We start from the raw sequence: 72,089 nt of genomic DNA, 5'->3' as shown, positions 1-72,089 counted from the left end.
ACCTGGTATCGGGTGCCACGAATCGGCTTAGTCGTTTAGTAATATAGGTTACATTGTGTTACCTGTAGAGCTAAACTCACTTAACAAAACAAAACATCGGAGAATAAGTAAACGGTTGTAGATCTTCCAGCAGTCTTCCCAAGACTAGTGTTTTATCTAGAAATCTATGGGTTCCGGTGAGCGTTATTATAAGAGATTGACACTTCTGCACAATGAAGTTCGCAGTACAGATCCACCATTATATTCCAGAGATAAAACTGTATTCAAAGGGAAAATAGAAAAGAAACAGGAAAGCAAAAGCTGTTGGTTTCAGACGGCTTCAGCGGATCATGCTGGCTGCCAATATGGAAAAGGGTAGAAAACTGGAATGTGTTCACTGCAAATTCAAGCGGAAACGGCCAAAATTAGAATGCGAACAGGTGACGTTAAACGAAGACAGTACGGTGGGTGATACTTTGTCCGCTGCAAAGGTAAACGACGTCACTTCGAAATGCATCGACCCTATTCCCATATTTCGTACTATATGATCTATTCTCGATCCTAAATATTGCGTGAAAGGAAAAGATATTTGACGCGTGTAGAGATTATCTCTACTGTGCGGAAAATATGTATTCTCTGATGGAATAAAACAAATGGTAATTTCCAAAGTACTAGTGCCATCACCGTACAAGACATGATGATTGGGAACTGTAGATAAAGTGTTGCATATTGGATAACTGGATTACACAGGATGTAGACAGGATCAGATGAATGCATTCTCTTAGAGCTATATTGGTATCATATATTGATACAGAAATCACGAAGAAATCCTGAATGTGTACATTTGGGGCACAACATTTTAAGGAAGTTAATCGTAGACCATTAAATATGTGGAGAAGAAGAAACTGGAAGCGTTTGATATGTAGTGCTACCGAAGAATGTTTAAAATTAGGCGGACGAATTACGTACGAAATGAAGCACTTAAAGAAAAGGTAAGAAAGAAGTCCATGGAAGACAACTGAAAGGGACAGGTTAGTGACCAGCCATTATGACCGAGCGGTTCTAGGCGCTTCAGCCCGGAACCGCGCTGCTGCTACGGTCACAGGTTCTAATCCTGCCTCGGGCATGGATGTGTGTGATGTCCTTCAGTTAGTTAGGTTTAAGTAGTTTTAAGTCTAAGGGACCGATGACCTCAGATGTTACGTCCCATAGTGCTTAGAGCCATTTGAACGATTTGAACAGGTTAGTGGGTCATCTCCTACGGCATCTAGAAACTAGGAGATTGAAGAGAATGTTGGTTTTATTAGTTACGTGGAAAGTAAATGATCATCACAAGACGGGAAAACATGGAGATCAGCATCAAGCAAGTTGAAAGATTGATGGCTAAAATTGATTAGTAAGTTTCCTAAAGAAAGCTGTCATCTGCGTCCATAAGAAAAGGACTACGTTTTAAGTTTAAAAAGGAATATAAGAAGCATACGAAACTTTTTTTCCTTCTTACGACCATTTCTATGCTCTTGATAATATGGGGGTTTTCACACAAGATGTGTGATGTATTAGACTGCACCTTACACACAGTTTGACGGTCGAGACCAGAACGAAGACAATATCGCCCGACCGCAAAAACATCTGGGTATAAAGGATGCTTTTTCATCTGTGGTTGGTTCCGTCATTATCTTAAGCTTAACGATAGCAGAACTATTCTATTGACTGTGTTGTTTCAATGTGATAACGAAACTTTTTTGCAGGTCATACGGCAATCATGGCAGAAGGTACCCGCTAAACGAAAGTAGGAGAAAGAAGTAAAACGTTATTTAAAACTTATGGGAATTTATATGAAAATTTAGGAAGCGTGTGCTAGAATGGGCCGTTGCGCAGGTTGCGTTCAGAAAACGCTGCTGTCTCCCCACCAAATAACGTGCTTTTCTAAAATTTCCCGTTTAGCGGTTCCCCGCACGAGCATCAAACTTTTAAGATAGGATCTTCGTCCCGAACAACAGACAGCTTGTCGTAAAAATGAGGCATACATAAAAAAGTTATTACTGTGTATTGGACGCGACGCCATGCGGATGTTAAGCTTGTACGGATAAAAATTTGTGGGCTATAAAAAATACCGTAAAGGCATAAAGGAATTCTTCTACCGCAAACATTCATTTAATAGATACGGGAGTTTCGTCTGCGATCAGCAGCGGAGCCCCACACAGTGGTTGGTCGGCAATTTGAAAGGCGTCGTGAGTGACACACGTCAGAGAGAATGGCCGTGACTATGGTAACGTCACCGTCCAAAGTGGTCAACAACAATTCAGCTGTATTTGTTGCTGGAAGTAATGAATATCTAAAACAATGGAGTATCGACTCAAATGCTGTATCACACTAACGAGTCACATACACTCATGTGGACAACAGAGAGCGGCTGTTTGGGTAGGAGACAGATCTACATCTACGTGATTACTCTGCTATTCACAATAAAGTGCCTGGCAGAGGGTTCAATGAACCACCTTCAAGCTGTCTCTCTACCGTTCCACTCTCGAACGGCACGCGGGAGAAACGAGCACTTAAATTTTTCTGTGCGAGCCGTGATTTCCCTTATTTTATAAAAAAAATGGTTAAAATGGCTCTGAGTACTATGGGACTTAACTTCTGAGGTCATCAGTCCCCTAGAACTTAGAATTACTTAACCATAACTAACCTAAGGACAGCATACACATCCATGCCCGAGGTAGGGTTCGAACCTGCGACCGTAGTAGTCGTGCGGTTCCAGACTGTAGCGCCTAGAACCGCTTGGCCACCCTGGCCGGTTCTTATTTTATCGTGATGATCATTTCTCCCTATGTAGGTGGGTGCCAACAGAATGTTTTCGCAATCGGAGGAGAAAACTGGTGATCGAAATTTCATGAGAAGATCCCGTCGCAACGAAAAACGCCTTTATTTTAGTGATTGCCACTCCAATTCACGTATCATGTCTGTGACACTATCTCTCTACTTCGCGATAATACAAAACTAGCTGTCCTTCTTTGTACTTTTTCGATGTCATCCGTCAGTCCCACCTAATGCGGACCCCACACAGCACAAGCGTGGTGTAAGCAGTCTCTTTCGTAGACCTGTTGCACCTTCTAAGTGATCTGCCAATCAGTCGCAGTCCTTGGTTTGCTCTACCCATAATATTATTTATGTGATCGTTCCAAATTATATTATTAGTAATTGTAATCCCTAAATATTTAGATGAATTTACAGCCTTCAGATTTGTGTGACTTATCGCGTAATCGAAATTTAGCTTTCTTTTAGTACTCATGTGAATAACGTCACACTTTTCCTTATCGAGGGTCAATTGTCACATTTCGCACCATACATATATCTTATCTAAATCATTTTGCAAGTCGTTTTGATCATCTGACGACTTTAGAAGACTCATCTGCAAACAATCTAAGACGGCTACTCAGATTGTCTCCTATGTCGTTAATATAGATCAGGAACAATAGAGGGCCTATAACACTTCCTTGGGGAACGCCGGATATTACATCTGTTTTACTCGATGACTTTCCGTGTATTACTACAAATTGTGACCTTTCTGACAGGAAATCACGAATCCAGTCGCACAACTGAGGTGATACTCTGTAGCCACGCAGTGTGGTTAGAAGACGCTTGTGAGGAACGGTGTCGAAAGCCTTCTGGAAATCTAAAAATAAGAAATCAATTTGACATCCCCAGTCGATAGCACTTATTACTTCATGAGTATAAAGAGCTAGTTGTGTTTCACAAGAACAATATTTTCTGAAACCGGGCTGACTACGTGTCAATAAATCGTTTCCTTCGAGGTACTTCATAATGTTCGAATACAGCATATGTTCCAGCTGTCGGCACAGCTAATGGAACTAGTCACGCTAGCTGGAGGTACTCAGTCTGATGCCCAGGGGTGAAGTGGCTGTGCGTGTCAAACAATGACGTCTGCGAAGTGCTTGCGTGCCTCAAAGAGTACAATATATCGTCGTTAACGAACAATACCGCTTAACTGGCTCTCCGTCCGTTTGCTGCGTCAACGCAAAAGTGCGCGCAACCGCGTTGTTGCTCGTTTCTTTTCTCTCCGTTTCGAAAAGCGGTTCTTTCGACAAGGCCTCAGCTGATGGAAACGGACAGCGTTTTGCAGGGCTATCTTTCAACTGAGAAAGCAATCATTAGTCACATGTAAGTGGCGTACGAGCTGCCAGGCACTGCACTGGCCGTCGACCCTCTGCAGGTCTTCGTGCATTTCGCTCCAACCTTCCTACATACAATATGAAATACATACGAACATCGCCACAGACGCTGGACGTTCGGTGTTTCATTCCTTACCAGTTTGCGAAATTTACGTTCTTTGCGTTGCAGAGTACCCTTACAGCTTGGTTTTCATCTAAAAAATTAAATATTCGACACTCCCGTGCGCTGAGTTAAGTGTGCCAACTGACCGAAATACGGAAAAATCAGGAAAAACTACTATCTGGTATTGTTTCTTTGAATCTTCGTCGTGTAAATTTCGGAGTTCCACAAGCGTTTGATGCCTGAGGTGATAGCGACGGTGTATGATGGCCCGTCGCCATGCTACAGATAGACAATCCACCGTCTAAATCAAGCAGGAGCCAGTCAGTCTCTTTGGAAACCAGAACAACAAGAGATCCGGTGCATACGGGCCTCCGAAATAGGCGGGTGGTGAAACCAAGCTGACCGCGATGCAACGACAAAAACAAACTGATTTTGCGTGTGTGTCGGCATCGGTCTGCTTCTGATTGTCCTTCTCCATTTTTTTTAACCTCTAGAACATTATAGAAAAATCTCGAATTTTTTCCTTCAAAGAATATTGAGTACATTGCTGCGAAAGACACAGAACATATCCTGCTGACCACCACGATGTGATGGCGATCACTTCAAACATTATCTCCACAACCATAACAGCTACCGCCAAACAACCACTAAAGTGCACAAACGGGGAACCCTGCGTGGCACCAGACACAATAAAAACTGATTTACGGTAGGTGATTTTGGCGGTATCATCAACTTTACCTGCAAACACTTTAATGTGTATTTTTTTTTATTTTTGCCTACGAAGCGCACCCAACATCAGTATAAATTCGGCAAGAGACACTCAGTAGCGTCTCTTGATGTGGCGTGGGAACAAGACAAATGTCTTGATCGATGCCTTCCTTCACCGCATTATATAATATTATGGCATATGAAACGGTCGTGGAATATCTTTGCTATATTCCTACGAATCTTCACTTCTCGGTTTTCTTTACCTTCCGGCCGGCCGCGGTGGTCTAGCGGTTCTGGCGCTGCAGTCCGGAACCGCGGGACTGCTACGGTCGCAGGTTCGAATCCTGCCTCGGGCATGGGTGTGTGTGATGTCCTTAGGTTAGTTAGGTTTAAGTAGTTCTAAGTTCTAGGGGACTTATGACCTAAGATGTTGAGTCCCATAGTGCTCAGAGCCATTTGAACCATTTGAACTTTACCTTCCTGTTTTAGTAATTGTTCGATTGCTCGTTAGTACAAGCTAGAATCGCACGAAACCAGACCCGAAGGCAATAGAGAACGAACTACAAGGCATTCACGTGCCATAAAGGAACGATATACTACTATATTAGACTACGTTATTATAAGTGAGCTGGACAAGGTAGCAGCAGTGAGATGATATCCTGGTGGACAACACTTATGGAAGAAAGTAATTTTCGTATGATGTGGAAATTTGTGGCAAGGTCTTATACTACCAAACTGCTGAGGTCATCGGTCACTAAGCTTACACACTACTTAATCTAACTTACACTAAGAACAACATACACACCAATGCCCGAGGGAGGACTGTACTGAACAGTACTGTACAGTACAGTAGGTAACTGAAAGAAATACGTAATGAGATGAACATAAATAAAACTTTTGTTCAAAGACAATACCTACACTGAAATCACCGCTATTCATGACGGTCCCCTCGACACATGGTTCTCAACAGGGTTTGTGATAACCATGGAAGACAGAGCATGCTTTACAACGTGCTCTCTCGCTGACCACAAAGTTCGTAGAGAGAGCTTATGATGATGATGATGATGATGATGATGATGATGATGATGATGTTTGTTTGTGCGTCGCTCAAGTGCGCGGTTATCAGCGCCTGTACAAATTCCCAACCTTTGCTCAGTCCAATCTCGCCACTTTCATGAATGATGATGAAATGAGGTTGACAACACAAACACCCAGTCAACTCGAGGCAGGTGAAGATCCCTGACCCCACCGGGAATCGAGACCGGGACCCCGTGCTCGGGAAGCGAGAACCCGACCGGGAGACCACGAGCTGCGGACACGAGCTTGTGGTAGAGTTCCAACGCATCCCATACCTGCTCGTTTGGGGGGGGGGGGGGGGGGGGGTGTCGGGAGGATTGGCCACTCCATTCGCCGAATATCCTCGCGTTCCAAGAGCTTCGTCTCATGAGTTATTCGATTCGGTAGGTCACAGACACCCACAAAAAGTGATCAGGGCCGAATACAATCCACAAAAGACGCTCATGGGGAAGGAACACCGTATCACAATAAGGTGACTAGTGACTGTACCGTATTCAAAGACCTGGAAGTGGGTGCGCCCATGCAACATTATGCTTCCGCATGTCGTAGCATCTGGACCAACAAAACGATGATGTTCGACATGCTGGACGTACCCTCATAAGGCGATAGACGGGAACACGCAACGAACCTAGGAACATTGTCGAAAAGGATCGTTTTCGTGGTTCAGGGTTTTATGGTGTGGGGAGGCACACTCACCTTGTCATACGTTATTGTGACATTGTACTGCTTCCCCACGTGCGCCTTTTCATGGGTGCATTGGGTCCTGAATTCGTTTTTCTGGATGACAATGCGCGACCGTATCGAACAGCGCAGGTGTCGTTGCTTTTGGAACGAGAGGATATTCGGCGATTGCACTAGCCTGCCCATCTGCCACTCCCCCACCCCCACTGCTTAAGTCCAATCGGGCACGTGTTGGATGCGTGGGCAGACGTATCGCAGAACGTCCACATGTACCAAAGGCCACCGAGCAGTTGTCAATCGTTCTGGCCGAGGAATGGAGAACGCCCGAACACAAAAACTCCTTATCACCCTTGTGGCCACCATGGGAGCATGTTACTGAGCACGCATTCCCATCCGCAGTAATCACCCAAATACACTATGTGATCATAAGTATCCGGACACCCCCAAAAACTTACGTTTTTCATATTAGGTGCACTGTGCTGCCACCTATTACCAGGTACTCAACATCAGCAACCTCAGTAGTCATCAGACATCGCGAGAGAGCAGAATGGGGCACTCCACGGAACTCACGGACTTCGAACCAGGTCAGGTGATTGGATGTCACTTGTGCCATACGTCTGTACGCGAGATTTCCACCCTCCTAAACATCCCTAGGTCAACTGATTCCGATGTGATAGTGAAGTGGAAACGTGAAGGAACACGCATAGCATAACAGCGTACAGGCCGATATTGTCTGTTGACTGACATAGACCGCCGACAATTGAAGGGGGTCTTAATGTGTAATAAACAGCCATCTATCCAGACCATCACACAGGAATTCCGAATTGCACCAGGATCAGACTGAAAGTACTATGACAGTTAGGTGGGAGGTGAGAAAACTGGGATTTCATGGTCGAGCATGCTCATAAGTCACACATCACCCCGGTAAATGCCAAATCACGCCTCGCTTTGTTTAAGAAGCGTAAACATTGGACGATTGAACACTGGAAAAACGTTGTGTGGAGTGACGAATCACGGTACACAATGTGGCGATCCGGTGGCAGTGTGGGTATGGTGAATGCCCGGTGAATGTCATCTTCCAGCGTGTGTAGGGCCAACAGTAAAATTCGGAGGCGGTGATGTTATGGTGTGGTCGTGTTCTTCATGGAGGGGGCTTGCACCCCTTGTTGTTTTGCCTGGCACTATCACAGCACAGGCCTCCGTTAATGTTTTAAGCACATGGCGATTGCATCTTTCAACACGATCGAGCACCTGTTCATAATGCACGGCCTGCGGTGGAGTGATTACAGCGACAGTAACATCCCTGTAATGGACTGGCCTGCGCAGAGTCCTGACCTGAATCCTACAGAACACCTTTGGGATGTTTCGGTACGCCGACGTCATGCCAGGCCTCACCGACCGACATCGATACCTCTCCTCAATGCAGCACTCCGTGAAGAATGGGCTGCCAGTCCTCAAGAAACCTTCCAGCACCTGATTGAACGTATGGCTGCGAGAGTGGAAGATGTCATCAAGGCTACGGTTGGACCAACACCATATTGAACTCCAGCATTACAGATGGAGGGCGCCGTGAACTTGTAAGTCATTTTCAGCCAGGTGTCCGGATTCTTTTGATCACATAGTGTATCATAAACCACGTCCTGTCTTTTGGAATGTCCAGTGAATCATCATAAATCACAATGATTTGAGTGTAGCTCTTGTCTTTGAATAAAACTGTCATTTCTGTTCATCTCGCTATGTACTTCTTTCAGCTGCCTATAGTTATGCAGGGTCTAATTTTCGTGGAGCTATGTTACTCGGTAGTCACGCGTCACGCCAGAGTTACTTCCGCCTTTAAGTTGTGCACACCAGTGTCATCACAAAGAAACTTCAGATAAGAGACGTTTGCTTTGGAGTGTAAATGTGAGCAAGATGTCTAGGGTAACTAGTACACACGGGCTAAGGAACGCCTTTGACGCACTCCTGCAATTTCCTTTGTTCAAGTTCTAGCGCTGCGACGTGTCGATAGTTGGTACGAGTGAACTGAAGGTGTAAGCACGCGCCCCGAGGTTTCATTACCCTGGAGCAGGAGCAGTTCTGAGAACGGAGTAAGCACATTTCACAACTGAACGAACATGGAACTCAAGGCACACAGTCTGCTGCTGCCAACTGTATTGTCAGTAATTTTTTTGTGCTTTGGTGATTGCTGAATACTGTAAAATACTAACCAATGAATTACATTGTGTAATTTTGATTGGCTCCACCTGGCTTGTTTCTTTTTTTTGTATCCGTCTTTTAGACTAAAATATTTCCTGTTAATCACTCGTTCATTTATTTGCACAGTCATTAGTAACGTAACGTTCATTATTTAGGCCCCCGATTACATCCTCATGTCTTCCAGACTTTTGAAATTATAAATGAGGCTGGGTAAATTTAGTAACAGGAGCAGTGCTTAAACAATTGGAACATCTGAAGTGGTTATTTGCGACTATGATTTGAAAAGCAGTTTCACATCTTCCTACTGGGACAAGCTGACAAGAACTGTGTTTCCATAAGGCAGTACGCCTTGTATGTGGTATATGAGTCACGTAAGTAGTCACTCTCCCTCCAGTGGTCTCGTATTTAGTCCTTCTAGTGCTTCTCTTTTCTTTGTCACCAAAAGACATCACACTCCTCGATCTCCGTTTCTAATTCATTTACGAGTATAACTCACTGATTTTGCTCTCTCCTGCCCCTTCCCTACATTGCAACTTATGTGGAAACAATGTTAGATCTGTGATAGTTGTGGAATTGTCTGGATCTAGAATAAGTACCGCCATGTCGGGCTTCACAATCTTTCAACGAGGGCAAATAGTCAGCTTCGTCTTCGTTAGTCCCTTTGTGGCAATAGTAAGAGTACAATGGATATGTCTGTATCTGCTGTATGGCAGGTCATTGAAACTGTTCGTCTGCTACACCTAATAGCAAAATTAGAAGCAATTGCCCATGTGCTAAGGAGACCATTTCTGTTTTCGCCAATAAGGAGACTCCTACCACAAAAGTGAGTGTCGAGCTTGACGTGAGTCTGGAGAACACAGTGTCAGTGGAAACAATACGACGAAAGCTGCATAAAAGAAAAGAGCGCGGCAGAGCTGTCGTCAAGTGTTTCGAGCTGACGGACATTCTGTAATTTCTACATTTTATAGTCTAAGTAATTTTGTTATCGTATGTATTCATCCATTGTTAGATTTCACTTTATAGAAAATGTTCCCTGGATTTTGACCATACCACTGAATATGAAGATGTTGCTTGCTGAAATGCGTCATCCCTCGGAAATAAAAATAAACATTGAGGCAAATCTTTCCCGAATGTATTAGAGTCTTGAACAAAAACTAACTGCATACTTCTAGAGACAATTTTCATTTTAAGACAAGATAATTAGTTGCAATCAATAAACCCTTTTTAGGCTATCACATTCACTAAATGATGTAGGTACTTTTCCAAAGTGACAACGCCTTTCCCACACGGTTGGAAATATCCGGAACTCTATGAGGATGAATCAAAACAGCTCCCGTATCCTCACATCGACAGAACTGTATATTACCATCTCAACCTGATATATGTGAGAGGCCCCTTATCCTCTCCATGACCTACCGATAAGGCTTTTTTCTTTTTTCCCAACATTCAGGGATTATACGAAATGTGCCCCAGAAAGTTCAAACAATTTTGGGTCTCAATCATAGCTGTACAGTGCTGATACTGTTCCGTTCACCCATTTCAAGTTAGCCAAGCTGTAACATCTGAAAATAAGGTTATCAAGAACAATATTTAAGCAGACCTGAACACTAATTAGAGAGGTCCGCTTGACAAAGAGCGACGCAGTCGTGAAAACGTGATGAGTTGTTTGAGGCGAGACCACGGTTGCAGCCAACGTGTGTTGCTTCCCAGAGGCGTAAATACTGCCGTGTTGTAGCAACCGCCCTTTTGTTGCTCCCAAACAATGTCCGCTTTCGCAGTAAACATCAACAGGTCGCTGACCGGACACTGGCCGAAGGCAATGTACCCGGCAAGGTGAATTGGTTACCTGGCCACGGTGGCAGCACCATCGTGTTTACACCCGAGAAACAAGGAGGGGAGCTAACAGCATATACTCCAGTACTATTACCAGTGGAGTGCTGCCACATGTTACACGATTGTATATCCACTGAATGAAGTTTCCATTTAGAACAAAAACAGAAACACGACATATAGGTTATGTCACCTTGGCTGTTCATGGAGATTTGTTGGCAGAATCTGTAAAACTGCATTCCCTAGCCGTGTCGCTATTTGCCAGAACTGCGATATTAATTTTTTGTCTGCTGTTTTAGTCGCGGATGGTAATGCTGACCCTTTGTTCGAATCTATGCCGGCTGATTTTATTATTATTTTCAACTTTATCTTCCATCGAAGTACCTCCACTCCAATAGTTATCACACACGTTTTTGGTGTGATACAAGGCCCTTCTAGTTCTCGCTGGAACATTACCCCATGTGAGTCGGCTCCAGATGGTGATAACGCCACAACAAAAGACGTTTCCGCTCTGCCGTTCAAATAGGTGCTGTGCAGTCATAACTGTGGACCGTGAATTTCGTCTAAAGTTCAGCCACAGCGATGGATCGGTCCTAAGCAACGTACGCATCTTCCATTCCAAGCGTGTCCTCCAAGGTCGCCTAATATCGCGGTATGTGATATCTGTTTTGTGGGAGTTTCTGAAAGATTCTCGCTTAAACAACTTTAGGTGACCTACGTAGCAACAGCAGAGAAACTGCAACTCCAGACAACCTCGTGAAAGTATGGGACGGGTTTATATATCAGTCCGGGAGCTTTTCGTGGGTCCAGTGCGGGGCACATTGAACATTTGTGAGAGTTAAATGTAAACTTCCACCCTAAATGAATTGTAAAAGGTATCCCAACGTTGTACGTGCACCCTTATGAAATGTGCACCCATGTAAAACTGGACGTGGTTTCTAAAAATAAAAACCCTTAGTCCTATGCGTAAGCTAAAATTCCCGCCAGGTTCCTACACTACTGGCCATTAAAACTGCTACACCAAGAAGAAATGCAGATGATAAACGGGTATTCATAGGACAAATATATTATACTAGAACTGACATGTGATTACATTTTCACGCTATTTCGGTGCATAGATCCTGAGAAATCAGTACCCAGAACAACCACCTCTGGCCGTAATAACAGACTTGATACGCCTGGGGATTGAGTCAAACAGAGCTTGGTTGGCGTGCACATGTACAGCTGCCCATGCAGCTTCAGCACGATACCACAGTTCATCAAGAGTAGTGACTGGCGTATTGTGACGAGCCAGTTGCTTGGCCACCATTGACCAGACGTTTTCAGTTGGTGGGAGATCTGGAGAATGTGCTGGCCAGGGCAGCAGTCGAACATTTTCTGTATCCACAAAGGCCCGTACAGGACCTGCAACATGCGGTCGTGCATTATCCTGCTGAAATGTAGGGTTTCGCAGGGATCGAATGAAGGGTAGAGCCAAGGGTCGTAACAAATCTGAAATGTAACGTTCACTGTTCAAAGTGCCGTCAATGCGAACAAGAGGCACCCCATACCATACCATACGCCAATATGGCGATGACGAATACACGCTTCCAATGTGCGTTCACCGCGATGTCGCCAAACACGGATGCGACCATCATGATGCTGTAAACAGAATCTGGATTCATCCAAAAAATGACGTTTTGCCATTCGTGCACCCAGGTTCGTCGTTGAGTACACCATCGCAGGCACTCCTGTCTGTCTGTGATGCAGCGTCAAGGGTAACCCAGCCATGGTTTCCGAGCTGATAGTTCATGCTGTTGCAAACGTCGTCGAACTGTTCGTGCAGATGGTTGTTGTCTTGCAAACGTCCCCATCTGTTGACTCAGGGATCGAGACTTGGCTGCACGATCCGTTACAGCCATGTGGACAAGATGCCTGTCATCTCGACTGCTAGTGATACAAGGCCGTTAGGATCCAGCACGGCGTTCCGTATTACCCTCCCGAACCCACCGATTCCACATTCTGCTAACAGTCATTGGATCTCGACCAACGCGAGCAGCAATGTCGCGATACGATAAACCGCAATCGCGATAGGCTACAATCCGACTTTTATCGAAGTCGGAAACGTGGTGGTACGCATTTCTCCACCTTACACGAGGCATCACAACGTTGCACCAGGCAACGCCGGTCAACTGCTGTTTCGTGTATGAGAAATCGGTTGGAAACTCCTCATGTCAGCTCTCTGTAGGTGTCGCCACCGGCGCCAACCTTGTGTGAATGCTCTGAAAAGCTAATCATTTGCATATCACACAATCTTCTTCCTGTCGGTTAAATTTCGCGTCTGTAGCACGTCATCTTCGTGGTGTAGCAATTTTAATGGCAAGTACTGTATCTTCATTCATGTAAATGATATAAGCCTCTGAAATCAGCCGCGTGTTTTTGACTCTCACTGTACTTGGAGATTGAAATCCCGACGATTCGGTGCTGGTGCTGAATGACGTTTCTTCTCAATTCTGTCCGTCTGAAGCTTTGTTCAAAGAGCGCAAAAGCGAAACGAAAGACGCTCTTTTGCCGTCTCTTTGCTGGTGCCGTCGGCTCCCAGATACAGCCGATGGTTTACACGTCGTCTAAAGAGCCTGCGTGGGCGTAGAAACGGAAGAGGGTCACAGAGCTATACGGGGGCGAAAAAGGAGCACAAGAGGCAGAGAGGTAATTTAGCGAACCATTAAAGAAGTTCGTGTTGGGCGCGGCCGATCTGCAGCGCCATCTCTGGCCCACTTTGAGGCCGGCTTTAACGAAGAGTCCGCTCGCGCCGTACGACCGTGTAGAAAGTAATTTCTCTCCTTTCATCGCTTCTGCCTCAGACTTATCGACAGAAGCCGGTATTTCTGGCTGCGGAGGATTAATTTTCGGCTGCTGATTCTTGTCTCTACTGGCGAAATCAAGTCACCGGACTCGCTCATATGACGAAACGGGGGAACACGTAATGCCCCCAGGAACACTGCGAACAGATCGTGTTGATGGTCCACATGTTTTGGTGTGCGCAGGCATCAAGGCATACGGATTCCAAATCTCTGAACACGGTACATTTACCAGTCAATATGATTGTGCCACTATACTCCTTATTTCCGTCTTTTGAGGGCTGCATTCAGGCCTGACCATTTCTACGGATGACAATGAGCTACCGCGTCGCAGATGGAGGAGCTTTTGGACTTAATCCAGCATGTTCACATGCACCAACGACCAGCCACCTGTTGTCAGACGCGCTGGTGGGTGAACGGAACGCCTAAGCACATGGACTCCTTTCCAACCTTTTGGCCAGTATTGGAGGACATTGCACAGTATGCATTGGCGTCGGTGTCGATCACACACCCTATTAAGAACCATGATCCACCTTTTGTAATGTCCAGGGGACTATCATAAACCGCTGTGACTTTGGTGTAATTAATGTCTATGGATAAAAGTTTCATTTCTGCTCGTTTAATGAAGGAAAAAAAAACACGAACTTACAGAGTATCGGAGCAGACTTGCGACTGGATTCAAGACTGTCTTGCAGATAGAACTCAACACGTCGCTCTCAACGGAAGAAAATCGACAGATTTAACGGTAATATCCGGAGTTCCACAGGGAAGTGTGATGGGATCGTTGCTGTTTACAGTATATATAAATGATCTCGTAGAAAGAATCGGATGCTCTTTAAGGCTATTCTCAGATGATGCATTTGTCTATACCAAAGTAGCAACGCCTGAAGATAGTAAGAATATGCAGAACGACCTGCAGAGGATTGACGAATGTTGTAGGCTCTGGTAGTTGACACTGAACGTAAACAAATGTAACATATTGCGCATACATAGCAAAAGAAATCCACTACTGTACACCTACACTGCTGATAAACAACTGCCGTAAAATATCTAGGCGTAACTATCCAGAGTGACCGTAAGTGGAATGACCATATTAAACAGATTCTTCGGAAGAAGCTTAAGGAAATATAACACATCCACGAAATAAGTGGTTTATAAGGCGCTTGTTCGCCCGATTCTTAAGTACCGTTCATCTACCCGAGATCCCTATCAGATAGGACTGATAGAGGAGATAGAGAAGATCCAACGAAGAACGGCGCGTTTCGTTACGGGATCGTTTAATTGGCGAAAGAACGTTACGGAGATGCTAAAGAAACTCCACTGGCAGACGTTACAAGAGAGGCGTTGTGCATCACGGAGAGATTTACTATTGAAATTTCGGTATAGCACTTTTCAGGAGGAGTTAGACAACCTGTTACTTCGCCCACATATATCTCGCGTATTGAACACGGGGAGAAAATTCGAGAAATTAGACCCAATACAAAGGCATTCTTCCCACGCACTTTTCGCGAGTGGAACAGGGTTGGAGGGATCAGATAGTGGTACCGAAAATACCTTCCGCCACACACAATTAGGTGGCTTGAGAAGTATGATGTAGATGAATCTATAGACTCTTAGGGTCACCAAGAGGAAGGGTGGGGAACAACAGAAGATAGGTAAACAATTAACGTGTATATTTACGTGGCTAGTACATCGATAAATGCTTTCAACAGTGTTTCCAAAAAGAAAGACTTTTAAGCTCTTGACACATTACCTATAACTGTTACAGGCAGGTAACAAGTAAAGCAGCGCCTGGTTGGTTCGTTTGGGGTATAAAGGGACCGAACTACATGTTCGTAAGTCCCCTGCACCTGTAGAACAACTGAAGTACCTATGGTGAAATGAACTCTGAGCAACGTGAGTGAGTAATTGACCGTCCATCCAACAAGTGAATTCTGATCACAAACCGATAACATCCTCCCCTAGACATAACGTGACGTACCACGGCGAGTTAGGCAGGTTCTTGAGCAGGACGCAAACTGGCCGTCACACAAAGGGACAATCGTGTTATAGCTTTGTGATGATTAACTCAAGTTTATGTCCTGGCTAACTAATTTACTAGATCTCAAGCCTACAGGCCAAATTTGAGACGACTCGTAAGCCACAAGGAACACGCCACGCACCACTTGTCAACGACTTGTAAAATCAATATCATCGCGAAACGCAGCTGTCTTTCGCGCAAATCGCACGCCAACGCGCTATCGCCCGCGTGATCGTAACATTCTGCTCGATCAATGTTTCGTGCGCGGGAGCCGCACGCGACCAGGACTGCGAGCAGGAGATAAGGGCGTCGAAACAAAAGCGCGTGTGATTAACTTCGGCCCCATTAGTGCTTCAGTATTTCAGCACGGCTACTCTTCCCGCGCAGGGTCCCCGGGGTTTTGTCGTAAACCGCCAACTCGCCACTCCTGATTGGAGGAGTCGGCGAAGTGCCCCGCCCGCTCTCATTTCCAAAGGGATTAGCCGCTGTCGCTACATTCATCGCGGCTGATGACGTCCGCGCCACGGGCGGCAACTTTTTAATCAGCAGCAGTGCGCTCGTTACCAGCGAAATGTGGCCGCGGCGGAGCGTATTTGCATGATTCACGAGCCGCGCGGCTCGCGACAAACGAACCGTTGTTGCGGGCGGCCGGCCGCGGCAACACTACGTCGCGTCGGCGTGATCCGCGCGGTCTGCACTGTAAAATTTGGCCAGCGGTCACAGGCGGCGCCGACCTCCTACGGTCGCGCCACGACGAGTCTACATCTACATCTACATCTACATCCACACTCCGCAAGCCACCTCACGGTGCGTGGCGGAGGGTACCCTGAGTACCTCTATCGGTTCTCCCTTCTATTCCTGTCTCGTATTGTTCGTGGAAAGAAGGATTCTCGGTATGCCTCTGTGTGGGCTCTTAATCTCTCTGATTTTATCCTCATGGTCTCTTCGCGAGATATACGTAGGAGGGAGCAATATAATGCTTGACTCCTCGGTGAAGGTATGTTCTCGAAGCTTCAACAAAAGCCCGCACCGAGCTACTGAGCGTCTCTCCTGCAGAGTCTTCCACTGGAGTTTATCTATCATCTCCGTAACGCTTTCGCGATTACTAAATGATCCTGTAACGAAGCGCGCTGCTCTCCGTTGGATCTTCTCTATATCTTCTATCAACCCTATCTGGTACGGATCGCACATTGCTGAGCAGTATTCAAGCAGTGGGCGAACAAGCCTACTGTATCCTACTTCCTTTGTTTTCGGATTGCATTTCCATAGGATTCTTCCAATGAATCTCAGTCTGGCATCTGCTTTACCGACGATCAACTTTATATGATCAATCCATTTTAAATCACTCCTAATGCGTACTCCCAGATAATTTATGGAATTAACTGCTTCCAGTTGCTGACCTGCTATATTGTGGCTAAATGATAAGGGGTCTTTCTTTCTATGTATTCGCAGTACATTACACTCGTCTACATTGAGATTCAATTGCCATTCCCTGCACCATGCGTCAATTCGCTGCAGATCCTCCTGCATTTCAGTACAATTTTCCATTGTTACAACCACTCCATGTACCACGGCATCATCCGCAAAAAGCTTCAGTGAACTTCCGATGTCATCCACAAGGTCATTTATGTATATTGTGAATAGCAACGGTCCTACGACACTCCCCTGCGGCACACCTGAAATCACTCTTACTTCGGAAGACTTCTCTCCATTGAGAACGACATGCTGCGTTTTGTTATCTAGGAATTCTTCAATCCACTCACACAATTGGTCTGATACTCCATATGCTCTTACTTTGCTCATTAAACGACTGTGGGGAACTGTAGGGACGGGAGAAATCGACCGGTCAAAACCGATGGCGGTATTTTAGTTGTGAACAACCGACATTTTTCGGTATTTATTTCGTATCGGTTATCAGCTTTCTTTCGTATTTTACTAATAACCGGGTAAGAAAACCGTCTAATCAATTTGCGATGGTAGCAGTGTTAAAATTCTGAGTTTTTAAATAATACTTTTTTTTAAGTGTAATGCTTATTTGAAAATTTAAGTTGCTTTGAAATATTCGGTGCTTATAGAAAATGGGAAGAGTGAATAGTCCCCTTACAATAACAATGCGGACAGTTTAAAACTACCAGCGACTACACGACATAAGAATCGGTACAGCATTGCGTACCTGTAGGCTTATGGCCTGTCGGACGGTACGCGTATATGTGCAGTGTGCAAGATTAGCTACAACCTTGTCTGAACAGTAGATTCTCGCTGTCGTCCTCGGACATCGGTTCTAGTTAAGAATGGTACCATCCCTTGTTCGGATTTTTTTCTTACAAAGTGCAGTAGCAATGAAGTGCAATGCTTCACTAGCTTTAATAGACTGAAAATGGGAGGAGGCACAACAAACTTGCATCATATAAGGAGCTCACAACCATAATGCCCCTTGGAAGAGAAGCTACATTTGATTGATGTACCTATAATTTTATTTTTGTGCTATAAAACTGGGATAAAAACTGAAACCTTAATTTTGTGGTTGATTCACGGTGAGAAATTGATACCACTCAAAAGTGATGCTGCAGTAAAGGCATTAACCTGTGACCTAATTTTGCCGCTTTGGTTAACGTTTAGTACGTTTAGTGCCCAGCCTCTAGACCTGAAATAAACTTTCATTGTCCCTGGATGTTGCCAACTCCAATTTCCGAACAGTCTTATCAAAGGTTCCTCCCACGCTGTACGGGGGAAAAGCTCAACTAGGGAATGTGTGGAGAACAATGGTAAACACTACACTACGGATACATATGAAACGAGCTGAATGGACAGACTGGAATGAAATCAATGAAGCTACTATGACTTACAATGGGATAAGTGCAAACTGTTCAGATGTGCTGAATATTTGAAATTTAATGCACGAAGTGCAAAATGGTTTCGGGCACACCAGACTACCGACAATGGCTGTACACTCACTCTCTCTCTCTCTCTCTCTCTCTCTCTCGTGTGTGTGTGTGTGTGTGTGTGGGCGCGCGCGCGTGTGTGTGTGTCTCTCTTTCATTTGGTGTTACTTTGCAGACACCGTAACTGTTGATTACGGCAGGTTATTTGCTTTCCTTGGTAATATACAATTTATTCGATGTAAGACACCGGTAGGCAGCGTTGAGAAAAGGAGCTCAAAATTAAGTTCTAATGAACAACGTTGTGAAAAGCAAGCGGATGTAATGTGATGAACAGGTAATTTAAGCCACGCGTTTCTCACAAGTAAACAAGGCATTAAAGCAAGAACTTTACAGATGGGGATCTAAAGCACTATACCTCGCCGTGTACATTGGGCAAACATGCTATAGGATAATGGAGTACTACGCAAATTTTTTGCTTGTACTGAACCACTTTAAAAACTTGCTTCGTCTACAGTTCCGGTTGCTTCTGTGAAGCACAGGGCGTGCTGAATATTTCTATTTTCCCCTGCTCATATTTTTAGCGGCTACCTGCAGCGCAGCGTTCATGCTAGCCGTTCTTGTGTTGCAGAGGTCGTATAGCGCTTTTCCCTCATGAGAATTCATCAAACTGACTCCTACATCCCTATTTGACACTGTAGCATTTCCCCTCTCAGGCAAATTTCTACCTCATTTTTATCTTTCTGCGAGCTTACTTTCTGGTTGCAGTTTCTCCGAATTATATTCGTTTCACGAACGGGGCAGCGAATTTTTTCCACTTTCACAAACGTACCTTTTCCATTTATACCCTCTAGAGGGACGACATCTCGTTGTACTTATTGCTTCTATGGAATTCTGTCTGTTTTTTTTTCTAAGAGCTACGTATCTCGTTCACTATCTGTCCAGTGCGTTCAGGAGCACATCAAAGACTTCCTGTCAGCAGTGAACTATCTAAAGTCATGTGAGATTATTTTCGACTGAATGTAATTCGCAGGGCTGTGTGTGTGGGTGGGTGGGTGCGTGGAGGAAATAGCAGGGGGAAGGGGTGCGTGTACGTACACGCTCTTGTGTGTGTGTGTGTGTGTGTGTGTGTGTGTGTGTGTGTGTGTGTGTGTGTGTTTTTTTTTTTCTCTTCTGTACCGTTTATTTCATTCCTGCTCACGCGTACGTGGTGGCAGCCATTCGATAGCTGCTCTTAACTCATACGAAGCAAAATACCTAAGCAGTATGGATGAAAGCCACATATCAATATGAAATAATTAATACTATCAGATCATTATAATAAATAACACCGTTCGATCATTAAGAATGTTGACAACGTGAAGCTCGGTGTTGTAGTGGGCGAAACTGAGTTACAGGGAGTTTTGCTGACTGTGGATGGTCAGTATTGTTTGGACGCGGATAATACCACGGGACAGAAGATTATTTGTGGAAAGGAGATGCAGGAACGAGGGACAGGGGTCGGGATATGAGATCTATGGACCAAAGGTGGTGACTACGAGGATATGATGAAGCAGTGGAAAGTGATTGGGAGTGGAGGTGTAGTAAGATGCCGGAGGAGGTGAGATACTTGGTCGGTATCGGTTTATTTTGGGAAAGAGATGAACATCATTATTTTGTAGGCTAACACTTAAGGGAGATAGCCCTCTTTGAAAAATTAAAAAAAAATCAGTTGTTTATTTTGTCTTAAAATGATCTCCGGTACGTCTACTTTATTCTAGTGTTCATCCCGAGTTCGCCAGAAACTTCGTTATCGAGATACAAGACAATTTGTGAAAAAGTTTCTCGCAGAACCATTCACAGCGGGAACAAAATAGTCGACACGCAATTTCAGCGACGGCCTAAGAGGCATTATGGATATTATAAACGTGCTCGAACTTCAGATCGGATTCGCTTGTTACAACTTCAGCACAAAAGCGGACGAGACGCGTATCGAGCGAACAGAGCAGTGGATGACAGAAGCTGTCCAAGACGTCCGTAGGACCATCATAGTCACGAAGAAAATGGGGCAGGTCCCCCTTTTGGATCTGGAAGGATTGCTGTATGGTCCAGAGTTCGCTCGTTAGAGGTATGTGTAACTTAAGAACAAAAAATGTAACCCAAAACTGTAAACGCGCTTTTCTCGAAAGCGTATTTTTCAAATTAGCGGGAAACATAACTTGAGAACTATGAATACGATTCTGATCGGAGTTTGAAGCCGACATTCGAAACTGAATTCACTATCTGCGTATGTAGCCGTTTGGCGATATCTTCAAAAGTCTATTTTCGGTGCACGCTTTTGTCTCGATTTTGTGCGCGAAGAAAGTGAAATTTGTACCAACACGACACCATTTTGTTAGAACTTCGGTTTTTTTAATTATCTTATGTATGATGACAGAAAATATATTGAAAATGACCTATACAATATGATTTTGCTACAGGTTCTACAGGAGGCCTTCGGTTCTTCCCGCCGATGAACAACGTTCCGGCTGCATGGAGTTCTTCCACCTGGGGCAGAGGTTGCAGGAAACGTCCGATACAGACACGAATATGATTTTTTTTAAAGACAAGAGTGTAAGGAATAAAACTATATCATTAAATTTAGGGTAATTTCCTACAATGATTGCCTATCGAAGACGCTGGGTCCAAACGTTACATATCGAACGTGCGATCGTAAATCGGTCATGCAACTCCGGTGAATGGCGTTGTGATCAATTATTTGTGATCGTCATTTTTATCTGTTTTCCATCGTTCCCTTAGTTACTCTAAATGATATACCTCCGCGAATTATTTGTGAGTTGCTAGGGAAACCCAGACGAATTATGTTGTTAGTGAGTGGGATATCTGGTGTTCTTGATGTTTCTTCGGCGGATTCTCTCACTTGGAAGAATCTAATTCAATGTTTATCCATCGCAGAAAATTGTTCGACTCTTTGTCGCAAATATGGAGCACTACCGGACGAGGAAAGAAGGAACTGTGTAGACTGTGGTGGTACGAAGTGTGTAAAACTTCGTAAGAACAGTTTCGATGCTGAAATACCGTTACAATTTCGTTGCGGACAGAGCGGAAAACGAATGAGTATCAGGAAGAATACATGGTTCGACTCTTCCAAATTATCCATACAGACCACGGTAATGGACTTTCACATGACGACAACACCGACGACGAGTAAGGTAAGTCGTCTCCTTTGCAATTGCAAGTATTTTGTAACGGTCTTCTTTTGTCGTTGCTGTAATGCTCACCGTAAACATACTCATAAAGCCGCCACCAAAGTCACATGATCGATTTACGACCGCACGTTCGGTATCTATCGTGTGGACCCCACTATTTCGTTAGGCAATCATTCTTGGAAATTACATTTTATTTTACTTGATTAATTCTCGAGAATCACATATTTTTCACGCGTTAAAAGTTTCCTTTTTTTCCAAAATTAACTTCTCATATTTTCTTCCAAAACAAAGTTCTTAATTTGTGCTGCAAATCTGGATATTTGTTCACTTTCTCATTTAATTCATGAAGTCCAGTGTGAAAACACATGTGTGTAATGAGCATTAAACGGCATTTAGTGGTAGACTTCACACACACAAAAGCTACTCCACGCCCCATCTATAGCAGGTGGTGCGAGTGATTTTCGGCGGAGCTGGGAAAAACGCTTAGAACACTTTGGCACAATGACTTCTATGGAGTATAGGGATCTAGCGCGGATCAGCAGCTTTTCGCTGGTAGACTGTGAGTACGGTACACGAAGTTCAGAACTCAAACATCAATCATCCTTAACAGTTCGAAGCAGTTCTCAAAAATTCTCGAGAAAACCGACTTTGAAGTTTCTCGTGTGTCTTCAGTACCGTAAACTATGGTCAATTCTTCACCAGGCAGTGTGGTTCTGGTTTCCCGTGTGTCTTCAGTACCGTAAACTATGGTCAATTCTTCACCAAGCAGTGTGGTTCTGTGGTAATATGCTCCCCTCTCACATGTGGGAGCCTACGTTCGATTCCTGGTCGATGCACATTTTTTAAAAAAAGGTGTATGTTCCAGTAGCCTTGCTGTGAAGCCTAAATAAATACGGAAATGAAGTCCCATGCTTCTTGACAGAGCGTAGAGGTACGACGCGGGAGACCCGCACCACCGTACTACGCAAGGTCCTAATGGAGATGGTTTGCCGTTGCCTTTCTCCGACTGTGATGGGGATGAAAGATGATGATGATGAAGACGACACAGCAACACCCAGTCATCCCGTGGCAGGTGAAAATCCCTGACCCCACCAGGAATCGAACCCGGGATCCCGTGCTCGGGAAGCGAGAACGCTAGCGCGAAACCTTGAGCTGCGGACCTAAATAAATAAAGATGGAAAAAGTAGCGGTCGATACTTGTAATCAGTGGTTAGAGTCCCGTCTCGATAGCGATTTTTTTATTTAGTTAGAAAACTCACATCGTTTAAGCATTAAAAAAATCACCATTTATATGTTAATTAACAAATATAGCACTGTCATTTTTTTTAGAAGTGCACGTCTTCTTATTTCTAATTAGGTATCACACAGAAAAATCCAGTTTTCACTGCAAATAAACATTCTTAACCATAAATCTTTTTTTTTAATGTCATTTTTATGTATCTTACGCATAAAAGAAACACTCGTAGAGCATGTACCTGGCGGTTATAATTAAAGTACAATTACTGGCAGAGTTCCAGTGTGGCCTACAATTATCGTATGGCAGCGAAACTTGGTAAATTATAATACTTAATGCGGATCTGATATACGCTGGAGAAAAAAAAAATTCCAGTTTGTCCACCAGGTGCAAATCTGGGACTGTAAATGCACGAAAGGCGTATAGAAATGTTCCCATATGCAATGCATTAGGAAAGAAGTCAAACAAGTGAGAAATGCTAATGCTGACTTTATCCTTACCCGCCACGTACACAGTTTGTTCAACATGAGCACCGGAGATGACGACGAGTTGCGGTAAAGCGCCAGATTTGCACCTGGTGGCCAAAATTGCAAATTTTGTTTCAGCTTAAATCGGCTCCGCATTAATGCATTGGCATATCTACCGTGTTTCGCTGCCATTCGACAATTTCTGCCACACCGGACCTCCGTGAGTAACTGCACTTTAATTACAACTACCCGATATATTCGTTTAAAACTTGCATTGGCCAGGAATCGAAATCAGCTCCTCCATATGACGAGCGTGTATTCTATCGCAGAGCCACAATGTCTATCGAAAAATCGACCATTTAACAGTCGATTTTCTCGAGAATTTTTGAGGGTTCCGTCTAACTAGTTTTGGGGATTGATTTTTGAGGCCTGAACATCACGTATCATATATATATTTAAAACAATAATGAAAATGCGGTTGCTGGTCGGTCTCGTCGTCAGTACAAGTGCCACTCTGCGCAGCCGTCATACTCTACGAGGAAAATGCCGCATTTGAGGCGTGAGACGGATGGAAGACTGCAGAGAACGGCTGGGACCCACTTCTGAAGCAAGCGAGTGTCAGCCTAATAACCCTTTTAAGTCCAGTCAACAGGTGTGAGATATAATAATGATAATGATGATGATAATAATAACACCCGCCACGTCAGCCGAGAACGCTAACGCGCTGCTTCCTGGACTCGGGTAGGTGCGCCGGCCGCGGATCGAATCCGCCCGGCGGATTAACGACGAGGGCCGGTGTGCCAGCCAGCCTGGATGTGGTTTTTAGGCGGTTTTCCACATCCCACTAGGTGAATACCGGGCTAGTCCCCACATCCCGCCTGAGTTACACAACTCGCATACATTTGAAAACGTTCGCACTATTTCACGGCTTACACTAGACACAGACAGCTGGGGTACACTCATTCTGTCCCAGTTGGTGCAGACAGGAAGGGTATCTGGCCACCCTGTGGCACTAATATCGCTACATTCATAGTAACCAGGCTGACCCCACGTTGAAGTGGGACATGGGCCCTAAGAAAATGGTAATGATAATAATAATTTCTTGTGGTTCAATGGCCAGTAGCAAGTCTTTCAACTGGACGCCACTTTGGCGACTTGCGTGTCCCTAATCTACCCCAGTTATCCACCTGGGGAAAGGCAATCTACATTTTAATGTGCAATCTGAACCACGCGTCGTTCCAGGCGCCCCCTCACATCACTGAGTGCTGAGGAGTAGATGAAAGAGACAATGAAAATTTCCGTGATCCGGTCGGGATTCGATGCCGCGACCCCTCTGATGCCAGGCACGCGCCTTACTATTAGACCACCAAGTCCGATGGTCTGGGATATAAAGGAGATCGTTGAAAACTATGATTCAACAACTGAAAGTGGTTGGTTGGTTGGTTGGTTGGACAATGGGGGTCGAAGGGTCCAGACTACAAAAGCCATCGGTCCCCTGAAAGTGGTAGCTGAACTGACACAATTCAGCAACACCGCTGAAACAACTACTGCCAGTATTCTCTGCCACAAAGACCCGGCTACCTTTTTTTTTTAGTTGCCGTTGGTGTTCGCTTTCCTGACACGCGCCTCCGGATGACAGCGAACCATGCGGAACTTCGGTCGAGTGAGCGAAACACGACAAAAAAAGGTGTTCCAGAGAGGAGGGAGGGCCCATGAAAGAATAACAGCGCCGGCGCCGGATGGAACAAAAACACGCGCGCCCCGCTCAATGAATAAATTCCGCCGCGAGCGGCGCCTGCACACTGGGTGCCACCACGCCACGTCCCCTCGCGCCTCTTACGACAGCGCTTCCAGACCCCCCCCCCCCCCCCCCCCCGCGGCCAAACGCAGAGGATAGGCAGCCCGTTCCAAGGTCACCAGAGGCCTGCACTCAGGAGCGCGCGTCTCTTTGCACGCCATCAGTTGGCTGTCTATACGGTGCAAAAACGGTGAGTTAAATGCTGAAGTACTTAACTCCATATCATTTACGTAAACTCCGTCCACAGGTCCTAGAGGGCCCTTTCGTACCGACCGAGCGCCGTATCATCCTGTGCTAAAGGCGTCATTGTATGTTGCATCTAAGGGCTTAGACGCAGCACACTGCTCTCCTGCCCGTTGTGTTTTCGTGACCTGGTTCAAATGGCTCTGAGCACTATGGGACTTAACATCTGTGGTCATCAGTCCCCCTAGAACGTAGAACTACTTAAACCTAATTAACCTAAGGACATCACACACATCCATGCCCGAGGCAGGATTCGAACCTGCGACCGTAGCAGTCGCGCGGTGCCGGACTGCGCGCCTTGAACCGCTAGACCACCGCGGCCGGCATTTCGTGACCTGGAGCAGCTACTACTCCCAAGGGAAAGGTCCAACGGGTCATGTCAGAATACGTCCTGAACTTTTTTATACACGAAGAATGCACCGAAAGAAAGACCCTTTCAAAATTTTAGCTGCTAAGACGCAGTGTACGTATTTTAAAACGAAACTGCTGAAAGCTATAACTATTGGTTATCCGTCTTGGGCCAACTGCAATTTAATTAAAGAGAATTGCACCACACCCTTTTCGCTTTCATTTATAAAGCATGTTCCATGGTTATTCTGCAAATTGGATACATTTTTTGTTGTTTTAGGTTAAAAACAGCTTTTGTCTATGTAAGTAGGCTGTTAAGGTTTTTATATTGGTAACGCCACGTAACGCTCTGTATGAAAATCACTGGCTGTGCTGTCTGCAGTCTGTGGCTGGGTGGTATTGTTGGAATTTGCTATTGTAGCGTTGGGCAGTTGGATGTTAACAGAGCGTAGCGTTGCGCAGTTGGAGGTGAGTCGCCAGCAGTGGTGGATGTGGGGGGAGAGATGGCAGAGTTTTCAGAGCGGATGATCTGGACGTGTGTCCATCAGGTTGGTTGGTTGGTTTGGGGAAGGAGACCAGACAGCGTGGTCATCGGTCTCATCGGATTAGGGAAGGATGGGGAAGGAAGTCGGCCGTGCCCTTTCAGAGGAACCATCCCGGCATTGGCCTGGAGTGATTTAGGGAAATCACGGAAAACCTAAATCAGGATGGCCGGACGCGGGATTGAACCGTCGTCCTCCCGAATGCGAGTCCAGTGTCTAACCACTGCGCCACCTCGCTCGGTGTGTCCATCAGAGACAGTAAATTTGTAAGACTGGATGTCATGACCTGCTATATATATATTATGACTTTTCAACACTATTAAGGTAAATACATTGTTTGTTCTCTATCAAAATCTTTCATTTGCTAACTATGCCTAACAGTAGTTAGTGCCTTCAGTAGTTTGAATCTTTTATTTAGCTGGCAGTAGTGGCGCTCGCTGTATTGCAGTAGCTTGAGTAACGAAGATTTTTGTGAGGTAAGTGATTTGTGAAAGGTATAGGTTAATGTTAGTCGGGGCCATTCTTTTCTAGGGATCATTGAAAGTCAGACTGCGTTGCGCTAAAAATATGGTGTGTCAGTTTAGTGTTGATCAGAATAGGTAAAGAAGGAAATGTCTGAGTACGTTCAGTTCTGCTCAGCTGTTTGAAAATCAAATAATGTAAGAGGTTTATCAGCACAGTAATTCATTATTTTTTCTAAGGGGAACTTTCATCTATAATGTTGATGTGGAAGTTACTAACAGTGTTTCTTTACATATTCTTCCCTCGTTGCTAGCATTCACATATGCACTTGGCAGCTTTTGCCATTCTTCAGAATTTCTTGCACTGCATTATTTACACTTCACTCTTGAAAACCGTTTCCCACTCTGCACAGTAGCAGTGTTTATGTCTGTTCCTTTGTTTTCATTTGCGTGGTGAGTGTTGTCAACCTGTGAAACTACTTCTGTGTGTGTGTGTGTGTGTGTGTGTGTGTGTGTGTAGTGGCGGGGTGGGGGGGGTCACATTAGAATTTTTTTTTCTTTTTTTTTTTTTTTGGAGGGGGATGAGGGTTCAAATGGCTCTATGGGACTTAACTTCTGAGGTCATCAGTCCCCTAGAACTAAACTACTTAAACCTAACTAACCTACAGACATCACACACATCCATGCCCGAGGCAGGATTCGAACCTGCCACCGTAGCGGTCGTGCGGTTCCAGACTGTAGCGCCTAGAACCGCTCGGCCACTCCGGCCGGCCAGAATCTGGGAGGAGATAGTAGTGGTAAATGGCGGCTGTGGTTATATCTGTATATTTAACGTTATATTAAGTAGTATATCAGTTTATACAGCGTGTGGTTTGCCAAGTTGGTCTACCCATTTATGAGTTGTTTCTTTTCTGCTTTGCTTTTTTGAATGTTATAATTTTTTGTAAAGTGAAGAGGTGTTTTCTTTTTGTTGTTTATCCTTATGATTTCCATGTCTCTTTCTCTGGTGGTAATTTTAAAAAAAAAGGTTCAAATGGCACTGAGCACTATGGGACTTAACTTGTGAGGTCATCAGTCCCCTAGAACTTAGAACTACTTAAAGCTAACTAACCTAAGGACAACACACACATCCATGCCCTAGGCAGCATTCGAACCGACACTCTTGAAGGAATCCGAACGCTTGACCAATGGGAATCGGTCTTTCTGGCAGCTTAGCCAAGGCGACCTGCGCTGGCACGCTAATTAGAGCTGCTGTCTATTAAAGGGCCAGGGGATTAATGCGCTTGCCTGTAAAGCCATAAGCAGCTTAGGAGTTGGGTGTTGCCAAAGTTTAAGACCAGCTCCAAGATTAACTTGGCACGCCAGTCTTCAATCCGTAACACTTGGGGCGCCGACTTCCGCTACTAGCGTGCACTGGGTCGATGGAAAGCAGGTCAGGTGTACGACCGTAGGGATCTCCTTGACAACAGTGGTCAACGCCGAAGGAATGAATGTAATTTCTCGCTTTGCATTGGTTTCACTGGTTCATACGTAACTCCGCACTGACGCGTCTTGTTGTACGACAACTGTCACTAGAGGTACAACGAATAATTCATACAATTGTTCAGATACATCTACATCTACATACTCCGCAATCCACCATACGGTGCGTGGCGGAGGGTACCTCGTTCTACAACTAGCATCTCCTCTCCCTGTTCCACTCACAAACAGAACGAGGGAAAAATGACTGCCTATATGCCTCTGTACGAGCCCTAATCTCTCTTATCTTATCTTTGTGGTCTTCCCGCGAAGTATAAGTTGGAGGCAGTAAAATTTTACTGCAGTCAGCCTCAAATGCTCGTAGCGATTCACGAAAAGAACGCCTCCTTTCCTCCAGAAACTCCCACCCGAGTTCCTGAAGCATTTCCGTAGCACTCGCGTGATGATCAAACCTACCAGTAACAAACCTAGCAGGCCGCCTCTGAATTGCTTCTATGTCCTCCCTCAATCCGACGTGATAGGGATCCCAAACGCTCGAGCAGTACTCCAAAACTGGTCGTATTAGTGTTTTATAAGCGGTCTCCTTTACAGATGAACCACATCTTCCCAAAATTCTACCAATGAACCGAAGACGACTATTCGTTGCAATATAGAGATTCTGAACACATTAGAATACACGCAAACTTCTCACTGAATGCGTCCCGCCTCGCAGCTAGTTACAACACAGGACATGTGTAGAATACGAACAGATCTGCAATCAGTTGTATTAGTCTTGTAAATTTTCTCTCGAACGTTAAGAATGATGCAATACTTCATTCCGCGAAACGCATGGACAAACCACCTCCATCACAGTCCTGCTAGTAAAGCACTGCGCTTTTAAAACGAAACTTAGGGTGAAGATAGTATTACCCAGTTCTTACGCTTCCACATTCACAATTAAGATTTACTACGTACACAGTAATGGCCAAAGTCTTTGGCGCTTAAACTTAGTGAGTGCCCTGCAAAAGTCAGATGGATATGCAACGTATAGGCAGTAATTCGTCGCCAACAACAAAGAAATAAACTAAAAAAAATAATTCTTAGTAAACTTTTGCAATCCATGAACCGGTTCGTGTTTCGCAGAAAAATTCTTCATATTACCTCAGTTCAATCTGTGTTTCATTACTTTCATATAAAAGAAGACAGGAAGAGCGGAAGTACACACTTCCTTTTCGATTTGAATTATATTCTATACAAAGAAGTGAAAGACTGCAATACGAATTTTTGTCCGGAACTTAGCAGTGAAAGAAGTGAATCTTTAATACGAAGTTACAGACCCTGTAAAAGCAAGAAGACATAACTTTCAACAGAAATGAAAAGATGCGAGTAGCGAGTTCGCATAAATAATGAAGCACTTTCGAGAACTGAGAGAATGATAGAAATGCAACAGTTTTTGATAGCAGACCGGGATGCTGCAGTTACTGCGTGTCGGCAAATTTGAGCGGACCAAACAGTAAAGGTTTCCAGCTCACGAGCAAGGACGTACTGCACTTTATTGTTTCATTGTCCTCATTTCGCACTAATTTTCTTTCGTCGATGCAAGGAGAAAAAAGCAAAAGAAGAAGCAAACAAAAGAAGACGAGTTCCTCATATCGAAAATATGAAAGCGACATCGCAAATGAGAACGAAATTGTTGTGGATGGGCCTTCATTACGTATTGATGACTACATGTTTCTTATGTAGTTGAACGCCTGTAGCGCAGATTGGGTATGTATGAAGGTAACGAGAGAACAGGCGCAGACGGAAGTGAACACGTTACTGCCTGGAAAAATGCTTCGAATTTTTATTCATTCTTCACTTTGCATCCAGTTACTCAAGAGTGACAGCGCGTTTGTAGTGCCGGCAAATGATTACCCAAACCTAAACTTACTGCACAAGGATTCCACGCCATTTAAAAGGATCTGCATTCCGAAAGAGAATTAATGCAATTAGCTACTGCAAACGTAGTACGTATATGATTGAGGTAAACACGCCACGCCACGAGGTGTGGGAGAGAGAGTCTGAAAGAGATTGCAGATAGGTAGCTGTTCAGGTGTCAAGCTAATGCTGAACAATCTACCGCAATATTCGCTGCTTTGAGCATTTACGACAAGCGTCTACCGCGTCGAGAATCGACCTCGGACGCGTGAGTCACAGCCGGGGCACCAGCCGCTAGCTTAAAATTTGATTTTTGAACGACAAGTTGCTGACTGTATCATTTCGTATTACGATAATGATGGAAGCTAAAGAAGTGAATTACATTTTTTGCCATGGCCTGGACTTGATCTCAGGTGTCTTTGCTTATGAGGCAGATCCGCTAGCCGTTACACCATCGCAGCGCTATAGCTTGACTGACGTAGTCCCGCGCCCTCCCTAACACAAACTTCAATTCACATCTTCAGCTTACATCATCCTCGTACATAAAGATGAGACTCAAACGTCTCGAGAAAAATTTAATTATATCAGATTTCGTGTTACATCTTGATATGGAATTGCGATCATCAAGTCAGCAAATGGAAGACACTAAACGAGTTAAACATCGCACTAGTTTCACCAGTATCTGCGTGTCACGAAATACAGCGACTTACAGAGTCCTCATGAGCGATTAAGACAATGAAGACTGAATGTCTATACCTACAGAGATCTTCTGAACCACCCCGTGGGTTATTATTTGATAAATGTGCCATTTCTACGTATTACGGTTTACCTCGAACAAGCCAAAGGATTATGTAGCAATAACGTGACCAGAAAAACTGGCAAATTTTTTGTACACATGTAATAGAAAAAAAAGTCGACAAGATTAGTCCAAAACTATTCGTCTAAACTTAAGTTAGTATTTAAGCTGTGTTTATCTGTTGCGGAAACAAGTCAGAGCATCAAATGTAAAGGAAAACATGCATTCTCTTACCGCATACTGCAGTCCACATCAGAAGGAACACTTACCTGAAAGAAAAAAAATTACATAATTAGTTTTGGGAGTTGACGCACAAATACTAAAAAAATTAAGCGGTTAACAGTCATCGTACTTGCAATACAGATAATTTAAACGTGTTAAAATATTTAATTTCTAGAAAGTATCAGCTACACAAAGGGAAATGGTTACTGTAAAATACGAGGTGACAGTTTTACAAATTTTGGAATCCCATCTTTTTTACAAAGATCTCAACAACTGGGAAATGCCTATAATAATATATTAGAAATAGCAATCCTTTCGGCACATTTTATATTGAATTTAGCCTTGTAAAACATGCGTACTGACCGGTGAATGGCTAAAAAGTGATGGATTTGATGTGCAGGACTTCCGCCCTCAGGTAGGATATGTGATAACAGCAGGACAGTAAGTAGTTACAGATTATTTTCCGAGGCATAATGACGTAATGCGGCAAGCGTTTCGTTAGAATCTGTGTATATGTATGTACAACTTTAACACAAATGGTGACATGCACAGTACCCGAAAAATTCGTACTTTGAACAAGAATAAACTTGACAACAATAAATCAAATTTATTAAATATTACTTAATTCTTACGTTTCGTGTTGTCGGTTGCAGTTATGACAAATACTCGTATAATTTGGGTCTCCCCTAGCACATTTTCCACGGCTATCTCTTGCAGTTCCCCCATTGAAGGCCAAAAATTGCGATCCATGTTTAAAACCTCTTGGGCTTCATTTTCGTCACAAGAATTTACTGAAGTTGTTTTCAACATGCGGCTTTACAAACGTGCTTTTCCTCTCCAAGTATTTCTTTTTTATTTTCTGTTGATTTATGTTTCTATTGTTCAACTCTTTCCACTATCTTCATTGCAGATGTATGCTTCGGCTGGCAGCTTTTCGCCGCTCTTTCACCTGTGGACTCAGTTGTAGATTTTGCGAACAATGCAACAACCTGCCCCACTGCGTGCCATGACAATAAAAAGTCTACAGAACCACAAGGCGCCGCACAATAACACTGTCGTTACTACAGAAATACTGTTGTTCCACTATATATCTCAGTATACATCAGTAAATCCCTGATTCTTTTCAGGATCGAACACGCCTGAATAAGACAGTTTAAAAAATCTGAAGTTTAATTTATAAATGAGTTGATGTGTTGGATCTACAACTACATCTACGTATGCACCCCACAAGCCAACATATGGCCCGAGGCAGAGGATATGCTACATCACTACTAGTTATAATCTTAGTAGGGGGTCAAGGTCGTTTGTGGTGCATTTTGATTATTTTCCGAGGCATAATGAAGCAATGCGGCAAGCATTTTGTTAGTGCGGGTTGGCTACAGCAGGGACATATCCGCCCCTGATGTAGGGAACCCGCACTAACAAAATGCGGCCGTGTCCCCGTACTAATCTTTTCTGTTCCACTCGCAAACAGACGGAGGGAAAAACGACTGTTTGTATGTCTCTGTACGAGCACTAATGTGTCTAATCTTATCTTCATTATCCTTACACGAAATGTACATCGGCATCAGTACAATCGTTCTGCAGTCAGCATCATGTGCCGATTCTCCAAATTTTCTCAATACTGCTCTTCGCGAACAATGTTGCCTTCACTCCTGTGGTTCCCATTTGAGTTTCCGAAGCATCTCCGCAATACTTGCATGTTGTTAGAACCTGCTGGCACCAAATCTAACAGCCTGCCTCTGAATCGCTTCGATGTCTCATTTTAATCCGACCTGGTGCAGATCCCAAACACTCAAACAGTGCTTATGAATGGGTCGAACAACTGTTATACGTGCAGTCTCCTTTACAAATGGACCACACTTTCTTGAAATTGTTCCAATAAACCTAACTCGACTATTAGCTTTCCCTACTAGTCTTCACATGCTCATTCCATTTCATACTGTCTTGCAACGTTACATCTCAATACTTAATTGACATGACTGTGTCAAGCTGCACACTGCTAATATTGTATTTGAATATTATGGGTTTGTTTTTCCTACTGATCTTCATTAAGCTACATTTTTCTACATTTAGAGCTAGTACTGTTCATCACACCAACTACACTCCTGGAAATGGAAAAAAGAACACATTGACACCGGTGTGTCAGACCCACCATACTTGCTCCTGACACTGCGAGAGGGCTGTACAAGCAATGATCACACGCACGGCACAGCGGACACACCAAGAACCGCGGTGTTGGCCGTCGAATGGCGCTAGCTGCGCAGCATTTGTGCACCGCCGCCGTCAGTGTCAGCCAGTTTGCCGTGGCATACGGAGCTCCATCGCAGTCTTTAACACTGGTAGCATGCCGCGACAGCGTGGACGTGAACCGTATGTGCAGTTGACGGACTTTGAGCGAGGGCGTATAGTGGGCATGCGGGAGGCCGGGTGGACGTACCGCCGAATTGCTCAACACGTGGGGCGTGAGGTCTCCACAGTACATCGATGTTGTCGCCAGTGGTCGGCGGAAGGTACACGTGCCCGTCGACCTGGGACCGGACCGCAGCGACGCACGGATGCACGCCAAGACCGTAGGATCCTACGCAGTGCCGTAGGGGACCGCACCGCCACTTCCCAGCAAATTAGGGACACTGTTGCTCCTGGGGTATCGGCGAGGACCATTCGCAACCGTCTCCATGAAGCTGGGCTACGGTCCCGCACACCGTTAGGCCGTCTTCCGCTCACGCCCCAACATCGTGCAGCCCGCCTCCAGTGGTGTCGCGACAGGCGTGAATGGAGGGACGAATGGAGACGTGTCGTCTTCAGCGATGAGAGTCGCTTCTGCCTTGGTGCCAATGATGGTCGTATGCGTGTTTGGACACTGAATAGTGCACGGTACATCCAAACCGTCATCGAACCCATCGTTCTACCATTCCTAGACCGGCAAGGGAACTTGCTGTTCCAACAGGACAATGCACGTCCGCATGTATCCCGTGCCACCCAACGTGCTCTAGAAGATGTAAGTCAACTACCCTGGCCAGCAAGATCTCCGGATCTGTCCCCCATTGAGCATGTTTGGGACTGGATGAAGCGTCGTCTCACGCGGTCTGCACGTCCAGCACGAACGCTGGTCCAACTGAGGCGCCAGGTGGAAATGGCATGGCAAGCCGTTCCACAGGACTACATCCAGCATCTCTACGATCGTCTCCATGGGAGAATAGCGGCCTGCATTGCTGCGAAAGGTGGATATACACTGTACGAGTGCCGACATTGTGCATGCTCTGTTGCCTGTGTCTATGTGCCTGTGGTTCTGTCAGTGTGATCATGTGATGTATCTGACCCCAGGAATGTGTCAATAAAGTTTCCCCTTCCTGGGACAATGAATTCACGGTGTTCTTATTTCAATTTCCAGGAGTGTAGAAATTTTGTCTAAGTCATCTTATATTGTGCTACAGTCACTCAACGACGACAGCTCCACATACATCACAGCATCATCAGCAAACATCTGAAGACAGCTGCCCACCCTGGGCGCCAGATCCTTTTTGTATAAAGAGAACAACAGCGGTTATATCACAATTACCTGGGGCACTCCTGACGACACCTTTATCTCTGATGAACATTCGCCGTCGAAGACGATACCTGACGATAAGCGAGGAAAAGTTTATACAAGATTTGGGATTATGTTTAAAGTTTGTTGGGAGTCGCGAAGTGCTCGTCCAAACACTGGATGAGTATAGCGTGGGTAATTTGTGACCCGTTATATGCATAACCCAGTTTTTCAAGCTTCTCAATGTTTATGACGTCATATCTAATGATTTGTGTGTTAGAACGATATATTTTTGCAGGTACATTCAGTGGTACATCTAGATACTGTCTGCAAAATCTGTTGCGAATAGAAATAGCAGTACAGAAATAAATTAAAACGCCATATCTGATGCTATAGTTTTTGTGCATGAACAGGGAAAATGTATTAAGAAATGAACTTTTTTCGTATCATCATTTTGTGGGAGACATTAAGTTCTCAAAAACGGGATGACCAAGAAATATGCACGGTTTCTAACTGTAATACTTGACTAACTGTGCTAAAACTTTGGCACAAGAACATAAGTCTTAATGAGTAGCTTATAACAGCATTTTAATGTGTTAAATTCGGTCAAAATATTGGAAATCAAATATTTTGTTGCCGCTGAATGCCGTTAGACTGGCAATCTGTAAATGGCATCAGGTGGCTTTGCTCCTCGAACATAAGGCACAGTTGTAAACCCCGCCTGTGGTGTTTGTAACACACAGCATGGGTATGTGTGGTTGCCTACTGTTGAACTACGGCAAAGGAATACTCACCCCTACAAATGATTAAAATGGGCTGCCATCGGCGACCTATACCTACGGATTTCGATAAAACGAAGTATAAAACTTGTTGTGGTTTTACTTCAGTTTAACACACCAAACCGAACATTCCTACTGGGGTGCTACTAGAATGAATCACAACTCTACAATGAATTACAACTTGAGTACTTTAAACGATTTATTCTCAAAAAACATGTATAATAAAAAAGGCTATAAATATGAAGTACACAGTGTCGGATTCTACCCTAAATTCAATTCAGAGATTGGCAGAACGTATGTTTAACTTTCTTTAGACCGCACCCCCCCCCCCCCCTTTACTAGACGCAGTGTTGGTTGATACTGATTAGCGGTAAGAAATAGAAGAATACACCCTGACTGGAACTCAGTGGACAAGCAAATGGTTCTCAAACATTCACTGCGACTGTTTCGCTATCCATCCAACCAGAGCGCACATGTCGCCTACTGAAGTACTGACACCAGTTGCACTGCACCGATGATGTGCTCGTTGAGGCGTTGCCCGCTGTACAGATGATGTACATGGCGTTCCTGCAATTCTCTGCATACAAAGTGGACGCAGTATGCCGTCTGCAAATTCCTAGCGCCCCAATTGCCTCAGCACGAGACACAAAATGAGTCAAGATTTCTGTTTGCTCACTTGGAAAAGAAATTCGATTCAAGTAGTCTCCCGTAAAGAAGGACTTCAATGTGCACCACATTCCACAGAGGAGTAAAGAATCGTCAATCCAGTAAACAAAATAACGACTTCATGCGCTCTGTGTGTAGAAAGCAACACTTCTCAAAAGCTACCCGCTGCTCTCGCCGGCGAAGTCTCTAGGTTAATCCCTGGAGGGAAGTGTGTTCAATGTATCCCTCCTGGACACGCAGTGCCTACATTTGTGCTCAGACAGCGAATTCCAGCCACCGTTACAAAAACATTACCTCCCATTCAGCCGATCACCTGAACCTCACCTCCTTTCAGAAGATTTTCCAGAAGCTTCTATTTCCGATCCTACATCCTTAGCACTCCACCAATCAAATATCCGCTTCTGCTTTTCGGTGGAAAATGTGAACCGGTGTTTCCGGTGAGAAGATTCCTCAGAGGTCAGCTCGCGTCCATCCGCTGACCCCACATATTCCTTCGTACTAAAAGGATTTCTTTTTGCCTTGTTCCGACCCCTACGCTCTTTCGCCAGCTACGCAATTCAGATTTTTTTTTTTTTTTTTTTTCGTACCACCAGAGAGCAACCTCCCGCCAGCCCTCTCCACGCTACGAGTGTTCTGTGGCCTCCGGTGTTGTAAACAACTGCCTGCTCACTCTGCTATCTCTAAGGGCCGCAAATAACTACCCGACATGCAATACTACAGAAGCTGTTAGTATGTGGTGCAGTATCAGGCAATGCAAAGATTAGTCATCTGGTTATGCATCATAAACAATGATCTAATAAATATAAATCGAAAAGAATTTGTAGAATATTAAATGTATGGTGGCAAAATCTTGCCACCTTACATAGTCATCGGATCTAACACGTCGAAATGTTACGGCTGCTGTCATTAGCAGTTGTGCGAAACAGGTGTCTCCGTGTTGTGTACCCAGTAGCATGCCACACTATCATCTTAGGTGCTCGCTCTGTATGATGATAACTGGGTTCTCCTTACACCCTACACTCATAGATACATTCATCGTGATACTGTACGCACTAACAGAACGCGTCTCAAAAGACGACGTGGTGACAATCATGTGTGTCCGGTGTTGTCACTGAGCACATCACAAATGATGCGCCTCTCTCTGCTGCTGTGTCAAGTGAAGCTGCAAGTAATCTTCGGCGTGCTCATAGTCTATGGCGCTTAAGCGGTCTTCGCACTGTCTATGTGGACAGTTGTCTTGCTGCAGTCAAGCCGATACTGATCACTTAAGTATCGTGGCTCTACTATCATACACAGCCGAATGAACAATATACACTACTGGCCATTAAAATTGCTACAACTCGATGATGACGTGCTACAGACGCGAAATTTAACCGACAGGAAGAAGATGCTGTGATATGCAAATGATTAGCTTTTCACAGCATTCACACAAGGTGGGCGCCGGTGGCGACACCTACAACGTGCTGACATGAGGAAAGTTTCCAACCGATTTCTCATACACAAACAGCAGTTGACCGGCGTTGCCTGGTGAAACGCTGTTGTAATGCCTCGTTTAAGGAGGAGAAATGTGTACCATCACGTTTCCGACTTTGATAAAGGTCCAATTGTACAATATCGCGATTGCAGTTTATCGTATCGCGATACTGATGCCTGGGTTGGTCGAGATCCAGTGACTGTTAGCAGAATATGGAATCGGTGGGTTCAGGAGGGTAATAAGGAACGCCGTCCTGGATCCCAATAGCCTCGTACCACTAGCAGTCGAGATGAAAGGCATCTTATCCGCATGGCTGTAACGGATCGTGCTGCCACGTCTCGATCCCTGAGTCAACAGATGGGGACCTTTGCAAGACAACAACCATCTGCATGAACAGTTCGACTAAGTTTGCAGCAGCATGGAGTATCAGCACGGAGAACACGGCTGCGGTTACCTTTGACGCTGCATCACAGACAGGAGCGCCTGCGATGGTGTACTCAACAACGAACCTGGGTGCACGAATGGCAAAACGTCATTTTTTCGGATGAATCCAGGTTCTGTTTACAGCACCACGATGGTCGCATCCGTGTTTGGCGACATCGTGGTGAACGCACGTTGGAAGCGGGTATTTGTCATCGCCATACTGGTGTATCACCCGGCGTGATGGTAGGGGGTGCCATTGGTTACACGTCTCGGTCACCTCTTGTTCGCATTGACGGCACTTTGAACAGTGGACGTTACATTTCAGATGTGTTACGACCCGTGGCTCTACCCTTCATTCGATCCCTGCGAAACCCTACATCTCAGCAGGACAATGGACGACCGCATGTTGCAGGTCCTGTACGGGCCTTTCTGGATACAGAAAATGTTCGACTGCTGCCCTGCTGGGCACATTCTCCAGACCTCTCACCAATTGAAAACGTCTGGTCAATGGTGGCCGAGCAACTGGCTCGTCACAATACGCCAGTCGCTACACTTGATGAACTGTTGACAAATCTTTTCTACAGTCCATCAGAGACAATACTGTTATAGCAAGACAAACGCCGAACAGCTAAGTAACTTTACACAGTCGTGTATTTAATACTTAGAGCAAAGTGATCTGATTATAATCATCGGCCAGTGCGGATCTTATTATAACTCTTCTGCATTGTTTAGCGTATTGGTTTGGTGGACAGAAACGATGCATATATATACTACTCCGAATTATCTGCTATATTTGGAAGCAATTACGAAAAGGCAACATTGAGCTTCGCGAAGTGACAGAGACGTGCCAATTAGGCAACCGCTGTATTTGCACACAAATTTGTGGTACGTGTGCAAACGCCATGCGGAACAATTATCGGTCGCCATCATTCGTCTCACATTTCGTATCTGTTTGACGGCAATGCAAACATCTATGAGTAAATGCAGATAACTAATTAACACGCAAGTCACAACTCATAACTTTCTCCGTAGTCGTACTGCAGGAGGCTTCATTAGTGGTGCAAATTCTTGACGAAAGTTTGCGCTCCTGAACCGAACCAGCTGCCGTACACACTGAGATGACAAAAATCATGGTATTTGCTCATATTCACACGGCTGCAGTATCACGTAGGTAAGCTATAAAAGAGCAGTGCACTGGCGGAGTGTCATTTCTATTCAGGTTATTCATGTGAAAACGTTTCCGACATGAATATGGCCGGACGGGAATTAACAGACTTCCAGTGTGGAATGTTAATTGGAGCTAGACGCATGGGACATTTGATTTCGGAAATCGTTAGGGAATCAATATTCAGAGATCCACAGTGTCAATAGTGTGACGAGAATATCAAATTTCAGGCATTACCTCTCACTATAGAAAACGCAGTGGCAGACAGCCTTCACTTAACGACCGAGAGCAGCGGCGATCGCGCGGAGTTGTCGGTGCTAAAAGACAAGCAACCGTGAGAAATAACTGCAGAAATCACCGTGGGACATGTGATGAACGTATCCGTTAGGATAGTGCGCCGAAATATTGAGTTAATGCACAATGGAAGCAGACGACCGACGCGAGTGACTGCTATCAGCCTGAAACACCGCTCCCGGACTCGTGACCATACCGGTTGGACCCTAGCTATTGGAAAACGGTATGCTGGTGAGATGAGTCACGATTTCAGTTGGTAGGAGCTGATGGTTGGGTTCAAGAAACCATGGACACAGGTTGTCAACAAGGCACAGTGCACGCTGGTGACGGCTCAGTAACAGTGTAGGCTGTGTTTACATGCAATGGACTGAGTCCTCTGGATGCTCGACTACTTTGAGAAGATGTGCAGCCATTCATCGAGTTAATGTTCCCAAACAACGATGGAATTTTTATAGATGAATATGCGCCATGTCACTGGGCTGCGATTGTTCGCACTTGGTTTGAACAACATTCTGGACAGTTCGAGCGAATTATTTGGCCACCCAGATTGCCCGACATGAATCGCGGTGAACAATTATGGGACATAACCGAGAGGTCACTTCGGGCACAAAATCCTGCACCGGCAGCACTTTCGCAATGGACAGCAGGGCTCAGTATATCTGCAGGGGACTCCCAACGACTTGTTAAGCCCATGTCACGTCGAGTTGGAGCACTACGCCAGACATGATATTACGAGATATCCCATGACTTCTGTCACAGTGCATGCACTTCTCTAGAAATAAAGTGCTTGATTTCATCAACCCAATTACTGTTAATTGCTGATCTCGAGATAAAAGTTAAGGCGTTATTATTTTCGCAGGTCGCATTAAACGCCATAGTAATTTCCACACTGGATATAGTAACGAATGAGTACTGTCAGTATACAGGGTGTTACAAAAAGATACGGCCAAACTTTCAGGAAACATTTCTCACACACAAATAAATAAAAGATGTTATGTGGACATGTGTCCGGAAATGCTTAATTTCCAAGTTAGAGCTCATTTTAGTTTCGTCAGTATGTACTGTACTTCCCCGATTCACCGCCAGTTGGCCCAATTGATGGAAGGTAATGTTGCCTTCGGTGCTTGTGTTGACATGCGACTCATTGCTCTACAGTACTACGCAACCCTGGTACCTAATGTAGAGACTCTTCGTGCTCGTACTGTGGACGGCTGTGATAGAATACGCCATTCTCCAGGGCTGCATCAGCGCATCAGGGATTCCATGCGACGGAGGGTGGATGCATGTATCCTCGCTAATGGAGGACATTTTGAACATTTCCTGTAACAAACTGTTTGAAGTCACGCTGGTACGTTCTGATGCTGTCTGCTTCCATTCCATGATCAATGTGATTTGAAGAGAAGTAATAAAATGAACTCTGACATGGAAAGTAAGCGTTTCCAGACACATGTCCACATAACATATTTTCTTTCGTTGTGTGTGAGGAATGTTTCCTGAAAGTTTGGCCGTACCTTTTTGTAACACCCTGTATAAACACTCTGGAGCCCTTTCACTGAATAAAATACTGGGCTGGCTGCCTCTTTTCTGTGTACACGCGGAGAAGAACAGAGTACGAACCACTTCTCCTTTGGCTGCCTTCGACATTTGTTCCTGAGCATTGCTTTGTTAAGAGACTTCATGAAATTGCAGTACTTTTTTGCAAACTTTCAAACAAACATTGTTATCGTAACAGAACTATAGCTTTAGTTGGGTAGCCGGGCGGAGTGGCCGTGCGGTTCTAGGCGCTACAGTCTGGAGCCGAGCGACCGCTACGGTCGCACGTTCGAATCCTGCCTCGGGCATGGATATGTGTGCTGTCCTTAGGTTTAATTAGTTCTAAGTTCTAGGCGACTGATGACCTCAGAAGTTAAGTCGCATAGTGCTCAGAGCCATTTGAACCATTTTTTTAGTTGGGTATCTTACTTATGAAACTAGCAAACTTGTCAGTAAGCACACGCAATCGGTGTCACGCATTGAACAGAAATCCTTTAAGTCGAACACTGTTTTACACTAACTTTCTAGACTATGTGTTATTAAATAAATTAATAGTCGTAAGAAAACTGCAGATTTAACAAAATGTGGCAGTTCAGCTGAGGATCCATCTCTAAAGATATGTCGATAAAATTTGTGGTATCAGCACAAGATTCGTAGAATTACTAATATAGTAGGCACTCTTATGAATGGGTACGTAATGTCCGCAATAAAGATCTCTACACGAACAACCTCAGCTGTCGATGGTTACCACGTGTTTCGATCGGAGAACAGAACTTAAAGGTAGGCCATTTCAGAACTATGGTTGGACATGCTGAAGCATTAGCCTAATGCTATCCTGCAACATTGTATTCACCTATTACGAGATATGCAATGTATGCGATAACATAACTGTACTAGAGCATAGAAAAATTACAAACTACTGAATTTTAGTGCTGGAGCCTTAAGAACACATTAGACTATTTGTTCGTGGTATTAACCATCTTTCAGGCATCAGTTATACAAGAGGCAGACTTTTCGGTGTGTACGGAACGTGAAACGACGAATAGATGATGTTGAAAAGAACTGAAAAGTTATGTACTAATTTTCGCGAGACCTTTATTGAGGTATCACTACCTTTCTGTAGATAACAAATGACAATTCAGAAGAAGATAAAACTAAATAATTCATAAGTAAATTGATTACATTCTAAAGATTTTATGGTGCTGCTTCATCTAAACGAAGCATGTTTGGTCGTAAAATGCACGAAATGTTTCAGTGGTGAACCAAGCGAGTGAGAGCCATGGGTTAGAAAACAGCGTACTTCCTTCGGGCTTGACAGACTGACCTGTTTGGTAAGTCGAACGAACTTCTTACAACTTTCCTTGTATCTGTCTGCTTTAATTGGCGACTAATCCGTTGCAAAAAAAGGAAGAGGAATTTTTGTCTGCAAATGAACGTTTTCTATGCAACATTTCTGCACACACCGGAAAAGTCATCAGATATATGGCTCTGAGCACTATGGGACTTAACATCTGAGGTCATCAGTCACCTAGAACTTAGAACAACTTAAACCTAACTAACCGAAGGACATCACACACATCCATGCCCGAGGCAGGATTCGAACCTGCGACCGTAGTGGCCGCGCGGATCCAGACTGAAGCGCCTAGAACCGCTCGGCCACACCGGCCGGCTCATAATGTATATAGCATTTATGTACATAAAGAGCTAAAAATTCGTTTTGTGTGTTGCAAAGTAGAAGATTTTAATTGACACATGTTTAAGGTTTTTTACTTAATAAGCATTTTTTATAAATGAAAAAAGTGCTAAAGTCTGCTGTTTCGATGATATTATTGTGTTCAGGAATCTCAAAATTATTTACAACAGCCTGCATAGCAACATTTTTTTGATTGGATCAAATCAAATAAATGCCATCGTACCTCATTGCCGTAAATAGCATAATACATTACACAGCTAGCAGTAAAATTCACTGCACCATCCTCCATAGATTGACATAATCAGTGTCATGGAAAGACTGGTGCAAGTTTTAGGTTTTTTTTATTGTGATTTGTAATTTTTTTAGTTAAATTTTCGTCTTTAGTGTTCGAGTACAGTTCATTATGGCCTACCTGCAGAGGAAGACAGTCGCTTCCGCAGGGACTGTTTCTTCCCGTGAAACGTGCTGTCCAATAAGCCACTAGGCACCGCTTGGAACAGCCAATAGGGAGTGTGAGAGAGGAGTCACGTGATGGCACCTTGCGGCTGTTAGAGCTTCGGAGGGAGACTGGACCCTGTCCCTGGTATCTACTTCGAGATAACAACGACTGTCTCTCCTTATTTTTTCGGACTTTCTTGCCGACACCAAAACCAAAAACTGTGCATGACCAGCTTGACTGGCTGACGGCCTCGCAGGCAACGTGTGCGCGCCCATATGTAATCCGTCTAAAAGACTATAGTCAACTAGTTTCTGATCAGGTTTTTTAATCAGACAACTCACTTTAGACGCCCAGAATCCCTGTCTATACTGGGGAGGTCGCAACCTGACCCTATACAGATGTAACCTAATGATGACGATGCACGAACACTGATTAAATGTCAGTGCGTTTTACGTCACACGGAAGTGCACGCAGTGTCTTTTTGACGCCATATTAAGAATGTTGTCATCTAGTCAGCTGTAAATGATTTTATGAAACAGGTAACTAATAAAGAACTATTTTATCAGAAACTCTTGGCGGTTCTGATATATGTCGTTGTTGTTGTGGTCTTCAGTCCAGAGACTGGTTTGACGCAGCTCTCCAAGCTTCTCTATCCTGTGCAAGCTTCTTCATCTCCCAGTACCTACTGCAACCTACATCCTTCTGAATTTGATTAGTGTATTCTTCTCTTTGTCTCCCTCTATGAATTTTACCCACCACTCTGCCCTCTAGTACTAAATTGGTGATACCTTGATGCCTCAGAACAAGTTCTACCAACCGATCCCTTCTTCTAGTCAAGTTATGCCAAAAATTTCTCTTCTCCCTAATTCTATTCAGTACCTCCTCATTAGTTATGTGGTCTACCCATTTAATCTTCAGCATTCTTCTGTAGAACCACATTTCGAAAGCTTCTATTCTCTTCTTGTCCAAACTATTTATCGTCCACGTTTCACTTCCATACATGGCTACACTCCATACAAATACTACCAGTAACGACTTCCTGACACTTAAATCTATACTAGAAGTTAACAAACTTCTCTTCTTCAGAAACGCTTTCATTGCCATTGCCAGTCTACATTTTATATCCTCTCTACTTCGACCATCATCAGTTATTTTGCTCCCCAAATAGCAAAACTCATTTTGCTCCCTAAACAGCAAAACTCATTTACTACTTCAAGTGCCTCATTTCCTAATCTAATTCCCTCAGCATCACCCGATTTAATTCCACTACATTCCATTATCCTCGTTTTGCTTTTGTTGATGTTCATTTTATATCCTCCTTTCAAGACACTGTCCGTCCCGCTCAACTGCTCTTCCAAGTCCTTTGCTGTCTCTGACAGAATTACAATATCATCGGCGAACCTCAAAGTTTTTATTTCTTCTCCGTGGATTTTGATTCCTACCCCGAATTTTTCTTTTGTTTCCCTTACTGCTTGCTCAATATACAGATTGAATAACATCGGGGATAGGCTACAAACCTGTCTCACTCCCTTCCCAATCACTGCTTCCCTTCCGTGCCCTCGACTCTTATAACTGCCATCTGGTTTCTGTACAAATTGTAAATAGCCTTTCGCTTCCTGTATTTTGGGTTTTTCAAATACTTCCGAGCAATTAGGAACTGCGTGCACGAATTTTTTTGCATTGATTTAAAACAGACCATGTGCTAATTTTTTTATTAAAATGATATAGTACCAATCGTTAAATTTCATTTCGCATATAATAAAGCGCTGAAAAGGTACAAAATCGCCGTGTGCCGCATTAGAATACCAGTCGCGGTTGACTGTATCAGCGCACCCGGCCAGTATGGAGAATTCGCCATCCCATAGCGTAATGTGGGAAGGGCGGGGCCGGCCTAATGTAGCGTGGTGAAGTCCATCAGCGTGTTCAGCCGCACAGCGACCGCAGCGGCGGCGGCGACGACGTCGACGACAGACTGGGCGGAAAACGCAGCTAATGACAATGTTTACCGCGGGTTGAACGACCTCTGAAGTTGCCACCGCGCCAGCCCGCCGCAGTTGGGAGACGGCTTGTTGACGGACAGTCGAGGGCAGCTGAGCGTGTCGTCAACATACCCTCCCCCCCCCTCCCCCCTCCAGCTCCCTCATCCCAAAAGCGTCCTTCACACCAGCGCCCGCATACCAGCGTACGCACGGGCGTTGGCTGCGGGATCGACGTGGGGTAATCCACCGGCTAATGACACCCGCCCGCCAGCGCTGTAGGAAATCTGCCGGTAAATGTCCTGTCAGCAGTAACTCCTAATAGACCTTTATCCATGTATGTTCAAATCTATTAAACAGCTGGATTTGCTGCTACCGTTGAATGCTGTACTCAGCACAATCTACATCTACATACATACTCACCAATCCACCATACGGTGCGTGGCGGAGGGTACCTCGTACCACAACTAGCATCTTCTCTCCCTGTTCCACTCCCAAACAGAACGAGGGAAAAATGACTGCCAATATGCCTCTGTACGAGCCCTAATCTCTCTTATCGTATCTCTGCGGTCTTTCCGCGAAATGTAAGTTGGCGGCAGTAAAATTGTACTGCAGTCAGCCCCAAATGCTGGTTCTCTAACTTTCCTCAGTAGCGATTCACGAAAAGAACGCCTCCTTTCCTCTAGAGAATCCCGACCGAGTTCCTGAAGCATTTCCGTAACACTCGCGTGATGATCAAACCTACCAGTAACAAATCTAGCAGCCCGCCTTTGAATTGCTTCTACGTCCTCCCTCAATCCGACCTGATAGGGATCCCAAACGCTCGAGCAGTACTCAAGAATAGGTCGTATTAGTGTTTTATAAGCGGTCTCCTTTACAGATGAACCACATCTTCCCAAAATTCTACCAATTAACCGAAGACGACTATCCGCCTTCCCCACAACTGCCATTACATGCTTGTGCCACTTCATATCGCTCTGCAATGTTACGCCCAAATCTTCAACTTTTTTAGTCCTGTCTTCCTCAGTTTCGTGTAATATTACGGTATATTGATAATTTTTACTAATGGACCGTCTGACAGCAACTGAATAAAACACAATTTTAGTGCCATACGCGTTCAAAAAATGGTTCAAATGGCTCTGAGCACTATGGGACTTAACATCTGTGGTCATCAGTCCCATAGAACTTAGAACTACTTAAACCTAACTAACCTAAGGATATCACACACATCCATGCCCGAGGCAGGATTCAAACCTGCGACCGTAGCGGTCACGCGGGTCCAGACTGAAGCGCCTAGAACCGCACGGCCACACCGGCCGGCTCCATACGCGTTTCGCCTTTATTTTCTGCAAGGCATCAGTTGCCTGGAATATGTGTACCTATGTTACCTATTTAATTTACATTTTTGTCTCTGTGTCTACAGGTTATAAACAGTTCTGATGGTTGGTATTTCCTATTAAGTAGTAATGTTTCGAACTATACTTACAGGTTGCGTGGACAATTTCTTACATATTACGCTCCTGTTGCATTTTTGGTGTTGTTCTTCTTCTTATGAATGCCAATTTGCGGTTTTTCCCCCACATTCCACAGCACTATGAACTGATAATGCCTTGCAAAAAATAAAGGCGAAACGCGTAATGGCACTAAAATTGTGCTTTATTCAGTTGCTGTCAGACGGTCCATAAGTAAAAATTATCAATATACCGTAATATTACGCCCAAATATTTGATCGACGTGACTGTGTCAAGCGCTACACTACTTATGGAGTATTCAAACATCACAGGATTCTTTTTCCTATTCATCTGCATTAATTTACATGTATCTATATTTAGAGTTAGCTGCCATTCTTTACACCAATCACAAATGCTGTCCGAGTCATCTTGTATCCTCCTACAGTCACTCAACGGCGACACCTTCCCGTACACCACAGCATCACCAGTAAACAGCCCCACATTGCTATCCACCCTATCCAAAAGATCATTTATGTAGACAGAAAACAACAGCGGACCTACCACACTTCCCTGGGGCACTCCAGATGATACCCTCACCTCCGATGAACACTCACCATCGAGGACAACGTACTGGGTTCTATCGACGACTTCGGGTGTCACAAACATTTTGGATCAAATTTAAACAGGCGATAGGAGGTCGCAGCCGGTTATTTGAGATAGGGAAACCAACGATCGAAAATGCATCTTTATTGTGTTATGAACATAGCGTATACGGCATAAACAACAACGTAGCTCATAGTAAGTGATCAAATTGACGACCGCCAGTCTCAGGGGCGTATAATTCTGCCGCGCTCTCTCAAACATCGTCCGCCCCGATAGCTGAGTGGTCAGCGCGGCGGTATGTCACTCCAAGGGTCCCGGGTTCGATTCCCGGCTGGGTCGGAGATTTTCTCAGCTCAGAGACTGGGTGTTGTGTTGTCCTCATTATCATTTCATCATCATCAGTGGAAGGCAACGGGAAACCACAACTGGAATCACTTCCCTAGACGCTCATGCGGTGGACCTCTCTAACGAGGCTTCCCCCAAGACAAGACCTGCCGTAAGGCAGAACACGAAGTTAGTTAGTCTCAAACATCCCTGGTGTATATTGTACAAGCCGATAGGCAGCTTGGACACTAGCAAGTAGGCCTTAATCCGTTTCCACAGGGGTTTCATGCACCAACGTCTTGACGTAACTCCAGAGAAAAAGGAAGTCCAAAGGTGTGAGCTCCAGCGATCGCGCTAGCCGTGGGAAAAGTCCTCCCCTACCAATCCAACGATTAGGGCACGTGTTTTTCAGGTGCTCGCGGACATTAACATCGAAGTGGGCTGGCGCACCGTCGTGTTGAAACCACATCATTTCACGGACAACAAGGCGTTCCGTGGCAGTGCATCTCGCAGGAACACCAGTCATACAGGGAGGCAATAAACCAGGTTAGTTTCGTTGATCAGCGGTGTACACTGTTATTCAAACGCTGCTTGTTCCAATATGCAATAGACACGCCGGATCTTTGCGAGAGTGCGACAGAACTGTTTGCGCCGTTGCAATAAATGCAGTGAGATAGGTTGTAGTCGCTTTCAACGATTACTAAGTGCTACGTTGTTCTTATGCGGTGTACCTGTACGCTGTGTATGACCATAACACAAGAAATACGCATTTCCGACCAATACTTTCCTATCTCAATACAATCGATTGTGGACCCACTATAACCTGTTTCAATTTTACCCCAAAGGTTTGATACACCCTTATAAGGAGCAGAAAAATGAAAACGAGTCAGATGGAAAAGAAGTAAGTAAACTCTTCATTTGTGTGGCCATAGTGTCCGTAGTTGCTTTATAATTTATGAGGGTATTTTTTATCTGTCGTTGCAACTACAAAAATGCGTGATTTTTTCAACAGACGCGTTACGCTTAACAGACCACTGATGATGCTTTACCTCAATAAAGCGAAACGCGTCTGGTGAAAAAATCTCGCATTATTATAGTTGCAACGACGGATCAAAAATACTCTCATGAAGTAAGTAAACTGTTTATTATTTCGGAATTGCTGGCCGTAGCAGCTTATACGTGTGACAAGACAGTCAGTGCCTTCATGGAAAAATGTTTGCGGTTGCCTACGGAATCATGATAGTACACAATCGTGCACCTCTTCGATCGGAGCGGCCCATCGACTTTCTTCACGGCTCCAAAAATATCGAAATAGCATAGCGAGAAATCGAGCCTGTATGGAGTAAGGGCTTCAGCAGCGTACTCGAACAACCTTGGCAACATGTGGGCCTGCTACGGTGCAGACGTTTCGCTGGGAAACCCCTACATAAATTCCATACAGTCTTAGGTCTCTCCACAGCCGATTTTCATATTTTTGGAACGCGGAAGAAAGATATTCGTAGATGTCGATTTGCAACGGACGAGAAAGAGCACGCCTAGTTCCGCAGGCAACGGTAAATATTTTCCCACGAAGGCATTAACCGTCTTGTCTCGCAGTCGGTATACGTAGTAACAATTGTGGAATAATGAACAGTTTACTTACTTTTTTCTGTCTCTCTCTTTATCATTTGACTGTTTGTTATAGAACGAACAGTAAACTCACTCAGCTCTCAAACGGTGCAGATACTCCCATTTGTTACTGTTCGCTTACTCCGTTAAAACTATTTTATTCTCCGAACATCAGTTGTGGAATTTGTCTACGAATATACGTTATATACAAGTTTAAAACCTTCTAGTACGTCTTTAAAACGTCTGATGTTATCTATAGCATTAGGAGACGAAACTTCAGCGATAGAAACATACAAGAGAATCAGGCCTAACGGTCACCGAACATATTTCACCAGCGACGTTTAAGTTTAAATTAAATACCTGTAAAACAGTTTTTATTAACGATTTACCTAAAGGAACTCTTCCTTCGCAGCAAGTTCATACTTTGGTGTGAGCAACTTCTTATTCCTTAAGCGATTTAGGAAACCACGTAAATCCTAAATCTGTGCGCCCGACTGGGGATAGTAACCGCCACTGCCTTACCACCGCCCCCCCCCCCCCCCCCCACCTGTCCAACAGAGTTGAGATCATTCTGCGCGAAAAGCCAAATCCTAGGGTAATGAACGGCAAACGCAATAACCACTAGGTTTTAGAAGTAAAATCAAGAATAAAATTATCTTCCCCGTAAGTACTTACTTGTCACGAGGGATTGGTGTGGTGAACTAAACCGACTAGCGGTTGGATATGAAATGTCTCGCTGTAATGGGGAGGCTTGGATATCGTGTATTTTGATGTATTCTTTCATGAACGCGTCTTTTCCTTGCTAACTCAGTATGGCATATGATATTCAAACCACATCGGAACGGTGTTCACGTTGATATTATAAAGGCACAGTAATGCGCATCGATTCGTCAAAATGATCGTCCACCACCTTTACATGGGACTTGCGGAGCCATGCACGCCATCACGTCTCAGCTGCGAATTATACCACGCGGTTATAATTGAAATGTAGCTTCTCAAAGAGGTCCTGTGTAAGCTGTAATTAACATATGCCAACGAAACTTGGTAGATTTTCTATTGCGTTTATGAGGAACCGATTTACGCTTGGAAAAATTAGTTCCAATTTTGACCACCATGTGCAAATCTGGCTTTTTGAGCGCAAGAAAGACGAATAGAAATATTTCCACACGTAATGGATTAGGAACGGGACGTGAGCAGAAAAGGTCAAATAAGTGAGAAAGGATAATGTTGGTTTTACTGTTAACCGCCGCTTACACAGTTTGTTCAATATGAGCACCGGAGATGTGGATGAGGTGCCAGATTTGCCCCTGGTACTCAAAATTGGAAGTAATTTTTTTCCAACGTAAATCAGTTCCGCATTAACATATTAGCATATCTATCAAGTTTCGCTGACATACGATAATTACGGCCCACAACGGACCTTCGTTATTAGCTGCACTTTAATTATAATCACCCGGTACAGTGCCCAGGTACGACAATTGCAATGATATGTACAATAACGTGGGGAGATGCAACATAGATTGTTCAGATCGTTGTTCATCAGTCGCTCTATACAAGTTCTCTTTTTAAAGTCAGTGTGCGTTGTAATGCACGCGTTTGTTTCCGACGTTCTTGTTAAGCTCTGTTCAAGTTTGTTATTAAGATGACAGTATCACACACTTCTTTCGGATGCATTGTGGTAGAGCATCCACTTCCGAAATTACACTCCAGCGACACACTATAGGTCAAAAGTATCCGGACACCTGGCTGAAAATAACTTACAAGTTCGTGGCGCCCTCCATCGGTAATGCTGGAATTCAAAATGGTGCTGGTCCAGCCGTAGCCTTGATGACTGCTTAGACTCATACGTTCAGTCAGGTGCTGGAAGGTTTCTTGGAGAATGGCAGCCCATTCTTCACGGAGTGCTGCACTGAGGAGAGGTACCGATATCAGTCGGTGAGGCCTAGCACGAAGTCGGCGTTCCAAAACATCCCAAGTGTGTTCTATACGATTCAGGTCAGGACTCTGTGCAGGCCGGTCCATTAAAGAGGTGTAATTGTCGTGTAACCACTCCGCCACAGGCCGTGCATTATGAGTAGGTGCTCGATCGTTTTGAAAGATACAACCGCCATCCCCGAATTGCTCTTCAACAGTGGGAAGCAAGAAGGTGCTTTAAAAAGCATGTAGGCCTGTGCTGTGACAGTGCCACGCAAAACAACAAGGGGGTGCAAGCCCCCTCCATGAGGAACACGACCACACCATAACACCACCGCCCCCGAATGTCGCTGTTGGCACCACACAAACTAGCAGATGACGTTCACCGGGCAATCGCCATAGCCACACCATGCCAAAGGATCGTCATTTTATGTACCGTGATTCGTCACTCCGCAGAACGTTTTTCCACTGTTCAGTCGTCCAATGTTTACGCTCCTTACGCCAAGCGAGGCATCGTTTGGCGTTTACTGGCGTGATGTGTGGCTTATGAGGAGCCGCTCGACCATGAAATCCAAGTTTCCTCACCTCCCATCTAACTCTCATAATACTTGCACTGGATCCTGACCCAGTTTGGAATTCCTTTGTGATGTTCTGGATAGATGTCTGCCTATTACACATTACGACCATCTTCACCAGTCCGTGGTCTCTGTCAGTCAGCAGACGAGGTCGGCCTGTACGCTTCCGTGCTTTACGTATCCCTTCACGTTTCCATTTCACTATCATATCGGAAACAGTGGGCCTAGGGATGTTTAGGAGTCTGGAAATCTCGCGTACGGACGTATGACAAAAGTGACACCCAAACACCTGTCCACGTTCGAAGTCCGTGAGTTCCGCAGAGCGCCCCATTCTGCTCTCACGACGTCTAATGACTACTGAGGTCACTGATGTGGATTACCTGGCAGTAGGTGGCAGCACAATGCACCTAATATGAAAAACGTATGTTTTTGGGGGTGTCCGGAGACTTTTGATCACATAGTGTATCAAGTTCATAAATGGGGCAATACCATCCTGCGAGTTAAGATAGCCTTGCGAATCCGGATACCCTTTATTCGATATTGGCTATGTAACGGCTGAAGACACTGGCTAAGAAGCTGGTGCTATTGTCTTGGCTCTTTCCAAACTGGCCCATCTTACACTAGCTGGTACAAGCTGCCAAATGGAGGTAAGAGTTCCTCATATGAACTGGACGCCTTGAACTATATTTGTTTACTGCTGTGGCTACATATCGCATTGCTGTTCAGAATTGTCAGCCTAAAGATTCAGCCTCTGGCCTTAGATTCAGGGCGACTTCGCTGCACCTACCGCTCGGTTTTATGTAGCACGCAACGTCTTCAAATTCCACTCACACGATTTTGATAATGCCTCGCTTGCTACGCACAGATTATTAGTCCTACAGAGAAAAATGAACCTGATCTTTTTGTAGGAAATTAAATGTAGTTAAATTGTTTACTGCGATACGTTTTCGGTGGAGGCCATGGTTTTAGAGTTATTTAAGAAAATAACGTTTGAAAGTCACTTTTGTAAGTTATTCTTGAAAAATTCGAAAACTACTGTCTCCAGCGAAAATGCTTCACATATAAAATGTAAATACATTAAATTTGCTAAAAAAAGGTCCTTCTCTTTTTTGTGGGAGTAATAGTTTGCGAGTTGTGAGTGAGAGAATAAAAATATTATGTGCGGTATTTGATGGCGTTGTGGGCTGAATAAAATCCAGTGTGACAGCTGAATCCTGTAGGTGAAAAGTGTCTTGTAGAAGTGTAGTTCGACTTCCGCCTTAAGCTCTAGGTCTCCTTGTGTCTGCCTGCATGAGCTGATCAACTGATATGAAGGAAAGACTCAAGAACACACGAAAATGACCACGCCTAAGACTCAAGTGTATTCAGCGATAGCGTCATGCTCAGCGCAGCTCAAAAGGAATATGAGAGCAGGGGCGGTGGCAAGGGGAAGACTATGAGAGCTATAGCCTCCCCCCCCCTCCCCCCAATGGAGTATCATATTACACTGGATAAAATGACTTCAGAAATCAGCGAATATATTACTCCAACAGATTAAATCTTTTATTATGATTACGTATCAATATAAGTTGCAAAGTATTTTTTAAAAAATTAACAAAAGAATAAGAGCGGTAAATAGCTTACTAACTAAATCAATAAATATCTAACTTAAATTGGCGTTTTATTATTTATTAATGTATATTTTTTACCCTGAAATCTGAAACAGTTCCCAAAAACTACTTTAAGCAACACCAAATTTTACCAGTTTGTCGGGGAGAACCCCCAACTGCCCTTTTGTTAAGTGAAATTCCATTCCCCCCCCCCCCCCCCCATTAGCCGCCTCCACCCATCCCTTGACCGACTTCTAGAATCGCCACTGCGTGAGGTCAGTGAAGGATTTTTACAAAAATCAGATTGCAGGCCATGCAGTCGATGACCGTAGCAAACTGTCACGAGATAGGAGACTGACAAGAGCACCGCTGTAACGAGACTAATCTGGTACTCACATTTTCCGCGTGTGTCGTGGTAATGAAAAGCTGATGACACGCTGCCCACGCAGTGGCATCACGCTACGTGCTCCAGGAAATTGCAATTATGTTCTTCATAAAAGGGAAATAACAGAAGCGAGGCACGCTCTCGAGACATCAAAGGGATTTTTAATGGCAGGAGAAACTGTGTAATGAAGATAAACAAGGAGAGAGAGAGAGAGAGAGAGAGAGAGAGAGAGAGAGAGAGAGACAAAGGTACACCGACACAGCCTGCTCTGGAATCGCCCATTCGATTCTAACTCGATGAAAACATCTGCGATTAGCAGCTGGTATTTTCTGCCGCATCCCCGCTGACCTCCACCGTGGCGATATATTGGAAAGCGGCGAGGTAGCTGGCGCACGTACATGCTCATATCTCAGCAACTCAAGCGAAAGCTCCACACAAAGGCACTGTGCGAGCTTAAAGAGCGATTGTTTAGTTCCTGCCGCGGCTATTGTACTTGTTGTTTTGTTCCTGTTGGTAGTCCGTTCACAGTGACGCAGCTACAAAGCGCTCATTTGTTACTTTCTCCCTTGCGCCAACATATTGAAGGTAGTGTGACTGTAGGAATCGACGTGTACAATTTACGTACACCACTTTTCCCACTCCATGTGAAACCCGTCGCTCTGAAGCGGGATCCAGATTAGATTTTCAAACACATAAAAAAAAAAGTTTTGCATTACACCGGTTCCCAGAACTCCTAAATATAGACGTTGACTGTGGATATTGCATCACAGACACAGTCCCTTTGACTGTTCAGATATGTCACTAAACCCGCCCAAAGATGTAAACAAACATGCACGAGCAGCGCCTATTAGACGGAGAGTGTCAGACAGCCGATCAGTTCCAGTCATTCCACCAGGAAGGAGGTACACGACTCGTGTTGTCTGTAGTTCAACCATGCCTAGGCGGTCAACACCGCGGTTCGATCGCGTCCGCATTGGTACTTTGTGCCAGGAAGGGCTCTCCACAAAAAATGGTTCAAATGGCTCTGAGCACTATGAGACTTAACTTCTAAGGTCATCAGTCCCCTAGAACTTAGAACTACTTAAACCTAACTAACCTAAGGACATTACACACACCCATGCCGGAGGCAAGATTCGAACCTGCGACCGTAGCGGTCGCGCGGTTCCAGACTGTAGCGCCTAAAACCGCTCGGCCACCACGGCCGGCGGCTCTCCACAAAGGAAGTGTCCAGGTGTCTCGGTGCGACCCAAAGCGACGTTCTTCGGACATGCAGGAGATTCAGAGAGACAGGAACTGTCGATGACATGCCTCGCTCAGGCCGCCCAAGGGTTAGTACTGCAGTGGATGACAGCTACCGACGGATTATGGCTCGGAGCAACCCTGACAGCAGAGCCACTATGTTGAACAATGCTTTTCGTGCAGCCACAGGACGTCGTGCTACGACTCAAACTGTGCACAATAGGCTGCATTATGCGCAACTTCACTCCCGACGTCCACGACGAGGTCCATCTTTACAACCACGGCACGATGCAGCGCGGTATAGATGGGCCCAACAACATGCCGAATGGACCGCTCAGGATTGTCATCGCGTTCTCTTCACCGATGAGTGTCGCATATGCCGTCAACCAGGCAATCGTCGAAGACGTGTTTGGAGGCAACCTGGCCAGGTTGCACTGTCCAGTGAGTGCAGCAAGGTCGAGGTTCCCTGATGTTTTGGGGTGGCATTATATGGGGCCGACGTACGCCTCTCGTGTTCATGGAAAGCGCCGTAACGGCTGTACGATATGTGAATGCCATCCTCCGACCGATACTGCAACCATATCGGCAGCATATTGGCGAGGCATTTGTCTTCGTGGACGACAATTCGTGCCCCCATTGTGCACATCTTGTGAAGGACTTCCTTCAGGATAACGACATCACTCGACTAGAGTGACCAGCTTGTTCTACAGACATGATCCCTACTGAACATGCCTGGGACACATTGAAAACGTCTGTTTATGGACGACGTCATCCACAAACCATTCTGAGGCATCTACGCCGAATCGCCATTGAGGAGTGGGACAATCTGGACCAATAGTGCCTTGATGAACTTGTGGATATAATGCCGCGACGAATACAGACATACATCAATGCAAGAGGACGTGCTACTGGGTATTAGAGGTACCGGTGCGTACAGCAATCTCGACCACCACCTCTGAAGGTCCCTGTGTGATGGTAAAACATGCAATGTGTGGTTTTCATGAGCAATAAAAAGGGCGGAGATGATGTTTATGTTGATCTCTATTGCAATTTTCTGTACAGGTTCCAGAACTCTCGGATCCGAAGTGATGCAAAACTTTTTTTGATGTATGTACCTGCAGAATGTGGACAAAAACATGGATACATCAAAAGGAAAACACAGTACCAAGTCCAATAAGATGTAGGAAAAACTTTGACATTAAAAACAGCTTCCAGTAGTCTCTGAGGAACACAGAGGTCTTGTATGGTTTTGGAGGGACTCGTACACCATTTGCCTAGGAAAATAATGCCAAGTTCAGGAAACGTTGATGGAGGTGGACAATGATCATGCACGCTTCTCTCCAAAGTAAATCACGAAGGCTCAGTAATATTGAGAACTGGCAACTCGGGCGGCCAGGGGAGATGCGACAGTTCATCCTCTTGCTCATAAACCCAGTCTTGGACGACACTAGCTCTGCTCACAAAGGACCCTGTCATCTTGGAACAAAGCATCACCATTGGGGACCAAACACCGTACCATGGGATGGACCCCTTCAGCTAAAATAGTCACATAATGCATGGCAGTAATGCGACCTCGCAGAATAGCAATGAGGACCACGGAATACCACGATATGGCTGCCCAAATCGTCACAGAACCTAAGCCACGTTTCATTCTTGGGACGTGAACTCGGCCTGAAGTCGGAAAGAGCGACCAAATGACTTTCTTGCACTGCTCCACAGTCCAGGTTCTATGGCTTCGGCGTCACGTTTTGCTGTTACTGGTATTTGTGTCATCGACGAGTGGTTTCGGAATTCCAGACTATCCTCCAGTTCCCTGCTTATGGAGCGTCCTTCGTATTGTTTTGATGCTGACAGACTTCGCGAGTCCGACATTCTGTTCTGCAGTGACTTTTGCAGCCGTCTATTTTTCGTCACGTCCCCTTCAAAAAGAGTCTGTCTAAATTCACTTAAGACACACACAATCGTCCGCGTTGTGGCTCATAGGATGACATTTTTCCTCTTTCTCTGCATGAGGGGCAAATCTTCAATACGGTGCCTGGTGAAACACCGAAAACATCGGTTACCTTGGTTACCGAAGCACCTAATATAACAGCACCAACAACTTGCCCGGATGGAATGCGCTCACCACTACACAGAACTTTGTTCTGACCAAGACTGGCATATCCAACGTATTGAGGACATTCCGGAGGTGCCGTTCGTGCTTAAATATGACAATGCAACCCACAGGCTTGGACGTCATCTGCATATACACTCCTGGAAATTGAAATAAGAACACCGTGAATTCATTGTCCCAGGAAGGGGAAACTTTATTGACACATTCCTGGGGTCAGATACATCACATGATCACACTGACAGAACCACAGGCACATAGACACAGGCAACAGAGCATGCACAATGTCGGCACTAGTACAGTGTATATCCACCTTTCGCAGCAATGCAGGCTGCTATTCTCCCATGGAGACAATCGTAGAGAAGCTGGATGTAGTCCTGTGGAGATCGCTCCCCACACCATGATGCCGGGTGTTGGCCCTGTGTGCCTCGGTCGTATGCAGTCCTGATTGTGGCGCTCACCTGCACGGCGCCAAACACGCATACGACCATCATTGGCACCAAGGCAGAAGCGACTCTCATCGCTGAAGACGACACGTCTCCATTCGTCCCTCCATTCACGCCTGTCGCGACACCACTGGAGGCGGGCTGCACGATGTTGGGGCGTGAGCGGAAGACGGCCTAACGGTGTGCGGGACCGTAGCCCAGCTTCATGGAGACGGTTGCGAATGGTCCTCGCCGATACCCCAGGAGCAACAGTGTCCCTAATTTGCTGGGAAGTGGCGGTGCGGTCCCCTACGGCACTGCGTAGGATCCTACGGTCTTGGCGTGCATCCGTGCGTCGCTGCGGTCCGGTCCCAGGTCGACGGGCACGTGCACCTTCCGCCGACCACTGGCGACAACATCGATGTACTGTGGAGACCTCACGCCCCACGTGTTGAGCAAATCGGCGGTACGTCCACCCGGCCTCCCGCATGCCCACTATACGCCCTCGCTCAAAGTCCGTCAACTGCACATACGGTTCACGTCCACGCTGTCGCGGCATGCTACCAGTGTTAAAGACTGCGATGGAGCTCCGTATGCCACGGCAAACTGGCTGACACTGACGGCGGCGGTGCACAAATGCTGCGCAGCTAGCGCCATTCGACGGCCAACACCACGGTTCCTGGTGTGTCCGCTGTGCCGTGCGTGTGATCATTGCTTGTACAGCCCTCTCGCAGTGTCCGGAGCAAGTATGGTGGGTCTGACACACCGGTGTCAATGTGTTCTTTTTTCCATTTCCAGGAGTGTATATTCAAGAATGTATTTCTCGTGTTGTTGGTATACTTCTGTCCACCCCCTGTATCTATAATGCATTCCCAGAGGAGAAAGTCGACACCTCTGCAATGTCCTGATGGTCAGAACAGTGTTTTGTGTAGTAGTGAATGTATTCTGTCGGGGCTAAGTGGATACGAACGTGGGCAAGTTGTTGATGCTGTTATGGTAAGTGTTTCGGTATCGAAGACAACCGAAGTGTTCGGTGTTTCACGAGGCACCGTATTTAAGATTTCTATCTCATGCGGGGAAATCGGAAAAATGTCGTCCGCTGAGCCACTACGCAGACGATCGTATGCATTTCCTTTTAGTAGCTGAAACAATCCTGATATATCACGCTCGTTTCAACTGCTAAAAGAAAACGCTTGAAGAACTGAAATAGGAAATGGAAAATCCAAACAACATCATAATAAGCACGAAGAAATAAAATAGATTACTGAAACATCTGACGTGCCTCATTTGCTATACACGATTTCGAGCATCATTAGAAAGCCCGTCAAATGTTTCTGCGATCTGTTTTATTTCTAGCTTTTAGTCAGTTCATCTGACAAAATATTTGACCATATTTTTTCAGCTTTTTTTTATTATCCAGTTTTGTTCAGAAAGCATGAAAATTTAATATATGCAAATGTCAATCAGTACTGTATAATTATTATGACTATATACCACGGAAGAATTTTGAAATTAATTTTAGCTTTTTAGGGATAAAATAAAGAATTCCACAATTTCTACATCTAATATAACTTTTTTTAGCCGGCCGCGGTGGCCGAGCGGTTCTAGGCGCTTGAGTCCGGAACCGCGCGACTGCTACGGTCGCAGGTTCGAATCCTGCCTCGGGCATGGATGTGTGTGATGTCCTTAGATTAGTTAGGTTTAAGTAGTTCTAAGTTCTAGGGGACTGATGACCTCAATAAGTCCCATAGTGCTCAGACGCATTTGAACCATTTTTATAACTTTTAACGCGTAGAACAGTTAGGGGTTAAAGAACTGAATTTTTTGACACTTCATTTACATAGCTACTAGCAGCTGCCTGTGAAATGTTTCAGTCTTCCCTCAAATCATTAATTAAATGTTTCTTATTTCCTCTAATTACGTTGCAGTAAAAAAACCTTTCTTTTTCAAAACTGGAACTCACACTGGCACTGGCCTATTTGAGTTCAAATGGCTCTGAGCACTATGGGACTTGACATCTGAGGTCATCAGTCTCCTAGACTTAGAGCTACTTAAACCTAAGTAACCTAAGGACATCACACACATCCATGCCCGAGGCAGGATTCGAACCTGCGACCGTAGCGGTCGCGCGGTTCCAGACTGTAGCGCCTAGAACCGCTCGGCCACTCTGGCCGGCCAACTTGAACATCGTTGTTCCATATTCTTGGTGTGCCAAGCCTTATAAAAATCCACTGTCTGATTCCTAGGGAGTCTTCCTTTCGATCGGCTCAAACATTTCACCAAAACTTCGTTAACAGAGACTTCCACTACCTAAAGAAGCTGTTGCATCCTTCGAAATCCATGCTCTTTAGATACCAACACCAGAGTGGGAAAAATGATTCTAGAACTTCGACGAGAGCATGCAAAACGTTATAAATTTTAAATGAGACTATTTAAAGAAACAATAAAATGATTTGTACGAAAAAGTAATATTTTTCAATCAAAATATCTGTAAAAACTTGAAAGGCGGCTCTCTCAACAGAGCGTTCCCGTTCTTATTCCGGTGTGCACCGAACTAACACAGCGTCCCCCAAGGCCCAGCACGAGGGTTGCATGCAGCAGCTGCGAGCGCGGCTGTTAAATCCCGAGGATTTCATTCCGTCCGGGCACAGCCAGCGTTCCGTTGAAATGCGGCTCTCCCCACAGCTCGCGAAAAAGCGGCGGGGGGCAAAAAACTGAAACAAATCGCTGCCTTCCCCGCTGCAGGCAGGGGCGATCCTAATACGTAATCCTTGCCACAGCAGCACATGTGCCGCGTCCGCGGCCGTGTCAGCTGGGGATGGAAAAGTTCGTGAGTTTCCCCTCCCCCTCTCCCCACGCAGCGCCGTGTACTGCAACCCCCTCGTCGCCTTTCTTTATGCAACAGTGTACAGCGACGCCGCAAAATCTCGTCGCCGCGCCGGCCTGGCCCGAGACGTAAATTTGTTGTGTCCGCGACATTAGTTCTAGCGGCCCAGTTTCCGCGAATGAGTTCGCAGCGTTGCCACCACTGCTACGCCGTCCCGGACTGAATCGACCCCCAGGAAATGACTCGTTGCCAACACTGTCGCTTCTGCCCTCCCCCTTCACCTCCCCCCTCTCTCTCCCACCCCCCCTCCAACCCCCACCCCACTCCCGTCGAGTGCATTTGCTTCCCGCTTGCACAATTAAGCAGGCTACCACTGCTGTTACCTAGGCAATCGCCACTCGAATTAGTGAGCTGCGAAAGATGTAATTTCGCTCCAAAACGCACACCCGTGCAGTATTCTATTCGTGTAGTCGCTGCATATGTTACCCCTCCCCCCTTACTTAATACTCCTCCCTCACTCCAAATACCACATCGTGGTTGTTCGTTCCCCCAATTTTCGCAGCTTTAATGACAGCTTCAAACCTGCTGTTTCGTCAGCACGACATTCAAGCTCCTCTTGAGAGTAGAACAATAAACGCCGCTTGACAAGTTTCCTGGTATCTGAGAAGTATTCTGAGGGAATTTAGTTCATGTAACGAACGTAAAAATAAATCACTCTAAAACTAAGTTTATGCATAATAAGTGGGTAGCTGCAGGACAAGTAACACTGAACAGCAAAATCCTAAATAATGTTACAGAATACGTTTATCTGGGGCAATTAATTGTCACAAAAGGGGATTTGAAACCTGAAATTTTTCGTCGAATTAAGCTGGGTTGGAGGGCTTACGGAAGGACTGCAACAGTTTTCAAATGGTTCAAATAGCTCTGAGCACTATGGGACTTAACTTCTGACGTCATCAGTCCACTAGACTTATAACTACTTAAACCTAACTAACCTAAGGACATCCTACACACCCATGCCCGAGGCAGGATTCGAACCTGCGACCGTAGCGGCCACGCGGTTCCAGACTGTAGCGCCTAGAACACTTTTCAAATCTAACATGCCAGTCTACTTAAAGAAGACAGTTTCTGGTCAGTGTTTTAACGTATGGGTGTGAAACTTGGACTTTAAATGAATTTTTCAAAAGGAAACTTAGAACTGCTCAGAGAGCTATGGAAAGGTCAATATTGGCTCTCACTAAGAAAGATCGACAGAAAAGTTGACACTCGAGCAATAACAGGAGTAAAAGATATTAATAGAACGGGTTAAGACTCTAAAATGGCAGTGGGTAGGACATATTGCAAGAACGAAGGATGGAAGATGGACAAAATCAGTTTTAGAGTGGAGTCCCAGAGAAAAAAGGAGACCACCTGATCACTGGGATAAGGAACTCAGGGAAGTTGCGGGTTTCAACTGGCAGAAGACAGCAGCGGACAGAGATGCATGGAAAACCCTCTTAAAAATGTATTTAATAACTTAAAGAGGCTACATCTTGTATAGACTGAATTAGCTGAACAATAAATATAAATAAATAACGAAGGTATGAGCATATGGAATAAGTTCGTAGATATGTGATTGGCTCGAAGACTTCTTAAATAGTAAAACCCAGTATGTTGTCCTCGAAGGCGAGTGTTCATCAGAGACAAGGGTATCGTCAGGAGTGACCCACGGAAGTTTGATAGGACTGCTGTTTTTCTCTACATACATAAACGATTTGGCGGATAGGGTGGGCAGTAGTCTGAGATTGACTGCTGATGACGCCTTGGTGTACGGTAAGGTGCCGAAGTTGAGTGACTGTATGAAGATACAAGACGACTTAGACAAAATTTCCAGTTGGTGTGATGAATGGCGGCTAGCCCTAAACGTGGAAAAATGTAAGCTAATGCGGATGAGTAGGAACAACAATCCTGTAATGAAATTACAATGAAATGAATACCCCTAGCCGCATACAGGCGTTGATACAAGTCAACGGGGACAGTTGAAAATGTGTGCCACAACCGGGACTCGAACTGGGATCTCCTGCTTACATGGCAGACGCTCTAACCATCTGAGCCGCTGAGGACACAAAGGATAGTGCGACTGCAGGGACGTATCTCTGGCACGCCAACCGTGAGACCCACATTCCCAACTTATTGTCCCGCACTATATTCATGCCGGCCGGAGCGGCGGAGCGGGTCTAGGCGCTACAGTCTGGAACCGCGCGACCGCTACGGTCGAAGGTTCGAATCCTGCCTCGGGCATAGATGTGTGTGTGATGTCCTTAGGTTAGTTAGCTTTAAGTAGTTCTAAGTTCTAGGGGACTGATGACCTCAGAAGTTAAGTCTCATAGTGCTCAGAGCCATTTGAACACCCATGGGAGCCTGGCGCTGTCCGCTGCCGCTGTGTTCCCACTTCAGCTGCGTCAAGCATTGTACCTGGCAGTTCTCAAGTAGGAAACTTTTCTGGAAGCGAACATTTCACCAATTTCAAGAAAAAAGGTAAATGTGGCCCTAATTAAAAATAAGAACAGATTTCCTATATGCTTTGAGGTACTTTAGAGATCTTTTATCACACGTGAATTTCTCAATTTTTTACATGACTTTTGTATGTGATACAGACTTTAAAGCTCTTTTCTATAGTCACAGAGAGCAGCGCTGTGTGGTGGCTGCCTGCAGGCAGTACTGGGTTATATAAGAACCCCTGAGACTTCAGAAGATGACTGTGAAAACTAAACGACGTACTGAAAACGGACACAGCAGAAAGAGTAACTCTCCAAGTTTCTAACTCTCGTTACAGGTGCTCAATAAGGGCACAGTTTGCGATGTAGCTGCCGTCAGTACGTGTGTGTAATTCACTAACGTCGGTGGTGCTGCCATAACGCCAGCATCCCGCTTTCCAAATCTGTTCGTTAAGTTGCATCTACAGGCGCGAACTACAAGGGGCGTTCGATAAGTAAAGCAACACTTTTTTTTTGCCAAAAACGCGGAGTTTGTTGTGGAGCATCGTGGAATATTACTGCTTCAGAGTCTATAATTCCATGGAGTTCCGATAGGTGGCAGCGTTATACGTTGCCTTCAAAATGGCGTCTGTAACGGAGGTTCGTTCCAAGCAGAGAAATGTCACTGAGTTTCTTTTGGCGGGAAACCAGGGCATCGCAGATATTTAGGCGCTAGCAAAATGTCTACGGAGACCTGGCGGTGGACAAAAGCGCGGTGAGTCGTTATATAAGGTGTCTATCATCATTCACTGGACAGTTGTTCCTCATCCACGCTACAACTCGGATCTTAGACCTTCAAACTTCCATCTGTTTGGCCCAACGAAAGATGCACTACGCGGAAAGTAGTACGTGGCTGATGGGGATGTTATTGAAAAAGCAAGAAGTTGACTCCGCTACAAGTTTTCCACATGTACTTAGCGTGTGTGTGTGTGTGTGTGTGTGTGTGTGTGTGTGTGTGTGTGTGAGAGAGAGAGAGAGAGAGAGAGAGAGAGAGAGAGAGAGAGTCCTCCATATCCACGAAGAATCTAACGAGGAAAATGCATAGCAATGTGTACCGGACACGTGCTAATGAACAATATCGGTTAATACATTTAAACTGAGTAGGTAAAATATGTTTGATCAGAAACTCCAGAGTCCGCAGCTCGTGGTCATGCGGTAGCGTTCTCGCTTCCCACGCCCGGGTTCCCGGGTTCGATTCCCGGCGGGGTCAGGGATTTTCTCTGCCTCGTGATGACTGGGTGTTGTGTGTTGTCCTTAGGTTAGTTAGGATTAAGTAGTTCTAAGTTCTAGGGGACTGATGACCATAGATGTTAAGTCCCATAGTGTTCAGAACCATTTGAGAAACTCCAGATTAAAAGGAAAAACATCAAGGCGGTAGACTTCCAAGGCGTGAAGTAAAATTAGCAAGACGAGCACAAATGTAAGTGGAACTGAAAATAAAAGGAATCGCCTGCAGATGACGTTGCTCATGCGCCCGTAACGACGAGCGTTGGTTTGGTCGGTCTGTTACTCTAGGCCAGCAATCGGCAAACTCGTTAGTCAACACAGCGAATTATCAACAATGCAACTCGTGAAATTCCTTCTGAGAGCCATTTTTTTAAAAAACTTTAATTGAATAAGTAGTACATAGTTATTACGTAATTACGGTACTCTTAAGCTCCTCCATCCGATTGAGGTATGTTCACTGCGGTCGACCCCTTCCAACTCTCCTATCCACACCCATGCTTGTTTCGTTCATCTTCCTTAGTTCACCCTCTCTGTATGTTTAAACGACGGTGACATATTTTTCTCAATATTCGACGCTACATATTCTTTCACTCCACAACACTCTCTAAAATCAACCTAACATACTTTACTTCAAGTTTCAAGTCTTAGTTCGATTAAGGATATATTGAATAAAACTTGATGTCATACTTGATGACGGTATTGTTTATGGATATAGATGAACTGTAAGGTATCCATAAAACTAAATCATTACAAAAATGGTTCAAATGGCTCTGGCGACAATGGGACTTAACATCTATGGTCATCAGTCCCCTAGAACTTAGAACTACTTAAACCTAACTAACCTAAGGACAGCACACAACACCCAGTCATCACGAGGCAGATAAATCATTACAATAGCTAGCAAACACTAATGTAAACATGTCCATGCAACGCTTTGGAAAGATTGCGTTAGTCAAGTTTGTAAGCTGCTGTTTTTAATTTTTGGCAGGATTTCGGGTTCTCATAAACAGGACGTCTTTTCACTTTCCTCTTGATAATGCATGAAAATTATTTTGCGCATGAATATGTAGATCCGAACAAGGAGAGAACAACAAACGCAACCAGTTTTTTCAGCTGATTGTATGAATCAGGAATGCTATTCCTCATACATCGAATGTATTCGCAGCTGCGAATCTGGACAGCCTTCAGCTGTATAACTGGATGACGACAGTGAAAATTTGCGCCAGATCGAGACTCGAACCCGGGTATCCTACTTATCGCAAGCGGTCGGCTTACCATTAGGCTATCACGGCCAGACCCAAACTTCCATACGGCGTCAACCATGAGTCTACAACCTGTACGCGTGCATGCATTGTGTGTATTCCCATACAAGGGAAGACATATTAATTGAAAGTCGCCTGCGCAGTGCCTGCATGTCGAAGGAACATTGCGTCGTACTTGTGAACAACATATGCACTGCAATGTCATCGCCAGTCCATGTGTTAAAAATTCAACACGTGTCTCTTCTCAAGAGCTCCCAAATCAGGCCATGTGTGCTGTGAACCAACTTCACGTTTGTTTGTCTCCAATACTTTTATATTAGCACAAATGCGTTCAAATTTCGATATCCACATCTCTTTGTTTTTTAAATCCAGCATTTGTTTTTTTTTTCAATGTTGTCAATTTTAATATTAAACGGAGAGAATTTTAATTTTCTTAGATTAAGAGCTTTAAAAAAAAGCTAACATCGCTTTGCTGTTTCTGATTCCTGAAATCTTTTGAGAAACGTTTTCGCCGTATTTAAAAAGAGTTGTTTCGAAACAGTAATTGTCAATATCACAATTATTTTCACGATGGTGTTTCAACAGGCTTGGAAACTGAAGTAAAGTTTCTGTTTCAAAATCTTGAGCAGAAAGAGATACTTTATTTTCGCATGAAATAACTTCTCATCAGAAAAGCGTTTTTCTTTCTTTTCCTCTGTAGATTATGATGAAACAGACTTAGACTAGACGTAACATCTACTAGGTAATAAATATTTTTGGAGTCTCTGGTAGTTCGTTAGTTCTAAATAGTGACATACTTCTCAAGGAGAAATGCTGTAATTTATATTAAGAAAGCGAACGTATCAAAACTTTTCCTCTTGGTAAGCAACGTATCTTGTTAAGCAGCAGAAGATCTGCACACTCACTCTCCAATATAACTAAAAATTCTCCACTGCTCTAGACCGATGTATAAATTAGTTTCAGAGTAATAGTTCATATTTGTTTAGCTCGCATATAACGGTGGAACCAAATCGACACTAGTTCCGAAAACTAATTAACGATAGCGGTATTGTGGTTTAAATAATTAATAAACCAAAATTTTCGAACAATGTCAGTACTGTTACGCATTTCCAGTTGCTGCAGGAGTTAAAAGGCGTGACGAATTTTTCATCGCTGTACTGTGTACTCTGCAGTTAGCGTAGTCAGCTAGTAATTGTGAAAACCAGGCAGCATTTCGTCCTAGTTGGCAGTTCTGTAACATCACGTAACAACGATATGCATTTAATTTATTGAGATGAAATTTCTTTACCGTTGAATGAGTGAGGTTAAACATTAATGACAGTTTAGGTCTCCGATCAATTGTAGGTCTTAGTCGGTCCGTAATATTTTTTTCCGATCGCTTAAGACTTCATGCAAAGATTTAACAGGTTAAAAATGTTCATTTTATTTGTTTGACACCAGTTAAGGCTGTCTAATCGAACAGATTATTTTGAAATATTGTACGTTGTGTGGCCGACTAAAAGAAGCAGTTAGTGGTACGTCGGATCACAACTGAAGGAAACGAAGTAGTGTACTTAATATTTGTATCCTGCAGAAATTGGTTCTAACGCAGTATCTGTATGTAGCACAAGGGTCAGATAGTAGTTGATAAGCAAAGCATCCACTGCATACTTATTCTGAAGGTGATGAATTCAATCGTATCAGTGATGTCTTTCGAAGGTTCTTTGAAGCGGTATCTCAGGACATGGTTCAAATTGTTCAAATGGCTCTGAGCACTATGGGACTTAACATCTGAGGTCATCGGTCCCCTAGAACGTAGAACTACTTGAACCTAACTAACCTAAGGACATCACACACATCCATGTCCGAGGCAGGATTCGAACCTGCGACCGTAGCGGTCACGCGGTGTCGGACTGGAGCGCCTAGAACCTCTTGGCCAACGCGGCGGCATCTCATGACATTCCCTCGACAAGTTTAAGTATCTGGTGATGATGATGATGGTTAGATTGTGGGTCGCTCAACTGCGCGGTTATCAGCGCCCGTACAAATTCCCAACCTTTTCTCACTCCACCTTGCCACTTGCATGAATCATGATGAAACGATGAGGACAACACAAACACCCAGTCATCACGAGGCAGGTGAAAATCCCTGACCCCGCCGGGAATCGAACTCGGGACCCCGTGCTCGGGAAGCGAGAACGCGACCGCGAGACCACGAGATGCGGACAAGTATCTGGGTAAAAGCGAAGGGACGTTTAGAACATTTATTACAAATTTTCACCAGCTGACGACATTGTGAACAATTCTTGAAAGAGAACAGAGGCAAAAGAATTTTGTGCAGTTATGAAACTTTCTTTGTATAGCGACTAAAAATGAAAAGAGTAGTGAAGCTTTTTTACACACAGATTTCTCCCCTCTCCTAACTCATTTAATTTAACTAAAACAGAGCAAAACCAACAGACCCCTTTAGACTTAGGGACGAGAATGTAGTCTTAGTAGATTCGTAAAAGGTCATGTGTTAGGAAATTTGATTGATGCTATGGTCAAGAGTAAGCTTAAGATAAACATAAAATAAATGAAAACGATGGCGACAGACAAAATGGGCATACAAGAAAGAGCAAACATTAAGAAGAACTGCAGATCTACAGAAAATGAACGAATTGTGCAAAATGGGCAGTACAGGAATTGATGATAACAGAAGTTTTAAGGATATTACGTAAGGAAGGCGATGAAGAAACAAGGTTTCGGAAATAACTTGTTGTAATAAACACCAACCACCTCAATATTTTAAGTGAGAAAGAATTATATGAAGCCTTTTTTTAATATTTTAAGATATGGTTGTAAAAGGTGGCCTCGTGGACAAGGTAACAGACACGTGGATATTGAGACGAAAGCAAAAATATCCGGGAGCGCATGGAAATGCAATAAATAATGTAATCGAAAAAATAGTTGATTACTGCGTACAGAAAACAAAGAATAAATGAATGAACACCTAATTAAACAGAATTAGCTAACAAAGTAAAGTTTTAAAGGGAAAATTGTCGAAAGAAAATTATAAGGCCAGTCTACGAAACACTTACTGCAAAGTCTGAAATGAGCTGCAACAGTTACAAAGGGGTTTTATATAGCTATCAAGAGGCGGTACGATGGCTACATCAATAAGATGTTCCCCTTAGTGGATGATTAATGTCTACTGTGACGAGCAAAGTTATATCCACGTTTTGAACACAAAAATTAGTGCTAGCGAAAAACAGACCGTCACGATGTAAGAAACTGGATAATCGGTAGCTCTTTCAAAAGACACATTATATCACAACGGAAAGGCTTCCCTGGTACCTAACGTTCCACTGTGTGCTAACATGTAGACACGCGGAACTCAACAGCAGCGATACTAAAATTTCAGATTAGGATTTGCACGTACCCTAACACAGTTGGACGCTTACGTGTGTGAGTGGAAGAGGCAGAGAGAAATCTCCGCTGGAAGAACAATTTGCAACGTTCGCAATGAAATTAACTTCGTTACGGTTTACATAGCGAGTGAATCCAGAAGCAGCTCGCGAATGTAATCCAGCTCGGAAACGTTTCTCCCCTGTCATATAACAATAAAAGCCCAAATAGTATTTCTTTCAATTAGTTGATTCTCTCAGTCTACGCTTCCCCACACTACAAAGTGAACGAAATGAATGGGACGCAAAACGAATTCATTTCTCTGAGTGTCCTGTGTAACCAACTCAGGTAGCGCTCCTGCAAGGGAGACGGAGCGCGGAAGTAAATGAAAACTGCCTCGATTTACATTCGCTCACGTAAATGCTTATTTGATGCTCATGAATTGCGCATATTACGACGGTAGGCCATGTTCCGCGAAAGACCATTAGCGCAATGATGAGACATAAACACGCAGCAAAGTGGGGCGGGTCAAGAAATATTAGCAGTCGTAAGCCGATAAACAACGAGAACAGCTAAAATTAATGTACTATCTTCGGACAAAATTCGCAATCACTTCTTGTAAAACAGATTTGGACGGCCGCCTAGTTTGCTTTAATTTTTTTACAATAACTGGTGTCGGTGACACGTGAACCATCCTCAGATCTGACTGTGTTAAAAGGGTAACGTGTCCAACTTGCCAGTAAAATTTACATACTACCTTACAGCTTATCCTGAGACGTAGCGGGTAACTTTCGCTGGTAAGTTGCAATGGTTATTCTCATAACCAACAGAATAAGATCTGAGGAGGGTTAATGTGGAAACGAACACAGTCATTTCAAAATATTCAAGCACTCTAGATGGACATCAACAACTGTTTCACCAGGACAAGAACGAACACCTGTGAATTATCTGTTGACGTTATTGAGTATCACGTATACTCCTGACCACTTACTAACACGGATAACACACTCCTGGAAATGGAAAAAAGAACACATTGACACCGGTGTGTCAGACCCACCATACTTGCTCCGGAGACTGCGAGAGGGCTGTACAAGGAATGATCACACGCACGGCACAGCGGACACACCAGGAACCGCGGTGTTGGCCGTCGAATGGCGCTAGCTGCGCAGCATTTGTGCACCGCCGCCGTCAGTGTCAGCCAGTTTGCCGTGGCATACGGAGCTCCATCGCAGTCTTTAACACTGGTAGCATGCCGCGACAGCGTGGACGTGAACCGTATGTGCAGTTGACGGACTTTGAGCGAGGGCGTATAGTGGGCATGCGGGAGGCCGGGTGGACGTACCGCCGAATTGCTCAACACGTGGGGCGTGAGGTCTCCACAGTACATCGATGTTGTCGCCAGTGGTCGGCGGAAGGTGCACGTGCCCGTCGACCTGGGACCGGACCGCAGCGACGCACGGATGCACGCCAAGACCGTAGGATCCTACGCAGTGCCGTAGGGGACCGCACCGCCACTTCCCAGCAAATTAGGGACACTGTTGCTCCTGGGGTATCGGCGAGGACCATTCGCAACCGTCTCCATGAAGCTGGCCTACGGTCCCGCACACCGTTAGGCCGTCTTCCGCTCACGCCCCAACATCGTGCAGCCCGCCTCCAGTGGTGTCGCGACAGGCGTGAATGGAGGGACGAATGGAGACGTGTCGTCTTCAGCGATGAGAGTCGCTTCTGCCTTGGTGCCAATGATGGTCGTATGCGTGTTTGGCGCCGTGCAGGTGAGCGCCACAATCAGGACTGCACACAGGGCCAACACCCGGCATCATGGTGTGGGGAGCGATTTCCTACACTGGCCGTACACCACTGGTGATCGTCGAGGGGACACTGAATAGTGCACGGTACATCCAAACCGTCATCGAACCCATCGTTCTACCATTCCTAGACCGGCAAGGGAACTTGCTGTTCCAACAGGACAATGCACGTCCGCATGTATCCCGTGCCACCCAACGTGCTCTAGAAGGTGTAAGTCAACTACCCTGGCCAGCAAGATCTCCGGATCTGTCCCCCATTGAGCATGTTTGGGACTGGATGAAGCGTCGTCTCACGCGGTCTGCACGCCCAGCACGAACGCTGGTCCAACTGAGGCGCCAGGTGGAAATGGCATGGCAAGCCGTTCCACAGGACTACATCCAGCATCTCTACGATCGTCTCCATGGGAGAATAGCAGCCTGCATTGCTGCGAAAGGTGGATATACACTGTACTAGTGCCGACATTGTGCATGCTCTGTTGCCTGTGTCTATGTGCCTGTGGTTCTGTCAGTGCGATCATGTGATGTATCTGACCCCAGGAATGTGTCAATAAAGTTTCCCCTGCCTGGGACAATGAATTCACGGTGTTCTTATTTCAATTTCCAGGAGTGTACATATTATCGGGTAATAATAATTAAACTTTCTCCATTTAACTAGTTATAACACGGAAACTAATTACCGTACGAGCACCAAATTTGGTAGCATTAACGTCCAGAGTATGGGGTGCATGATTTCCACACGTCACAGCGCTACCGCCCGTTTCCAACTGTGTTTACCAGCTGCCGTGATCAGTCATCGCGATTAGTAGTCTCTCAAACCTAACCAGTCGTGGTGCACTTGTTGACCGAGTCAACAGGAGCCTGGGCAAAAGGAGCAGGACATTATTGCCACTCTATTACCAAAGCAACGGTAATGCTGCAACTGCACTTCGAGAATATCGTCCGTTGAAAGGATTACGGAATGGTCCTCTTTCTCCACCTTCTGTGCGGAGCACGAGGAAGAAGTTCGAATCAATTGGAGAACGGCATCGCTCCCGGAAGTGGCCGACGATGGGTTGCACCACAGGTGGTTTGTGAAATAGCTGTTGCTATGGCAGACAACGCTGGGCGCAATTCCCGATCGACAGGCAGTTTGCGTGCTATGTCACAACAGTTGAACATTCCGTGGTCCACTGTAAGGAAGGTGCTTCGAACCATTCTCAAATGGTACTCGTACAAGATCCTTATCGAACAGCAGCTTGCGACACAGGACGTACAACAACGTGTTGACTTCGCTCTCCACTTTCTCGCAAGGACTGAGGTTGACAAGGGCTGGTTCAGGACAGTCGTATGGACAGACTAAGTTCATTTTTCTCTGAAGTTCATTTTTCTCTGACCGGTGAAGTGAACACACAGAACTGCCCAGTGTGGGGATCTTCAGCACCAGTCACTGTGCATGAGCACAGGTAGTCCCAGTCTTCAAGAAGGGTCGTCGAGCAGATGCGCAAAACTAAAGACCTATATCTCTGACGTCGATCTGTTGTAGAATATTAGAACATGTTTTTTGCTCGCGTATCATGTCGTTTATGGAAACCCAGAATCTACTCTGTAGGAATCAACATGGGTTCCGGAAACAGCGATCGTGTGAGAACCAACTCGCTTTATTTGTTCATGAGACCCAGAAAATATTAGATACAGGCTCCCAGGTTGATGCTATTTTCCTTGACTTCCGGAAGG

The sequence above is a fragment of the Schistocerca cancellata genome, chromosome 6, assembly GCF_023864275.1.
Source record: "Schistocerca cancellata isolate TAMUIC-IGC-003103 chromosome 6, iqSchCanc2.1, whole genome shotgun sequence".
NCBI classification, from domain to species: Eukaryota; Metazoa; Arthropoda; class Insecta; order Orthoptera; family Acrididae; genus Schistocerca; species Schistocerca cancellata.
This window is presented reverse-complemented; position numbering follows the sequence as displayed.